The sequence below is a fragment of the Micromesistius poutassou genome (assembly GCF_964030765.1).
Source record: "Micromesistius poutassou genome assembly, chromosome: 8".
In the NCBI taxonomy this organism is placed as follows: domain Eukaryota; kingdom Metazoa; phylum Chordata; class Actinopteri; order Gadiformes; family Gadidae; genus Micromesistius; species Micromesistius poutassou.
In genome coordinates, this window is record NC_140278.1 from 17526528 (window position 1) to 17595445 (window position 68918).

The 68918-nt window shown below is 46.8% G+C and overlaps 8 protein-coding genes across 12 annotated transcripts in view; 6 read left to right on the forward strand and 2 right to left on the reverse strand.

Moving 5' to 3' along the window:
• The first annotated feature begins 8246 nt into the window (after positions 1 to 8246).
• zyx (zyxin) lies at positions 8247 to 22509 on the forward strand. 2 transcript variants are annotated; one of them, XM_084471975.1, is made up of 10 exons: positions 8247 to 8399; positions 14632 to 14876; positions 15105 to 15361; positions 15952 to 16047; positions 16835 to 17494; positions 17699 to 17840; positions 18893 to 19062; positions 19429 to 19607; positions 19751 to 19871; positions 20283 to 22509. In XM_084471975.1, exons 2-10 carry the CDS (start codon positions 14657 to 14659, stop codon positions 20394 to 20396), a joined length of 1959 nt encoding a protein of 652 aa, XP_084328101.1. In that variant the 5' UTR covers positions 8247 to 8399; positions 14632 to 14656; the 3' UTR covers positions 20397 to 22509. The 2 variants fall into 2 exon arrangements, with proteins under 2 accessions (XP_084328101.1, XP_084328102.1); XM_084471976.1 differs by lacking the exon at positions 8247 to 8399 and adding an exon at positions 8746 to 9028.
• Positions 22510 to 23753: 1244 nt separating this feature from the next.
• kel (Kell metallo-endopeptidase (Kell blood group)) lies at positions 23754 to 29991 on the forward strand. 4 transcript variants are annotated; one of them, XR_014636759.1, is made up of 18 exons: positions 23754 to 23903; positions 24338 to 24650; positions 24896 to 25189; positions 25555 to 25673; positions 25768 to 25926; positions 26025 to 26096; positions 26213 to 26401; positions 26673 to 26833; positions 26946 to 27063; positions 27174 to 27269; positions 27664 to 27762; positions 27842 to 27919; positions 28522 to 28625; positions 28718 to 28807; positions 28932 to 28976; positions 29113 to 29273; positions 29378 to 29467; positions 29574 to 29700. XR_014636759.1 is itself a non-coding variant. In XM_084471963.1 (18 exons), exons 1-18 carry the CDS (start codon positions 23877 to 23879, stop codon positions 29733 to 29735), a joined length of 2400 nt encoding a protein of 799 aa, XP_084328089.1. In that variant the 5' UTR covers positions 23754 to 23876; the 3' UTR covers positions 29736 to 29991. The 4 variants fall into 4 exon arrangements, 2 of the variants coding, with proteins under 2 accessions (XP_084328089.1, XP_084328090.1); XR_014636760.1 differs by having other exon boundaries at positions 29113 to 29261; XM_084471963.1 differs by having other exon boundaries at positions 28909 to 28976; positions 29574 to 29991.
• A 175-nt stretch (positions 29992 to 30166) lies between these two features.
• On the forward strand, positions 30167 to 31278 carry LOC311351809 (uncharacterized protein; the record flags this gene model as incomplete). Its single annotated transcript, XM_084471945.1, has 3 exons — positions 30167 to 30437; positions 30610 to 30896; positions 31003 to 31278. The coding sequence occupies 3 exons, from the start codon at positions 30167 to 30169 to the stop codon at positions 31270 to 31272; spliced, it is 828 nt and encodes a 275-aa protein (XP_084328071.1). The 3' UTR covers positions 31273 to 31278.
• Positions 31279 to 31496: 218 nt separating this feature from the next.
• Positions 31497 to 33571, reverse strand: emg1 (EMG1 N1-specific pseudouridine methyltransferase; the record flags this gene model as incomplete). Its single annotated transcript, XM_084472001.1, has 5 exons — positions 31497 to 32010; positions 32353 to 32561; positions 32945 to 33086; positions 33172 to 33273; positions 33422 to 33571. The coding sequence occupies 5 exons, from the start codon at positions 33569 to 33571 to the stop codon at positions 31897 to 31899; spliced, it is 717 nt and encodes a 238-aa protein (XP_084328127.1). The 3' UTR covers positions 31497 to 31896.
• Positions 33572 to 33740: 169 nt separating this feature from the next.
• On the forward strand, positions 33741 to 39117 carry nop2 (NOP2 nucleolar protein homolog (yeast)). Its single transcript, XM_084471965.1, has 16 exons — positions 33741 to 33835; positions 34302 to 34423; positions 34524 to 34566; positions 34647 to 34711; positions 34970 to 35259; positions 35367 to 35574; positions 35696 to 35895; positions 36184 to 36273; positions 36379 to 36466; positions 36660 to 36800; positions 37018 to 37157; positions 37303 to 37392; positions 37497 to 37619; positions 38043 to 38140; positions 38224 to 38360; positions 38451 to 39117. Exons 2-16 carry the CDS (start codon positions 34318 to 34320, stop codon positions 38834 to 38836), a joined length of 2205 nt encoding a protein of 734 aa, XP_084328091.1. The 5' UTR covers positions 33741 to 33835; positions 34302 to 34317; the 3' UTR covers positions 38837 to 39117.
• Positions 39118 to 39328: 211 nt separating this feature from the next.
• m6pr (mannose-6-phosphate receptor (cation dependent)) lies at positions 39329 to 43558 on the reverse strand. Its single transcript, XM_084471996.1, has 7 exons — positions 43262 to 43558; positions 42678 to 42847; positions 42250 to 42404; positions 41519 to 41628; positions 41241 to 41368; positions 41014 to 41140; positions 39329 to 40562 (listed from the first exon to the last, which is right to left on the reverse strand). Exons 1-7 carry the CDS (start codon positions 43265 to 43267, stop codon positions 40437 to 40439), a joined length of 822 nt encoding a protein of 273 aa, XP_084328122.1. The 5' UTR covers positions 43268 to 43558; the 3' UTR covers positions 39329 to 40436.
• Positions 43559 to 46543: 2985 nt separating this feature from the next.
• On the forward strand, positions 46544 to 58568 carry arhgef5 (Rho guanine nucleotide exchange factor (GEF) 5). The gene is made up of 15 exons (XM_084471946.1): positions 46544 to 47152; positions 47731 to 51795; positions 52513 to 52558; positions 52719 to 52768; positions 53516 to 53922; positions 54325 to 54485; positions 54594 to 54746; positions 55053 to 55182; positions 55498 to 55572; positions 55710 to 55799; positions 56089 to 56231; positions 56480 to 56623; positions 56736 to 56806; positions 56989 to 57093; positions 57273 to 58568. The coding sequence occupies exons 2-15, from the start codon at positions 47751 to 47753 to the stop codon at positions 57413 to 57415; spliced, it is 5763 nt and encodes a 1920-aa protein (XP_084328072.1). The 5' UTR covers positions 46544 to 47152; positions 47731 to 47750; the 3' UTR covers positions 57416 to 58568.
• A 9799-nt stretch (positions 58569 to 68367) lies between these two features.
• The window catches only part of LOC311351860 (gamma-aminobutyric acid receptor-associated protein-like 1), a 5477-nt gene continuing 4926 nt past the window's right edge, over positions 68368 to 68918 (forward strand). The window contains exon 1 of the mRNA XM_084472013.1: positions 68368 to 68531. The gene's annotated coding sequence lies outside the window, so the exon portion shown is untranslated. The remainder of the gene's footprint in view (positions 68532 to 68918) is intronic.

The window sequence follows — 68918 nt, forward strand, 5'->3', positions numbered from 1 at the left end:
CTATTCAGAACACACGGCACTCGGCTGCTCTCACCCTGTAGAGATTCACCGTATTGTGCTCATGTAAAAACCACCGTGCGTTTCTATCACTCGTTGCTATCTACTGAGAGAACGGGTCCTTACGCTGCCATAGGGGTGACCTTGTCTGTAAGGGGATTCTGACATTAGCTGACCCCTAGCTCTGGCCCCTCTTTAGTGTGACCACACAGAACTTACATAAATACTGATTGGCGCGTATGGTATGCTAAGTGGCTTATGAATATTTCACGCTGAGCTGCATAATTTAAGATTATATTTGCTATTTAAGAGGGCACCCTCAATTGACACACTTAGATGTGTATGTGTGTGTGTGTGTGTGTGTGTGTTCCCGAGTGTGGTCTTTCCCACATGTAAACGTTGCCTATCAATTTGTTTTGTTGATAACCTACAACCAATGCTGTTATTTATATGCTGCATTAATGTCTTATTTCTGTCATTTCCCATCCCCCTCTCACTCTATCGCTCTCCCTCTCCATCCCTCTCTCTGTCCCCTCTCACCGTCTCCTCTCCTCTCTCCTTGCCTGCTTGTCTGCATAGGCGAGGCTACGAGTTGTCCCGACATTCAATGTGTGGAATTCTTTACACCAGGACGGTCCTAGCGGGAATTCTCCACACAATCCCACAAGCCCCTCTACCTAAAGCCCCTCCCTCTCTTTCTGTCTCCATGTCCACCCCCCCTCTCCACCCAGCTCCCCCTCCGCCTCTCCCCCCCCCCCCCCACCCCCCGCAATAAAAAAAATGAAGCATGTGTTTGATGCCGTCTTCCACCTCACTCCATTCATGCACAGCAGTTATTCTAAATGCCCCAGTAATACCCCGGCCAGCATCGCCTTTCCTTGCCCTTGCCCTCCTCCTCTTGTTCTTCCTGGTTTCCCATCGCGATGCCGACCCATAACATCATCACCATAGCACCACCTCAGTCTTCAATCTTCCCTCCTCCGCTCCATCCCTCTCTAGACACACACACACACACACACACACACACACACATACAGCCACTGCCAAACAGCATCATATATCAACGAACGGAGGGAGGAGGGGATGAAAACCACCGCCTTCATCCCCGCCACACACACACACACACACACAGCAGCAGCAGCATCCGCGGTACATTTTTAAACACACATGCACACACACACACACACACATACACACACACCGCCTGTGACATCTCGGCATCATCGCATATGCACAGATTGTTCTGAAGCCTGTGCATTCACAGCCCCCCCCCCCCCCCACACACACACACACACACTGCGCTCAGTGGCAGCAGCAGCAGCATAGGTTGATGCACCCCCGCATGCATGCTCTTCCATACAAAACCTGCCCTGGTCCACCCATACCGCTCTTCTCTCTCTCTCTCTCTCTCTTCCGCAGGACCCCCCCCCCCCTTCCCCCTCCCTATTTCACCACCAGCCCCCCTCCCAGACCTAGCCGAGCGCCGGATATGAAGGACAGGAAAAGAGAAGCCGGTCTTACTGAGTGTCCTGGAGCCGATGCATCCCATGGTGTATTCACAAAGGCCCTGGAAACAAGCGTGGAAGCGTTACCCGGACACCGCGCATTCTCCCTCTCTCTGGTAGATCGCTCTGTTTCTCTCTCCAGCGTGTGTCTCTCCGGCGTGTCTCTCTCTCTCTCTCTCCTATGCTCTCCCTTTTTCTCTATCCCTCCCTCCTCTATTTGCTTGATCAGTCTCCCTCTCTCTCTCTCTCTCTCTCTCTCTCGCGCGCGCGCTTCTTCGCACCCACCCCCCTCCCTCTTTTTTTTTCCTCTCACTCTCCTCCTCCTCCTCCTCCTGCCCTCTCTCTCTCTCTCTCTCTCTCTCTCTCCATCTCTCTCTCCCACTCTCTCTTGCTTGCCCCGGTGCAGTGTCTTAGAAGATATCCTGTTGGTAAGTCAGTCTGCCCTGGGGAAACAGATTAGGACTAAATAAAGAAGTGGCCCATTATTATCATGACTGTAAAATATGCAATACTGCATCCTCTACCTCGCAGCATTTTGAATCAGTGATACTGTTTTAGTCCTTACAAATTTCCAAGGTGACATAAGTGGTCAATGTATTTGTCGTCAGGATTTATAGGACTTTGATCAGACAATTGATTTGATTATTCCCATCAAAAACAGAGTGAAAAAAGGGGAACAAAAGGGGAACATGGTGTGATGGTGTGATGACGGACCGAAATTGGATGACTATTTGTGTGTAGAACGTATTGAATTACCATCAGAGGATCAATTGCAGGGAAGCTTGTAATACTGTGTTGCCATTGTTGTCATTGTTGTGGAGAGATCACTGCACTGCTGTAATATTGTGGAGCTAAAATGGGGGATTCTCTCACTGTCTCCCTCTTCTGTGCGCGTGCTGCCTAACAATACACTGCAGCGGTTTCCCTGAGCATCGCTTTCTCTCTCTCTCTCTCTCTCTCTCTCTCTTTCTCTCTCTCTCTCTCTCTCTCTCTCTCTCTCTCTCTCTCTCTCTCTCTCTCTCTCTCTCTCTCTCCCTTCCCTTCATCTCTCTGATGCGCCTCGCCTCTCCAAGTCCCGCCACTCCCCACCCCCCCACCCCTCACTGTCTCGGTCACTCCGATCACTCACATAATGCGTACGGATCCATGGGTCCCAGTGTTGAACTATCCTGTAAAATCGACTTTTCTAGTCACTCTCTTTCTCTCCCTCCCTCTGCCATCAGTCTTTTTTTCTTCCCATCTAATTCTGTCTTGCATTCACCTGGTTTAGCCCACGCACTCCCCTCATTCTGTGCGCATGTATGTGTGTGAGATGCGTGTGCTTGCATGCCTCTGTGTATGCACATAGATGTGTGTGCATGAGCATGTGTGCACGTATGTATATGTGTGAGGGCATGTGTTTGCTTCCAGGCAGAAGACAGCGGGTTCATGGTGCTGATCCAGGGGTGAACCGTGGTCTTGGCTTTTAAAGAACCTGAACCTGGCCTTAGATAAACGCTACTCTGTGATTGGTCAGGAGGCCACCAGGGTCCAGTCTTAAGAGCCCCCGGGCCCCCCTGTGTCCATCTATCTCCATGCACCCTTCCATCATTCTGTGTCTGGCAGATTGACTTCATTCGTCTTTTAGTCTCTCTCTCTCTCTCTCTCTCTCTCTCTCTCTCTCTCTTGGACTTGTCACATTGAATAAGGTGGTCTAAGGCTCTTTTCTTTGCTAGAATCTGCTCTGAATCTCTATCCATCTTTTGCTCTTCATGTGTGCCTCCTATGTCAGAGCCTCTTCCTGCTGCGTGGCTCTCTGTCGGACATGGGTCTGTGTTGTGACAAACGGGCCCAGTTGGGTCAGATGCACACGTTGTTAAGTTGAGAGACATGCAGAAGAAGCAGTGAAAAAGAGGCACGGTGAGAGATGGACGTGGCGGCGGAGGCATTGTTGATCTACGGCGTGCAGCGTCACCGCGTGGCAAGGTCATCGCAGATGGAAGGAGGCTTTGACACTAATCTCCCCCGTGATGCATGGCTTTTACCTAGCCTTCCTCTGGGTCTTCCTTTTTAACACCCACAGGACATACACGGCCACACACTAATACAATCAGCCGGTGAGACGTGGACACAGATGGACGTAACAACACTGTTTTATATTTCTTTGTCCTGATTCTTGGCCAAGGGTGACTCACTGTGTTGAATAACAAAGTGGCAGACTCTCCATGACGCATATCTTTGAACCAGGATATTACACTTCCAGAATCAGTGACTTTTAAGTGAATGTTTGCTGTCACGATTTGTTGATTTGCTTCTCTGGCAGATACAGAGACTGTGGTTAAGAGAATATTAATTTTTTCTCATAATGTGAGGCTTGTCTTAATGGAGTTTTGGAATTTGCTGTTTAAGTTGCATTGTGTAACCTTTAAACTAGCTGGTAGCTTTAAATTACCTGACATGTAGGCTAAGCTCGTCGATATTGATTTCAATTATGTTATCAATAAAATCGAATCGTATAACCTATTTTCTAAAAATAAAAAGGCAGGCCGGCCCCTACCTCTCTCTTTGTTTACAAGAATCCTACTATGGCCACTCCAGAAACCCTTCACGCAACCAACGCCTAGCTACGCTAGATCGTGTCACACAGTTGCACAGCCAGTTGGAGTGGACAGAACACAGTTATTGAGTTTCTTTAATTCTGAAAATCCCTCATCGAACTGGAATGGGGTCGATTCTACACATTGTGACTTTAAGATATAGAGCGAACGGTAATCAGCTGTTTTCCAAAACATTGCCATTCTGTATTGGGTCTTTTTCGTTGGTGTTTTCTATTAGTGTGAGCAGCTGGTTTAGTAGAACATTGGCATCAGGTGGGTTTTTGTGTTCTCTCTGTATGCTTATGCCTGCAGTTGCAACGCACTATGTGTTAGTACAGGTATGCAAACCTGTGTGTGTTTTGGTGATTAAATTGAAGCCACATGCTCCTGCATGCACCCCGCCCATCTAGGGCTGCAGGGGCCTGGGGGCTGCCAAGGGCCCAGACCAAGATATTCCCGGTCACCTAGTTCAACCTATTGCAGGTATTGCAATAATTATAGCAAATTAATTTATAATTAATTGATATCACTGGCGAATCTACGAGACTTAATATCAGCGTGTTACTGATTTTAAATATCAATAGTGATTCAGAGCTGCTCAAGAAAATATATCACAGTCTCTTCTTAGTACGTTTCTATTCACTATGTAGGGCCTACGGTATCTAAAGGATATAAATATGGCACGCAGCATGCAGGAAAAGAGAGAGGCCAGGGGTCCGTGTGGGCTCCGTGCCAGTGCGGCCTCTGGTCCCTTCATATCTTTTTTGTTTTGTTTTCTTATGGGCCCTTCGGGCCCATAAGCCCACCCGGGGCCCATGCCTGGGCCCCGGGTGCCTGCCCCTGCTGCCCCCCCTCATGGCGTCCCTGCACCCATCTGCCTCCACGCTGCCCCTGAGTCCATGTCATCTGGATAGAATACCCTTGGAGAATGGCTTGGGGTGTGTGTTTGTGTGTTTGTGTTTGTGTGCACACGTATGTGTGTGTGTGTGTGTGTGTGTGTGTGTGTGTGTGTGTGTGTGTGTGTGTGTGTGTGTGTGTGTGTGCGTATGTGTGTGTGTGTGTGTGTGCGCTGTGTGTGTGTGTGTGTGTGTGTGTGTGTGTGTGTGTGGCGGGGGGGGGGGGGGGGGGTCGAGTTTACTAGCCACATGGTGGACTGAGCAGTACAGTGAGCGGAACAGTGAGTTTCAACATGAAAGGAGAGCTTATAAGTGAGTTCAGGGATTGAGTGGGTTTTTACGGGGTGGTTAAAACAAGACACAGGGTGAAGACGTGTAGCGAGAGTTCAGGAGGAGGAGGTTGGAGAAGGGGGAGAGATGGTAGGAGCATATGGTTCAGTGTGGTCTACAAGAAGCGGTGGCGTGTGCTTAAAGAACGGAGAGGAGGAGGAGGGCGAGGACAAAGATGTAGAATCCGTTTTTCTGGAGCCTTGCTTGTGTAAGTTCCGCAGCCTTATCTCAGCTAAAGTCAATAGAGCAGCACAATGCTCATGGTGTGGGCAGACAAGGTCACACGTGGGAGTGTATTATCATACAATGCACGTTTGCTGCATTTTCTGGAAGTGTAAGTGTAAATGTGAGCAAAAGATATGTGTTTGTGAACCTTGTTCACTGAGTTAGTGAACAAGGTTCACTAGTTAGTGAACAAGGTTCACTAACTGGTTCCCAACAACCGTGCACAGAGGGAGTTCCTCATTCCGATCTATTATTTAGGCCCTCTTTTTCTCCTCCTCTGCTACAATCTCTCTTCTCTATCTCTCCAATGTTGTACCATTTATTTTTCCCATGTTGTGGATCCTACCACCACCTCTGTACCTCTCCCCTGTAGTAGTATCCACCACCACTACTCTCTCTCCCATATGTTATACATTACCACTACTTCTTGAGCTCTCCAATGTTGTAGACACTACCAACCCATGCCCTTATATAATCCATTCTCCTCACCTCATATGTCATTGTTTTGCGATGTGTTTATATAAGGAACTTAACCGAACCTCTGTATCTTTTTTCCCAGTTATTTCCACTAGTTTTTCATTATTAACAGACTCCCTTTGAGGCAATGAATGCTTTATGGTTCATTGGCCGTTTGGCTGTGTGCCGCAAAGGAAAGTGTGTTAGACTGACATCTATTGGGGAGGCGTGGAGCTGCACCCCGAGGCTCTGACAGCCATTGGATGGAAAACTACGTAGTTGGCAAACAGCAATCTTTTTTCTTCCTGAGTGTGCTGACTGAAGAGAATGCACTGTCAAAACACGCTCTCTCATTCCAGCCAGTGGCTGCTTGGAATTCCTCCATGATACTGTTCACGATTTTGGGTTCGACAGTCTCCAGCCATTACACATCATGGGCCATGCAATGTTCATTTAGCGTGTTCTGTGCACTTATAGCTGCAGCTCCAATGTATATCCAATAGAATCGAAGTTATATACTGCATTCAAATATTGAATTGGTGGTCTGAAGTAATTAAGGAATGACCCAGAGAGTGTGTGGGGGGGAGGGGTCCAGATAGGGGCAGATCATACATGATCAGCATGTTACCTCTGCAGTGAGATTTGAACAGGTAGTGCCTCACAGGAGCATGGGAGGCACTACCTCGGAAGGAAGGCAGCAGGGAGGAGGTGAGCTAGGAAACAGACGGGGCACTGAGCACACTTGGCGAGAACTGCAGAAAGAAAGAAAAAATAGAGAGAAACTGACAAAGAGGTAGAGACAGAGAGAGATTGAGAGAGAGAGAGAGAGAGAGAGAGAGAGAGAGAGAGAGAGAGAGAGAGAGAGAGAGAGAGAGCATGTGAATGAACATGAACAACAGGGAGGGATCTCCTACTGGGCCCTGGCAGGATTCCAGCCTGTCTCCTAACGCTGATGGCCTCTTGGTATTGTTTCTTCCTCATTCCTCCAGGACGGCTACTCTAAACTGCCCGCTCCAACCTTGCCATGAGGACCCCCCCCCCCCCCCCACCCATACAGACCCTCACCATTTCCACTCTGACCAAAGTTGATGGAGGTTAACTTTTCATGTGTTTGTTCTGTTTCTAAAAGCACAGAGGGAGGCCTTTCTTGCTCGTAACTCTTGTAAAAAACTTTCTTTTCCTCATGGAATTTGGGAGCAATCTGGAAGGATGCCACATTTAACAATAGGCCATCCAGGCTACCACCCTCTCCTTCAGAATCACGAGCCCTGATCTAGAAACAACAGGTTATAAAACCAAGCCCACAGCCACACGGCTGTGTTCAGTGTACCTGGAAGTCGGATAAGGACTTTGGGTGTGGCCAGAATTAGTCCTAAGTCCAACCAATTGAGGACTGCATGCATTTGTGTGTCTGTGTGTTTCTGTCTGCATGTCTGTGTCTGTGTGTGAGAGAGAGAGAGAGAGAGAGAGAGAGAGAGAGAGAGAGAGAGAGAGAGAGAGAGAGACTAATCTGCCAGATGTGAGGAGATATCCTCTTTCCTTGGGCAATACGCGCCCAACTATGATATGCAGGCAGTCTCTCTTTAGATCTGGTGCATTGGACCGTCCATGTTTTTTTTACGGAATTTTTGGAATTAACGATGGGGCATCTTACTGGCAATAAAGATAGAGTAATGACTTTAACATTTAACGTTACTAACATGTGGCCCAAAAACAATGTGTGCTTATGTGGGGAAGTAGGGGGAAAAAAAACAATTGTTGAAATCAATGGAAACATTTATGAAAAACACAATAATCCCCGTTGATCAGAGCAGGACACCTTGAGTTCTTCGGACCCCTCAACCAGTAGTCTGGGGGTCTGTATCTAACAGAGTCCAGAGCTCCATTATCTCTCCCTCACTCACTCGCCGTCTCCCTCTCTCTTACCTTAGAAGGAAAGGCAGCAGGGTTGATGTCATAGGATGAAGAATGTTGCAAGAATTCAGTGGCGGAGTGAGACAGAAAAAAAAGAGAAAAGGGGAGGAAAGGTTTGGTTGGATGGGTTTGTGGGCACATGTGAGAGAGGGGGGTTAAGCGGGAGAGAGAAAAGAGGAAAGAAAAAAAGGGAGCCAGAAAAAGAGGGCGAGTGAGAGAGGGAGGGGGAACACAAAGAGAGAGAGAGGGAGAGGGAGGGGTGTTTGTGTTGTAATATACACGTTGTGAGCACAAGTCAAACGAGAGGGAACTTGTTTGGAAGGATGGTGTCATTCCTTTTCCAGAGAGTGGGGGACAGGGGGAGGGTCTAACAGCTGGAGGAACTGAGAGGGGGAAAGCAGAAGTTGCCATTAGAGACCATTCTGCCACAGTTTGGATCCACAGAATCCAGAGCAGGAAGGGAGTAAGCGAGGCAAGAAGACATACTGCTCACACAAAGGGTAAGGACATTGTGATGTTATCGGAAATCCATTGATGGGAGGTTTATGTATAACAATGGGCTTGTTACATCTTGGATTTATGTTCCCTAATAAGGTAAACTATTTCTAATGGGGAAGGTACCATCATCATGAATCATAAGACCTCCACTGTGGACTATATGCACGGTTGTAAAGTGTTACCCTGCACAGCCAGGTATATCGTCTGACGTGTGTTTATTTAAGTTATGCATTAACAACCCGCCTACGGAAAGATATACGAGTTAATAGTTACTCTGGTCAAACGGGGATATGCTCTGCTGAGGAATATATGCGGAAGCATGAACCGGAAGTCGAGCTGAAACTTGATTTAGCACAGCAGCAGCGCTTCACAATTTTGTGATAACATAAGCTGGTGAAAAACGCAATGACAGTACAACTGTGAAAGTCTACTACCTCTGTCACAAGTGAATCAACCCAGTGGTGTCTCTTTGGATATGGCTAGGCCCGTCATTAGCCACGACTAGAGCTTGGCGGTGGAGCATCAGAGCAGCACCGTTAACGTTAGCGGCACCGTGCGTCAACGTTAACATAGTGGTGGACGGGGTAGGCTACCGAGCTATAGAACGCAGAGGAGACACACGGGATCACAGGTAAAATAGATGACTCTTTAATGTAACGATTGATGCATTTTCATGGCGTTTGTAAATACCGTGTTATTTAACAAGATGGCTAGCCGTGTGATTTGTGACACGGTCCCAGACGTACCGCGGAGCCGCCTCGCCTCCCCGCGTCTCGGGAACCAGGAGGCTCGGTCAGTCAGGGAGCAGGAGGCTCGGTCGGTCAGGGAGCAGGAGGCTCGGTCGGTCAGGGAGCAGGAGGCTCGGTCGGTCAGGGAGCAGGAGGCTCGGTCGGTCAGGGAGCAGGAGGCTCGTTCGGTGACGGGTGGACCGGCGCGTCCTCAGATGAACGCCAGCCTCTCTGCCTTTATGATCGGTGTCTGGCGTTATGTTGCTGCATCTTTTGATGGCATGCATTCGTTCGTTGCACGCCATTCTCGCTTTACAATTGGTTCATAACCGAGTGAATCTATGTGTCTGCGGTTTGTGTTAGTATCGTGCTTCTTTATTGAATATATGAAATATCGGATTTTTTTTTGTTGTTGATCAAAGAAGGTGCTGTATCATATGTCTGTCATATGCTGTCTTGCTGATCATATGACTTACCTCGATGCCAATGATACTTTCACTGTGGATCTCCTCGGGCTATTCCATTCATCTACAAAAGCTTCTGTGTTACTCGTTTTTTTTCACTCAATTAACATAAAGTACATGTAGGCTAGTGTGTATATAAAGGCTCAATGGTGATCATAGACGTAGCTATAATTGTATCGTTAGACTATATTTACAAATAAATATATTCAGAGTATCTTTACTACCCCACTAAAGCAGATTTTCCAAAACATGGTTGAAGCACTACTAGTCATATAAATATATTATCATAACACAAAATTTACGTAAAGTATGTAAAACATAAGAGTCTATAGATATGTGACATGCCAGTCCTACAAGGATATCACAGCCTGCTCCTAAAAGGACACGTTTCATAATAGAGTCTGACCAAAGCACTTGTCTTGCGCTTGTATTGGGTTAGGGTGATGTCTCTGTTAAAGACGTTTGAGATTAGGTTAGTCATTGCTTACGGTTCAGTACATTATGGTAGATGACTAGGATATGAATTATTACTATCCTCTTACTATTAAGTAACAGATAAGCCTGTCCTAATTCAAATATGTATAGTTCACACACACTATTGCAATGCACACCCTTCACTTCCCTTATAACCTGACGTTGTTCCTCATCTCTTGATATTGTTTTGAAGTTGTTCTAGTTTCCAATGAAAGCCTCTATTGATCAACTCCATTTTAGGTCAGCATAAGAATTTGAGATGACTTGTGAGTCTTTGCACTCACATGGTACAGTGTTTATCATGCTGTCACTCGAAGACGAGGACAGCTCCAGTGGAAGGTCAGCAGTGTCCTCTGTCCAGTAAAAGGGTGATGACCTGTAACATTAGACTCAATTAGACTGTTTGTTCCTGCATGAGTAAACCCGGGGTCTAGACAGAACCCTCTTCCCGCATAGAGGGCGTGCCAACGGCATCGTAACAATAGAGCTTATCACCATAATGCCAGACACATTAATAACAAAGCCAGGTGGAAGTTAGGTGTAGTCTTAAATTGTTATTGACAATTCAAGGTCATTGTCCAGCTTTTAATTTCAGCTGGAATTATTGTGGACTTGGTGTTTAACACCATGCAACTTAAAATTCCAACTGGATTTTTGTCCTTTTGAACCTATCACTGAAGTGCCAAACTCAACAGAAAACTGTTGAACAAGTATCAAGAATGGGTCTTGCAAGTTTACTGCTCCAGCAACAAAATAATCATTACCATAACCAGAACAGTTACAGCCGCTGTAACTGCTGTTTGATGTGATCATGGTCTCAACAGAAACGGTTCACAGACGGTGCCGGTCAGGCTACGTAGCAGTTTATTCATGGGGGGGGTTAAAAAGAAGTCAACCCATGCAGTTGTAATACAAGCAGGATTCTTTGATGCCTTTACATGACGTGTAGCTTGCGGAACTGTTTTTGCAAACCGTACTCTTTGTTTTTTGTTTCATGGCCAGAAAGATTGGATTTTTGGGGTGTAAAACTGTTAACGCCAAGAGGCACAACATTGCAAGATAATGACTGTCTGTACCACAACAAGAACAAAAAGAGCAGTACTTTGCTTCTAGGTCCTTTTCATTGTCTGTCGGCCCTTCTCTATATTTGGGCATAATCAACGTTGCTTTAAGCTGAAGTCACTCGTCCTTAAGCGTGCAGTCGATAAAGTAGCCCTCTGTACTACAGGCCTCACGGACATATGGAATTCATAAGTTGCATTAAAGTCAATGAAGTACCATTTCCTCTACATGATCTGTGGGAGACCCTATCACAGATCAGAGGGCCGTGATGCCATCTCACTGCCTCGGCTCCACGCTTGGACTAATGAAAGACAGGCAGCGATGATGTCATATGAGAGAGAGAGAGAGAGAGAGAGAGAGAGAGAGAGAGAGAGAGAGAGAGAGAGAGAGAGAGAGAGAGAGAGAGAGAGAGAGAGAGAGAGAGAGAGAGAGAGAGAGAGAGAGAGAGAGAGAGAGAGAGAGAGAGAGAGAGAGAGAGAGAGAGAGAGAGAGAGAGAGAGAGAGAGAGAGAGAGAGAGAGAGAGACCAGGTGATGTCATGGGTCTACAGTGCAAAGCATGCTCCCCAGCCGAGGGTCTCTCTGGGATCAGGTTTCATTTAGTGTTGCTGGGGGGGCTGTCATCGATGTGCCTGGAGGTGAGGTCATCCAATTATATGTGCGAGTCTGGAGCCGATGGAATCCGACCAACTCTCCAATGTGAAGTAATTGGGAAGGCAGTTGTTTGTAATGCAATGTATACGGGATCATGGAGTAGCCGTTCCACTTCTTCAGATCAACCGTTGCAGTGCAGAATGTCTCCGTAGGATATGAAAAGAAAGTGTATGTAGTATGCCTGTTGTGTATTGATCAGTTATGATGTGAACCTTGTGGATGCAGTCAGCTATGCTATGCTAATAAATGTGTAGTTGCAGTCGCTGCATATTACCGAAATGATGCATCATATCTGTATACTGCAGCTTCTTCTGTAATTGCATGTGACTTAATGTTGTCTGAGGGACGTCCACTGACTCACATGGCTGTAGGCCCACAGTCCACAGATCACATCACAGTAAACTGGGTCTGGGTGGAAAAACACAATCTTTGGCTAACAATTCACACAATTCAATTCACCTATCCCTAAGTCTAATATACCCATTCACGTAACCCTAAGTCTTGTGATGGGTATGAGAGCAAAAGTTATTTAAATAAATATTACACTTAACAAACATCTCTTCAATTAGACGTAATTATATAAACACACATTTTATTTGTCTGAATAATGGCAACAAATAGCGACACAATCCTAGCTATTAGTCAAGTTATGCTAAATGATAAAGAAAAGGGTTATTTGGTGGTCATGTTGGTACTCCTTCAATACACTGGAAAAGCTATCAGTCTTGGTAGGCCTAGTTTAAAGTGTTCCATGTGCAGCACTCTACTGATAAACAACTGAGCCCTTATGAAATGGCCAACAGCTTTATCTTGACCATAGATAGCATCTGGAGCAGTGTTATCAAATGACGACTCCAGAAAGACTTGACATAAGCACGCCATAGAAAAAAGTTAAATAGAGGCCTGCTATTTGTTAAAGTCTATGCAGCGCCGTTCAATGTCGGCCTGTGTATTGGTTGTTCTGCTTTTCGTCCTCAGAACCTAAGAGCTTCTTGAGGAGTGGCATTTGTGTGTAAACGTCTGCTCTGTGTGGGTGTTCTGAAATAACTGTTGCAATGTGTTTTCCGTGATCATTCTAAACATATATCCTTGTATGGTCAAACTTTAAAGCTAACTTGAAACTGAAATGTATACTCATCTGATTTATTTTTATGTAATTGAGAAAATTATTAACACTACATCTACTTTTTTGGCCAGTTCTAAAACTGGCTGTGAGTTGGCTCGGGTGTGGGTGTAGTTTATCAAATAAATGAATTCAACTATATATCCTTATTTAATGTATTGCAATAGACAGGATATTACCAAGAAAAGGGAAATAACTCCCATCCCTGATGAAGGCCTAACAGACTGTAAGTGGATTGGGTGTCTGTGACCAGGAGGGTTCCCCAGATCCATCAGACATCACTCAAGGACCTGGAACACAAAGACTAGAGCTGACAAAACCACACAACCCAAACATATTCAGACTGAACAACAACTGTCCACTGTAGTGTTTAAACTAACTGGAAGCCCTTGTAGCCTCTTTACTTATAGTGAAGCACAATGTAGTGAAGATAAAAGCATTGTTGATTAGGTCAATGTTTCAGATTATGACACATGCTTTTATTCTTCTTGTCGGCTTGTGAGATGGTGCAAGCTAATTTAAGACTTGAAACTTGTATTGTCTATTTATGATATTTCATACACTAAGTAATTAAAACAATGAATAAAAAGAAAAGTAATCCATAGAGTAATCAGCCATGCCAAAGTATCATTATTAGCTGCCCTTATTCTCTGTATTTCCATGGAAGGCCTTCCAACCAACAAAAAATGTATTTGTAGTTTATCTTGGATAATGGATTGTTTTAAAAAATGTCCTGGTCAGCACTTAATTGGTCCGCTTGGCGGATCAAACAAACGGCTATTCAGAAGGGGCAAGAGAAGAATGTCTTGAATGGAGTACTGCTGTCAGTAAAAGGTGTCTTTTGGGGACCACAAAGGACCTACTGTCCATCAAACTGAGACCAGTGTGCTCATCTTTTAAAGGGGGGGGGGGGAAGATGTCTTTAGACAGGAGGGATCTCAGAAGGAGGCCTGAGGAAATCTGAACCCCCTACATGTGTGAAGTAAATATTTAGCCAGCTTTAAACACCGGCCTCTCCTTGACACTGTATGCTTGAATATGTTATGGTAGTTTACAAGTCCTCTCTGCTTCAAAGGAGCCACAGCCTACAGGAGAACCAGGGGGGATCAGTTGGCCTCATGTAGGGTCTCGTATTCTATACAGCAACGTGTTTTGATAGGGGGAAGTATCTCTGGCATCTGTTGGCGTCCCCTCGCTATATGGTATGTCTGCTCTATATACAAAGCCTTAGGGGGACTGCAGTACACTGGTGTAGAGTCAGCTCGCCGTATGTATGCCAAAGTTGTATTTTTAAATCTGTTGGCTGATTGATGGTACTTCCACTTAACCTAACAAGGACAGTATCTTGAAACGTTTTATTTGAACGCGCTCCTTTTTAAACATTTTTCAACTGTTATTTCACCTCAGTTGAATATAGCCAAGACAAAAACATAACGTAAGAGAGCCAACAGGAATTGGCTCTCTTTTTTGATGATGCTAATGCAACAGGACTCCAACCGAGCTCATGACTCACCACTACCAGGAATGTACTTATCACACTTGGGCAGTGAACTATGGCTGTCCAAAATAACTTTACCACATCATGATGATTAATATCCTGTGTGGGATGTGAGAATGTCAGACTTTTGTGGTGTTGCATCGTTTCTGTAAACTTCATGCACTGCTCTTCCTTCACTATTGGTTGTTCATTATGTTTAATATGTCTATCATTATGTCATTATCATTTTTCAGAGTTTTGGTCGGATAAAGGCACAAGATGGAGGAATCCAGCAACAAGCCCTTAATGGTGACCTCCTCAATTAACTTCAAGGTCACCACTCCGTCGTTTTATAACCAGCCCAAGAAGTTTGCCTCCGTCGCACCACCCCGCCCCAAAAGCCAATCCCCGCCGTCTGGGCCGTCCCCAACGCCAGTGGGCACCGCTGTGATTGGCCGTGTTGGGGAGCTTCCTCCGCCCCCTCCTTCGCTCTGTGAAGGTATTGCTGTGTTTGTGGTTTCATATATGTTTGGTTTTAGCGATGTTAAGTGCGAGCTGGAGATAAGTCATTTTGAACCGAATTCGACCAGTTCATCAATATCATATTTACGCGTTTGTAAATGGTCGGCAAAATAATATTTGTAATTTTAGAACAGTGTACTTTCATTTCAACCAAATATTTATTCCTACATTGTAAATAAAAAACCGCCATCCAACTTCCTTTCAGACTTCCCGCCCCCTCCTCCTCCTCCCCCATTGGACGACGACTTGCCGGCCCCTCCCCCCGAATGCCATGCCCTGCCCCCTGCCTTCGACGCTCCGCCTCCCGTGGCTGACGACCTGCCTCTCCCGGCTCCCCCCGAGGAGAGCCCCTGTCTGCCCACCTCTCCGTCTCCCCCTCCTCCTCCCCCTCCTCCTCCTCCCCCTCCTCCTCCTCCCCCCTCCAGTGGGTCCAGTTTCCCCAGCGCTGTGGGGAACGCACCGGTGAGTTGGGGGGGGGGGGGGGCGGGCTCTCCTTGGTGGGCTCTGTTCATCTAGTCTGTAGGACGGTCCAACTCCCATGGAGGCACATTAAACCTTTGTTGGTGGCGATGGATGTGTTGTGCAGTGCTGGTGTGGCGGGATTGCCCCCCCCCCCCCCCCCAAGTGTTAGCAGGGAGGCGTGCCGTGCAGCATCTCCCAGCCCACATTAAAGAAACTGCGCTATGTTTAAGTACGACTCCCCAAAGTCATTAGCTGCTTTTTAAAAGATGCTATGAAGTATTTATAGTGTTGCAAAGCAGCAGAAAATGAAGTCTTGCACCACATGTTTCCTGACCACAGTAGACGTGTACCCGCTACACCAGGCTGTAAAATAAACGCAGTTGAACAATTTTCCTTTCTTTAATAAATAAATCTCATCTTTGGTTATGGGGGATTTAAAATACATGAAAGATCTCATGTGGTGTGAAAAACACCCCATGTGATAGTCACTTTATTTATGATAGTCATTTTCTAGTCACCTTTCAGATGTTAACAAAACATGGATTTGACATGTGTGTGTGCGCGTGTGTCTGCGTGTCAAATGTTCCCAGAGGCCAATTGAGAAGCAGACGAGTTTCGACAAACAGCTGGATTCCCTGACGGACCTGCTGTCTGAGATGGAGACCAGGGGACCATTCAACCCCAAGGTACACAGCCGAGAGACCGGAGGATGTTGGCGGAATAAGGAGTACGCAGAGATGGCTGTTCAGAGAACCAGGGATACGGAGCGTTGGCGTTTGTTCAGTCATCGTAGGGGTTACAGTGGCCACGGCACACTACATCCTGTAGCGTTTTCACAGGCTGCAGTGCGTCTTTGCTCGCTTTTGTCCGCGGCGTAGACAAAGGGACCAAATCCGAAGCCCAGTGCGGAATAAAGCGTGCAAAGGTGAGGTCATTAGGAAAGAGTTTGGGCCAGATGCCATTCTGCTCCGTGGGCTCTCTGTGTTCAGGGTGAAAGCCCAGCGATGAGTGAAGGACACGCAGACAGCCACTGGATCCAAACAGAAAGCAGGGGTGGGGGCGGGCGGAGAGGACGGACGGACGGACGGGGGTGATGATTCATCACGGGAGAGTCAGGGATGTTTCAAGAGAGCGAGTGATGCGTACACAGGACTTAGTGGAGTGCAATGAGAGTGCGCCGGGGCCTGCGCGCGCTGCCAAAGGGCCCAGTGAGAGGGCCATAAATGGAGAGTGTTTTCAGCCCAACTGGAGAGAAACCGGATCGCAGCGGAATAATGTTGACGCAAGATAAGTTGCAAGGCACCGGCCCGTGGATATCAGCCGTTGGCTTTCGCTCTGAGCTAGCGCACACACACCATCAGCATAATAATACGGTTTAAAGGTTGGCCTGCATATCCTCATAACGGCCTATGAAAAGCCATGCGTTAAATAATTCATTCTCGGTTGTGGTTGTTGTTATTGTTGTTTCCACAGTTACCAAGCCAGTACCCTTCAGCCCCAGCGCCAAAGCCATCAGGTCCTCCGCGGACCGCCCCCAAGCCAAACCTCTCCTTCCTCCCGCCCCCGGAGATGGGGGACCGGCCTCCCCCGGCCCCCTGGGCCGAGGAGCTCAAAGCCAGAACCAACCGCCACGCCAACAACAACGCAGCATCCGCCGCCCAGCCATTGGCTAAGCCAGCGGTGGCCCCCAAGGCCGCTTTTGGCGGGAAAACGGCCACCTCTGCCACCTCTCTGGCGCAGAAACTCAACCAGAACTTGAACCAGAACCAGAATCTGAACCACGCCCCAGCCAAGTTTGGGGTCGCACCAAAGCCCTCTCCTATGCTCGCCCCCTCTGCCCCCGGCTCTTTCCCCCCCGTGCCTCCCGCTGCTCCTGCTGCTCCTCCCGCTGCTCCTGCTGCCGCTCCCCTTGCTCCTGCACCTCCTGCTCCTCCTGCACCTCCTGCTCAGCCGGCCAACAAGGCCGCTCCCTTCACTTCCTACAGCTGCGTCAGGGGCGCTCCCTCCCCCACCAGTCAGGAGAACGTGAGGCCCAGTCCCCCGGCTGCGGCCCCGCCTCCTCAACCAAAGCCCATGGTGACTCCGCCCCCCTCCTCCTTCAACCAGCCAATGAAGGCAGCGCCCTCATCAACGGTACGGCCCCCCCCCCCGACAACTTCCTGCTTCCTGTTATACTGTATGAACCTCATAGCAAGGCTGAATTATTTAAGAGGGCACTCAACAAGATCTCATACTTTTGTCACCCATAAATAACAAAAAAAATCACATGGATGCACTTATCCATTTGAGTATAAAATACTTTTAAATAATGCAGTGTGTGTGTGCGTGTGTGTGTAGCCCTCCCCCCCTGGGCCGATGGCGGTTCCGGGTGGGGGTGTGCCTCTGAACATGAGGGAGGTGGAGGAGCTGGAGAGGATGACCAACGACTTCATCAGAGACATGGACACACACGCTCCCGTCATCACATCGCCCCCTACAGGTAGGCACACTGCAAGGTCGCCCTGCTTGTCAAGACACAGCCGAGCCCGCAAGACACAAGATGGGGTTCTGATAAGTGTGTCTTGAGGCATTCTACGGTTTGTTCATGTTAGGATAATGAACGTGCCATTATTTAGACAGGCTGAAGCACATTTTAATAGTATTGTGTTGGCTTTAGGTTGCACCTATCTAATGTAATGTTATGTCATCATACATGTTGACATTTGAACAAAAAAATACTATAATAGTATCAATACTGTCTGAGAATTGATACTATTTTTGTATAGTTTGATTTGAAAACTAGCTGAACTCTTGTCATATGTTAAATGATATCACATTGTTATCACACATTGTTGATATCAGCAATTATTATAATTATCACAAATAGTTAAAGTTGATTATCTATAGATTAATATCTAAAGTCTGATGGCAGACCAGCTCAGTCCGGTTGAACAGGGTGTTTTACTTTCTTTTGCTTCATCTATGTTTCGACCCATCATGTTGCTTGAGCTCGGCCAACAGTAGTCCACTGTGAAAAAGACTCTGTAAAGGTTTGAAGTCAACACGGCAGAGACTGGCACTTTACAAATACACTGATTATTTATTGTCATTTTTAGTGTATGGCTCAACCGAGATAAGGGGAGGGAGGGGGGATAGGGGCCGCCAGCGGGAGGGGGAAACGGGGTGGAGGGAGGGAAGAAAAGGGGGTAAAATGTTTACTACAATGTTTTGTTTTGTGAATTTGAAATAAAAAACAATTGTTCACAAAAAAAGAAATACACTGATTAAAATCCCCTTTGGAAAGCCAGATCCACTTGCGAAAAAGCAGCTTTCCACACTAGAATCCTCAAGTTCAGGGAGCGGGACACAAGGCTTAACTCCGGCCCTCCCTGTTCCTGTCCTCGGTTCCTGGCCCAGGCTCTGAGCCGTCTACACCCAAAAGTTCTGCTGTTGCAGAGTAGGACTGCAGGATCAGAGTTTTGGACTTTTTCCTGTAACCTTTGTGATTGAGTAAATCCTCTTCCTCCCACCGTCTCTCCCCGTCTCCATCAGAGGTGTGTGGGAAGTGTGGTGAGTCCCTGTCCCGCAGCCAGCCCGCCGTGCGGGCCATGGACAAGCTGTTCCACGCCAACTGCTTCTGCTGCATGGGCTGCCAGCGCCCCCTGCAGGGCATGCAGTTCTACGACCGTGACAGCTCCCCGCAGTGTGAGGACTGTTACATGGTGAGGGAAGAGCGTCGTTCTCTAGTCCTCTGCTGACCACTCCCTGAAAAGACTCGAACCATATTGCATGTTTTGCCATGGATTGAATAGGGGTTTTGCAGACGCAGGGTTTTGTTGACTACCTCAACACTATACTTTTCAAACTGGCCTCCCAAACTTCTTCAGATTAATTTTAGTTTCTATATCTTTTATTTAAATTCTACACACGGCCCCTTTTTGAAATGTGATGATGTGATTTCCTCCTATGTGAAGCCCTCTGAATGACCTCTGTGTGTTCATACCGTGCTGAACCTAAACGTGCCCTGGCTTTATGAATGGCTGGTTGTCCTGTGGCTGATGAGTGTCCCTGATTTCCCCCCCCCCCAGAGCTCCCTGGCGGTGTGCTCCCGTTGCGGGGAGCGCATCACGGACCGCGTGCTGAAGGCGGTGGGCCAGTGTTTCCACGCCCACTGCTTCCGCTGCAGCACCTGCGCCTGCAGCCTGGAGGGGGCGCCCTTCATCACCGACGACAACAACAACCCCTACTGCGTCCAGGACTACCACAGGTAGGCCCCTCCCTTTCTGCAGGGTCCAGGGTGGGACGCGGTGGGGGGTCGGCGCCCGGGCTCAACGGCTGTGTGTGTGTGTGTGTGTGTGTGTGTGTGTGTGTGTGTGTGTGTGTGTGTGTGTGTGTGTGTGTGTGTTGCAGGCGCTTCTCCCCACTGTGTGTGAGCTGTAACGAGCCCATCATCCCCGCCCCGGGCAGCGAGGAGACGGTCAGAGTGGTCGCCCTCGAGAAGAACTTCCACCTCAAGTGTTACCGGTGTGAGGTAATGGATGAACACAAGACAGTTTGGTCTTTTTAGAAGGTCTGATAAAACAAAATACATGGGTAGTCCTGAAGTCACTGGGATATGTTGCTTGTTTGCATATTTCCATATTCATATTATTTGCTATGTATGCCATACTTTTTAAATCTAATAAATAAATGTCGACACCCCAAAAATAATTTTCAACTCAATATATTATAATATAACTTTCAACGTAATATTGTAATATTTATTGTATTGAACCACTATTCCCCTCTCCCTTATATAGTAATAAGTCAAATCTCATTCCCCCTATGTTTTTTCCTTGTTTTTTCCATTTGGAAATATGTCCCATTACATAAGCAAGATGTGCTCAGGAAGCCATTTTACATTCTCTTTTAAAAAATAATTCACCTTAATTTGTGGTTGCAGGACTGCGCCCGCCCCCTGTCAATAGAGGCAGACGCCGACGGCTGCTATCCATTGGATGGCAAGATCCTGTGTATGAAGTGCCACACCCAACGAGCCAAGCAGGCCATGCAGTGATTGGCGGAAACACCCGTCACTCAAGTCACTCTATGAACCAAATTGAAAGCACAGGATTAATTCAGCTACCAGTTTTGCCTTTTTGCAATAGAGCTCCATGTACGTGCGCACGAGGGTTAGAGAGTGTGAGAGAGTGTCCTGTGAAGAGGATTTCTGCATGCCTAAATAAGTGGTTAAAGGCTCAATCAATGCGGAGGTAATGTACTGCATTGAGACAGATTTACTTCATCTTGTATCCTCCATCTCCTTTCTCCTGAGCTCTCTACTAATAGCCTTTCGTGTGCCAGAGTATTATTTCATGGCTGTTCTATGTTTACAAATACTCTCCTAGCATATTTGCAAAACACCTCTCGATTAAACAACAGAAAAAGCATCCAACCAGGCTTAAAGTTGAGCCCCTTTGGATGATTGTTGCTTAATCTGCTAAATCACTTTCTTAATAATGCCCGACTTTTAGACGTTTTATAACTGTTTAGTGTGCGATGCTAGGTCTTTGGCCGTCTACAGGTCTGTAGGCTTGCAGGTTGTACAGTATGCAAGCATGTCGCTTTCTTGCCCAGAGAGAGCGAGCTCTCTCATCAGTCAGTATGCTCTCTCTCTCTCTCAGAATAACATTACATTTGTAGTTCTATCTAGGGCTGTAGCCTGAGTGCAACAAAAAAACCATCACAGCCGTGAATTCAGATCTTTGTATTTTTCTCTTTGTTATTATATGGATCTGTGGGCTTATTTGCATGCACTGTCAAAACTCCATGTCGCTCTCCATGAATAGTGCAACGTTGAATTCAAACAAAACAAACACTGTTTTTTTTTTTTTAAGGTTGCCCTGTGTTCTTACATTCTCTTGTATGCTAGCATGCTAGTGCAAATTGATGAGCAAAAACATGAAAGTGTTTTGCTGAGCGCTGACTTCATTCCATATCTCTTAAGAGTATCATGAGAGTTGTAAGAAACTGCTTCTATGGCCTGCAAACGGGACCCATCATTGCACAGCTTTTTTTTTTACAATGAGGCATTTTGCTGAAATGAACATAGAGAATGGTAGAGCCCCTTTTACGCTTGCTAACGCCACGGCACAAGATACAAGACTGCACCTTCAAGAAACATTCTGTAGTGGACCCGTCTGGGGAATTTAAATCCCTAAATAGCATTTATGTTGTATGGACGTTTATTTGGTGAAATGTTATGGCTTTGTAATTCAACCAAACAAACACTTGTGAGGGCAAGACACAAAAATAACTATCCATGAGCAGATTTACGAATAGGGCTGACCAGCTTATTAGCAGTGACTAAGTTCAGTTAACATCTGTTTGAAATAATGAACTCTCTCCTGTCTTTCTTTTATATTCTCTAACATTCACCGGTTTTATTGTGGTTAATCAGCACATGAGGACCTTGTAGTATTTAGTGATATTACAGTGAAACCACTATTTCCATTTATCATATAATGTACGTTAGTGTGTTGATATTGATTATGTACTACTTATGTCACTCGATGTTGATCTACGTTATTCAATCTGTCATGTACTTTACGGTTTTCCTCCCAAGTTGGATATGTTGGTTTTTCAGATTTCTGTTTTTTTCTGTTCTTTTTTGGAAATGTGCCTTCTACGCTTTTGTATTCCTTCTCTATTTCGCTTTCAATGCCATACCAATTCATTCAGCTAACAAAATGATAATATTCAACCACTTTTGTTCAAATTAGGTATTTTATTCGGTGAATGCAACACAATTCAGGGTGATTAAAAAACCAAAAACATGAACATTTTGAGACCCAGTATTGCATGCTACTTATGTCCGTGGTGGTGATTTAGTATTATATCACAGTTGTCTTTTTGTATTTTGTATTATTGCACAATGTATTCCAACTATGTGATCCTGCCTTTATCATCACAATGTGATCAAACGTGCCCATGTCCTCACAGCAGCAGCATTTATTAAGTGTTCTTGTCTCGTGATATCAAATGTTTTCCTCCATAGTATTTTTTTATGTAAGTTCCCATTCCATTGGTGTGAATGTGTAAACTTATATGATCAAACATGCCAGCATTATTCAACCTGTACTCCAAACCCCCCTCTCTCAATTTGGATGCATTAAAAAGAAAATTGCTAAATGCCAAGCTGTCCGGTGTCAGTCTGTTGTGTGTGTGTGTGTGTGTGTGTGTGTTTCTCTCATTATGCTCTAGTTTTCTTTTCTTCTCAATTCTGATCAAGAATATTTTCTATAATCATCCAAAAAAATAAATAATAAAATAAATGAAAAAAAACTGGTCCAAGGTCAGCAATAGGAATCTCAGACAATGTGCACGGTACACTGTGTGAGCAGGGTCCTAGTAGTGCCTGTGTGTTTGACTAGGATGGATAGCCAGGGTGGGAATAGAGAGAATAGTGTTTGTGTTGCGAAAAAGCATAATGAGAAGCGTAGACAAAGATTATTATTACATTTTGATGAAATGCTAACTCAATACATATTCAGGACTTGAGGAAGCTTCCACTTTTGATACCTTTCTGTTTGTTAATATCTTGTGTCCCGGGCTAGAGTAAACTAGGTGTTGTACCTCCTTAAACACGCTGTTATTAAACATACCCCCTGAGACTGGAACTCCAACAGCCTACAACCAAAAGTTGGTAATTGTAGAAAGAGAAAAACGATCTGTCTATCCAGGTGTGCAGCAGTGGTCAACCTCACAGTGGGAGACACAGTCAGGCTGCACCTGGGAGAAGTAGCATGGGAGGGTGGTGTTTGATTAAGGTGGTCATAGTTGAAGTTGGGAGTCTTACAAGCCAGTGGAGGTATCTGTCTCTCTCCTGCACCGGAATGTGTTGTTTTTTAATTTTATTTTGTACTTTTATGTATTGTTTCATTGCTTGTGTCTTCTTTCCATGTATTTGATTATGTGTCTGTGGCTCAGACCCACGTGACGTCATAACAAGGTGTTGGGTTCCAGGCCCTCGAGGCGAGGGTGTGTTACACTTTAAAGTGACACATTGCCTTTATCGGCTCACGCCAGCCATGTGTTGCACTGATAAGGCTGACGCACTTATACTCGTGTGTGCCGTCTATGCTTGTGTGTCTACTCTTCAGGAACCAGTGCTCCTATGTACCCTATCTATGTAAAACAAATAGCTATTTTTAGCATTATTCATTGTGTAAGTGTCCGACACTATAAACATCTATAAACTCCAACATGAAATACTCTTGAAGCCTTTGGGCCGTGGGTTTTGTTCAGAAAAAAGACTTGGTAGAATGAGATAAATGGCCTCATTATCTTGAGGAGGAAGTGAGCAGTTAAGACGTAACCAGTGCGTTTGGTTGTTTTTCTCATAACGTCAGAAGAGAAGTAAGCGATGCAGAGATAGAGGGTTGAGCGGACAGTTGCTCAAGGTAGAGAGGTCACTACTACACGTGAGAGTGAATCGACCTCAGAGGATGACATATCCTGGACAGATTAAACAGTTGGTCATCTAGCTGCCAGGAATATGAGTGAGAACCAACCGGAACATGAGGTAGGAATCTCACTAAGGAAATCATTTATGTTGTCCTTGTTATGCTGCTGTGTTGAAAGTGATGGCCAGAATGCTCATATAAAAATTAGAGTCTAGCATTTTTTTTCTTATTTTATTGTTTGCACATGTCATGTGCATGCTTTAAAATGCACTTATAATATATGTATAACTAGGCTGATACTGGAGTTGGGCTGAGGACTGCTGCAGTTTTACTTCAGTTTGACTAGTTTCACTTCAGAAAACTATCAAATCCACACTTTTTTATCTCAATGCTATGTAATCATTTTGATTATCATGTTTTAACAATTAAGCAAATGAAGTCAGATTTGGAATTATAGTTCATACATGCCCATGCCACAGCAATACAGATCTATAACCTTAACGGATCGACATACAATTATGTTGACACAGTTGCATCCTCTTTTCCCTTGTAGCTTCTGCCATTACCTCAGACGTCATTCGCTCAGCCACCACCGCCAGACCACCCCATAGGTCCTCATCCGAACCAGCTGCTTCAAGCATGCCTCACCCAGCATGATCTCCCACTCCACCCACCGTCAGAACCAGGCTCCAGCCCCCAGAACAGGCACCGGCTCCCCAACCAGAGTCCGAGGTGCACCAACCATCGGAGGCTCATTCTTCTTGTCCTCCTAGGTTCTTCACTGTGGGCCATCGTGCTGGTCCTGGTTTACTATAGTCAACAGGATGTTCAGACACGGAGCAAAGAGACCACGCACACTGAGAAAGGTGTGAAATGTTGTCCTGTCTGGTCATGTGGGCTTCTTTAGTGCCACTGACCAGAACAGGACATTAACAATGTTAGGGGTTTGGTTCCCACTGAAGTCCCCCATGTTGAGAATGAGTGCGCTCACAGTACACCAAAACACATTTATGTATTCATGTTTAAATATAGACTGGGACTATTGATTGTTGTCTTACCTGCATTATATTGTAGTTTTCCTGTCTGATGTTTTCTTCCCCCTTTCCCACAGTTACTCAGTGTCTCTCCAAAGCTTGTCAGAGGGCCTCAGTCCGGTTGACTACCGCTGTGGACCCCTTCACCCACCCCTGTGATTACTTCTTGATTACCTGTGGGTCTGACAGACCTTGGCCGACCACCAGGGGGGAACAAAGAGACAAAGGCCCTCCCCTGAACTTACAGATACAACAGAAAGGAGCCGAGATGAGAACAAAGAAAAAAAAGAAGAATCCGGATGGAAATATGAGAGGAGAGGAAACACTGGACAGAAAGACTGCATTGATGCGGTATTTCCAAGAGGCTTTGGGTAAGATTATTTAGAAAATTAAGTTTTTTACATTTATTACTCAACCCTGTCACAGAAAAAGGACAGAAGTGAAAGTGCTGAATTCACAGAAGACACAATTTGACAACTGCCATTGTGAAACATGCTGTTGGAATGGTTAATGGACGATTCTAAAGAAACGCCGTTACCAAGACGTTGAGGCATTGCACCTCTTTTCTGCCCTCTATTGGTAAAAGAATAATTACTGCAGATTAAAAAAAAATAATGACCAATTTGCACATCTCTAGAGGCTACTAGTATATGCTTTTTAAACTATACTATTCTATTATTTGTAAAAGTGGTATCTGTTATCAAGTCTGAAGCTCTTGAATTCAACCATCTGCCAGAATCAAATAGCACGTCTGGTTCAGCAGTGCAGAAGGTCAAGGACTTCTACCGTTCGTGTTTGGACACCAAATCCATAGAGACTGCTGGGGTGGAGCCCTTCCTCACACTGGTGCAGCAGGTGAAATGCTTACAGGACTATGGAGATGTTTTGTTTGAACTGTGCTTGCTGTATTTGTATGTATTAACACATATACACCATGACCTGCTCTCAGCTGGGAGGCTGGGGAGTATCAGGCCAGTGGAACCATAGTGACTTCAACTCCACACTGAAGGTTCTCATCAGACATTACGCCTCCTTCCCGTTCTTCAACCTCTATGTGGGGAGAGACCCCAATGAGATCCTCCGTGGGTCCGACCGGAAATACATACAGGCCAGTATCCCGCAAATCATGTTTGGTGGTTGGAGAGACACACCTGCGTGCGTAGAAACGCAGGTTGTTTCTGACAGCTTGAACTCTATTGCCAACAGATAGATGAGCCTGATCTGTTAATCCCCAGCGCATGGAACAACAAGACGAAGAAGTCCATCGCTAAAACTCAGGTTTCTAAATAGTCTTCAGGAACATTTTGGGCACCAGCATACTGATGTCTGTGTTGTACATGTCTGTCCTGCCCTTGTGGGTTGATGGTCTAGCCCTGGTTCTGTTTCTCCACAAGACCTTGATGCCCTTCTTGGAGTTGTGCCAGAGGTACCTGGCTCTCCTTGGAGCTCCCTCTGACAGTAACATCGTCCACGTGGGTATGTTCATCTCTCTGTCCTCTGAGCTGGCCGTGGCCACGTCCCCTCTGTCCTACCGCCTGCTGAACGGACAGCTCTACCAGCGCATCACAATCAAAGAGCTGGCGGTATGCTCGCCGTTTTTCACCTCATCCACACTCACTCTATACGTGCTGTGGGTAACATCAAGTGGTTGCAAAGAGCGAGCAGACAAGACCAGAAGCAGAAAACCTTTTTAAATTCAACAACCCAAAATAATGCCCTTTCCCTCTTTACTCCCTCCCCCCTACATTTCACTCCCATGATAAGTGATGCAGTCACATACCTGTGATTGACAGGCAAGGTGGATTCACCACTGTAGCCATACAATGTCTATGGTTGTCATTTGTGTCCACACAGAATCAAGCTCCTGTCATTGATTGGCTGGGCTGCCTGCAGGCCGCCTTCCACCCCCGCCCTGTTAGGCCAGAGGACCATGTGCTTCTGCATAACCTCCCCTACATCGTGCAGATGTCCAGTGTCATCCAGAAGTGGCTGACAAAGCATGAATTGAGAAGCAGGTATTATTGGAGTGGCCCGGTGACTACCCCCCCTGCCCCTTTCAGCAGACATATCAAACATTTCGATTCATATTTTTTAAACTGGCTGTCCTTCTTCTCTTCTGTCTCCAAGTGGTCCACTGCGCACCTTCATGTTCCTCAACCTTTTGCACACATTCACACCTGCCCTAGACTCCCGCTTCAGGGAGACAGAGAGGACGTTTTACCTGGCCTTGGGACACACTGTACCGGTGAGTCAACAGCATTATCCTATTCTTCCACCATCAACATTTTAGGAATGACTATGAGCTATGTTAACAAGTAAGACACTGTACATTTTAAATTGGATCCCCTATAACAGGAAGTTCCGCGCTGGAAGCATTGTGTCATGGAGACGGAGAAAGGATTTGACACTGTTCTCCCCCATATTCTCACGGACATGGCTACACACCAGAAGGTGAGGGCTGCATCGGAATCATCCATCTTTTGAACTTCCTCACGCTGATTAGGACGGTTAACTGACTTGAGTCACTCAGCATGAAAAGTATTTTTCAAGTCAAACTTTTATTTGTATTATTTGTAATAATTAAGCTAAAACAACATAAAATGAGCGATGCCTAACACTGTTTGTAGCTGACAAACAGATTATCTGGAAAGTGAATGGTTTGGTCCTGTGTCAAAGTTGAGCAAGAGACCTGACAAAAGAAGTTGGTTGAGACCACCATCAGCGTGTATCTCAGTGTGTGCGTGAGGCATTCTAGTGTGTAGCCCTTTCCGTACACATTGTCTCCAGAAATGTGCAATCATATTACATTATATGTCTTCAATACTCACTGACCTTTTGTTAACAGGCAGAGGAGATGCTTGAGAACATATTTTCAATCTTCAAGACCAAATTCAATCATCTTGATTGGGGAGATTACAACTCTCAACAGTCTTTGATGAAAAAGGTAAATTTACACCACAATTAATCCCTAGCATTTGTTGAAACTTAAATCTGCAAGTTAAGATGTTTCCTTTGCTCTGTAGGTCCACTTTCTCACACCAAGACTCTGGACTCAAACTGAGAGCAAAAGAGAAGCTGAACTTGACCTACTTTTTTCCAAGGTAGAAATGTGTTGAATATATGCCATGACAGAAAGAGAGAGATCTGTTTGTGTATATATATATATAATCAAACCATAATTTGTACAAATATTGCTTCTTACAACAGGTTATTGGTTCTATACATTTAGAACAGACTAGAAGGATTTTTTATTACCTGGGTAAACCTTTATAATAGCGTTCAGTCATAAGCCATGAATAAGCCTTTAGTTAATGATGAACTATTCATTTAAAACATTATATGCATTTGTAGATGATTAGCCTGCCAACCACCATCAGTGGACTGTACCAACTGCTAGGCTGACCTTCCATCATACATCTGTGTGGACACTCCCACTTGTGATGTCACCAGAGGGTCGATGTTGACATGGCTAGTGATGGCTAAACATCAACATCACATCTGGTGGTAACGTGAGGGCCCTTTAACAAAGCCCTTATTGATCATGTGTATTAATGTTTTGTTAATGACAAGTTCATCAATAACTAAAGGCTTCTAAATGAATGTTTGGTTAAAGATTATTTCATTGTTAAATAAAGGCTTATGGCAGAATTTTTATTTGAAAGTGTAACCATTACTCTGTCGCTGACTCTTTACTTGTATTTAGGTGAATATTAGCACAGGCAGCTACTTCTCAAACTACATCCAGCTGCTGGATCTGCAGCGACAGAGACGCAACCGCCTCTTCAACCAGACCCAACAGGACGATATGTGAGTGCTCTCTTGTCTTCAACTTCAATTCTGAAATGAAAGGAAAAAAGTATTATATTTTGTCAATACATCTTCTTTTCGCCACTTTTCAGTTTTTCTGTCAGACCATTTCTCTCTGGCAATGAGGTTATATTTCCTATGGGAATGTTTGTCCCTCCATTTTTCCACGCAACCTATCCCAGGTAGGAAAATATTCTCACAAAGCTCTCACCCAATCTATGTTTTTGGTCATATCTTTATTAATTTAGATATACATCGCATGTTGTTGTTGTTGTTTTAACAGGGCCATGAATTACGGTATTTTAGGTATCTTCATTGCCAAAGACATCTTTCATCTTCTTCTACAAGACAGTGAGTCTCATGTGTCCACTTTATCGCTGCACAAAGTGAAGTCATGCCACTGGAAGGATTCCTCAGTGGAATCAGTTATTATAGGCCTACCAGTCTTTCACCGATACAGAGTTGTGACTGCTGGTGTTCCCCACAGACCCCGCTCTGAGCGAGGCGGGGACAGCGATGGCCGAGTGCGTGTGGGCTCATTACCTCAGCACCACCGGGCGGGCCGGCGGAGGGAACGCCACGGTGCTCTCTGCGTTGCAGCGGCGGGAGATCTGGTTGCAGTATTCTGCTCTGCAGGTGGCGTTTCAGGTCTGGAAATAAACACATTCGTCTTATTATGGTCCATCGAGAGTCTGTGGGTTTTGTTTTGGATAATTAATGTGCTCATCTGGACCGTCTTCCTCTTCTCTAAGGCTTATCAGCAGAGTCTACAGACACAACCCGAGGATAGCGCTCTATTGCATCTCTCTTCCACACATCTGTTCCTCACTTCATTTGTCCAGGTAGAATAACCATGAATTGTTATGTGTAGGCCTACTACATTTCCTCACTTTAGCTTTATAATGCAGTCCTCCATATAGGCCTAAAGAAGTGGTGTCCCTCTTTCAGGTTGACTGTGATACTGAGCCATATGGTGACTCCATGCCTCTGGAGCCCTCCTTCTTGATAACGGTCCTCTGCTCCACCTCCACACTGTGCCCTGCAGCACTGGAATGCCCCTCAAAGACTAAACTGCATTCATTAAAAGCATGTTTACCACCTTCTTCTTAAGGTCAACACGAATGATTCTCAGATGCAATGCCTTATTTTTTTTATTTGCTGCTGAAAATATGATTATTGTTGATGATTGTTCTAATATGTCAAACTATAGGTATAAGGAAAATGACAACTTGGAGATCTTCAAATGTTGTATAATATGTTTGCAGTTCAAGATAAATGTAATAACCTTATTAGAATGATTTTTACAAGGTGACCTATGCATGATGTTTAATTAAATGGTAGGCCTAGTTAGGTCTACATTGTTGTTCTACGTATCTCGCTGCTTGGGAACACTGATTGAGGAATTATTTTTCATTAAAAAGCACCATAGCAACGGTTGTTTGTGTTTGTACCATATCTCTAACGGTATTTCAACTAACCGTCAGTTCAGTTCAGTTGCTGCCTGTCCGTCGTTCCTCGGAGTCTTCTACATTGTTTTAATGATGGCAGGAGTGAAATCGACCCGCAAGGTGACCCAAAGGGCCAGAAAAAACGTCCGTTTCAACCCGAAAGGAGTCACGGACAACAAGAGGAAGTCACGGAAGACCACACCGAAGAAACGGTCGAGCCCGCGGCGGGGAGCGGTTGGCTCTCCGCGGGGAGAAGGCCTCCTGACGGCAGGGCCTCAACGTAACGGTCCCCTGCGGAAACCAAGATCTACCATCAAGAGGAAAACCAACAGAACCAAGGGGGTCTCCAAAATTGCACTGCCAAGTAAGTACAAGTAAATTAAGGGTCTGATACTCTACATTCGTAGGCTATTTAAGGTATTGGATTTTTTTTAAATCATCCTATTGTGTGTTACATAAACGAAATGTAAATTGTATTTTTCAGTATGGATTACTAATATATATATTTTTTGTGTCCTATATTCCCGATCTTCTAGAGACTCCGGTGCGTGTCTCCTCCAAGGCCAGGTCCAAGGCCGGGTCCAGGGCCTCCAAGACAGCGGCGGGCGGGCGGCGTCTGCCCGGGCTGCCGCAGCTCATCCTGCGCGCCGCGCTGCATAGCGCGCAGCCCGGCGGCATCACCATGGCAGCGCTCCAGCATGTGCTGGCCGACGGGGGGTATGACGTCAGCAAGAACAACGCCCGCGTGAGAATGACCCTGAAAGGGCTGGTCGGAAAGGGGGCTCTACTACACAGAGCCGGGTCCCGCTACAAACTCAGCACGGTGATTGTTATACATTTGTAAAAAAAAAAAAAAATGTTAAGTTCATTATTGGAGTCGAGCCGTTTGAACAGTGCCCTTATTTGTCGTCTCTTGTTTTGTTTTCAAGAAAGGGGCAGGTGAGAAGATGAAGACGACAGCCGTGAGAACTACTACTAAAGGCACACTATCTGGTCGCAGAGGTGGGAAAGCCATCAAAGCTTCCAAACCAGCAAGCAAGTCAACCCCACGCAGAAAGCCAGCCAAACAAGCCAGAAAGTCACCCACTAAAGTCAAGAAACAGGCAGGCAGAAAACCCATGCGAGCGACCAAGGCAAAGAAACCAAGAGCCCGTAAAGGAAAGACCACTCTGAAAGCTCGTAGGACCAGGAGCAGTTAACCAGCTGACTTCTCAAACAATGTAAAAGAAAACAATAAAAACAATTGCAGTTGAAGTTTTCAGGACTAATAATTGCTAATGAGTGGGTGCCTAGAAAGTTAAGATGTACTTATTTCCTAACCTCACGTGTCTATACATACAGCCTATCCCTTTTCCATTTTAGACCTACAGCCTATAACTTATTTATAAGCAGATTGGATAGAATGAATGGACACACAGATCTCAAATGTTTAGCCCTTTAACTGTATACTGATCTACAGTCAGTCCAGCAAGATAATAAAAAAGTACTCAACCAACATATCTGCCAAACAAATTGAAACTGAGCTCAGATTACATGCAAGTATCTCTGATGGTCCAAGGTCGGGAGGTGGCAGAATAACACCACTGTAGACATTATGCCTAAAAATACCATATCAAACTGTACATATTACAATTCATGACAAAACAGGTTATATAGATATGGGATATATAGATATATATCTTGTGCATGGTATCAGTTGGAAAATGGATGTACATTCCATACAACAATTCTGTCCCAGGGTTATGAACGTGTTCAGATAGTGGGGCGGTCATCTCTATAGGTGAGGACTGAAAGCAGGTGCTTGCGGAAGTCTTCCATGTTCCTCACAATACACCCCAGACCTCCTCGAAGGCAGAGCACATCTTGGCACAGGTCAGCGCAGCGGAGAGGGGGTAGTTACTGATGGACACCGTCTTCTCTGTGTAATCCACATTTACCTAGCAGCAAAGACAACAAAATATACAGTTTACCACCAGGAAACAAAAAGGTAAACATGGAGAAAAAGGCTTGCACAAATTCTATGTTTTTTGTGCTCCCGATAGCACCCACGATGAAACGACGTGTGATGAAGCGGTGAGGACTTTGTTCCCACACATTATAGCGAGCAATTGCACTATTGCAAGTGGACTTGGTCCAAAAACCCATTCATATAACAAATGGAAGACTATAAAACAAAACGCCACGCCACAAATCTCCCGTCTACTACACAGACAATACGAGCGAGTAGGAGAAAGATTAATAGGGACGATGAGTTCATGAACGAAAGATTCTGCACGTACAGCTCCATGTGCAAAGGCTCCGATCACGATGGCAGCAGGGCCCTCCTCGGGGACCACGGAGCGGGAGCACACCGCCTCTCCGGAGGTGAAGGAGGTGGAGATGCGCGGGCAGCCCGGGGGGAGGTGGTCCGACACTGGGTTCCTGATCATCTTCAGGAGCCGCTGGGAACCGTCTGCGGCCCTCACACTGAGCTTGTGCAGCAGCTGGACTGGGAAGGAGTAGAGTCACAATGGGAGGATTAGCACTGTGTCATTTCAACACTAATCATGGAAAAACATACATCTACTGTACTTTAATATTGTAAGATTAAATAGAATTACATTTATTAAGTAGATTGATCTTTATAAGTTGTTGATATTCCACTTCCCGTTCTTATTTTACAGCTGTACACCTACATTTACAAAGTTAGCCGTCTTATCTTAAACACAGGGGGAGGAGTGAAAGTGCGGAGGTGGTGAAATAAGAGTTGACAATATTCAAGAGCATTCAGAAATGCCCACATTGGCATTATAATTGCAAGTATCAATTGTTTTGGTGCATAACTACATACAACCAAAAGCGATTGGACAAATAATATTTTAATAGCCTTACCCATTAGTCCACAGAAGCGATTAAAGGTCCTTGGGATGCGGGTCTGCGGATTGATTTCTATCAAGGCATTCCTCGCTGTGTGGATGTAGACCTGCAGCAAGCCTGCTCTGTTCAGCGGGCTGTCCATCAACATCAGAAGGCACTGGGGAAACGAGATTGAGAAAATGGGTTGTAATGGAAACTGATATAGCGGATTGAGTTGTAGAGAATATTTAAACAGCCATTACCTGATGAGTGATGTCTGGCCTTATTGTTCCTGGGTCTCTGCCACTTTTTATAATCATATTTTTATGCTGGTCACAGTTCATTAACTCAAACGTCTTGCCAACCTGCAACACACAACCAATACAGTAGCGTTAATACAAAAAATCGCTGTGGTTCTCTCTGTGGAACCACTTCCTGGAATGATTTAAAGAGCAGATGGCCACGGCGCACATTGTAGTGGATCACAAACCCTCCACCGCGGGAGTCATTTACCTTGACGGTTTCTAACGTCGCCCCTTCCAATATGACGACTAAGCGCCTTTCTGCCATGCGATCATGAAGACTACGCATATGTTTGGCTGGCTTTGGTTCATATTCGTCCAAATGTTCAAGACCACGCTTATCCCCACTGTGGGCAGCCATCGTTCTTTATTTTCTGCGTCGCAAAGTTCGGCGTCACGTAGAAGAAGTTTACGTTCGTGCGCGCGCGCGCTCCTGCACTGGGCTCCCGTTCTCCACGAGTGTGTGCGGCGACGCACGGTGAGGCGCGTGAGTCCCTACCGTCGCGTCAGGAGAACGCGCCGGATATACTAATGCAGCGTGTTGAGAAAACTCGCATGTGTTGGTTTCTCTCCGTCAACCACAGTTCATCATTATAACAGATCGGATTAAACATTAGACATATCGGTGAGTATCTGAGCATTTTTGAGCAAATAAGCAGGGAGCACAACAACAGCATCGTTTGAAGTTATATCTCAATCACTTTTTCATGAATTCCCTGCGTTGGCCTTCTGCACAACTGCGATATCCCATGTAACGTTATAAAATGTATGAATTAATTGATCTCGGGTTTGTATATTTAGATGGAATTTATATGTAATAATACACATGGAATATATTTATCGTTTTATAATTTTTGAGAAACCGATATTGGGTATGTAAATGTGGTTGTCACGAGGGAGAGCACACTGACTTTTTCTTAACGTTGTTAAAGACATAGAATTGAACGATGTGGAAACTAACGTATACATCCATTGTAAGTAACAAGTGCATCTGGGTTGGCTCAGCTTAACCTCCTTGTTAAAGACTTGTTGATTTGTTAACCCCCCCTTTCACGCTCTGATGGTTTTTTGTACCCTGACTACTTGTGTAGTACACAGCCAGCCACAATGGGTAGGAAGTTGGATCCGAATAACCAGGTGAAGAGGGGGCCTGGGAGAAAGTCCAGGAAGCAGAAGGGAGCCGAGACTGAACTTTCCAAGTTTATCACAGCTGGTATGTTATGACATCAATCAACATATTAACTACTGTGAATGCATTCTGCAAGACGTGAGATGTTAATGTTCTTGATGGGGATATATTTCACCATTTGTAGAAGAGAGTGAACCAAAGCGCCGCACGAGCAGAGCCAGGAAAAGGTAAGAAGTACTCCACAAAAACAGTCGATATCTAAGATGTACATTGTTCTCCAGTCTAAAGTAGTTTTCATTATTTACAGAGCTGTAAAAAGAGCACTTGACCCCAAAAAGAACAAAGATGTTACAGAGCCAACGTCACTGAAAGGTAATGGATTATTTTGATGTCTTTATCCAGGATGTTAACCAGTTGTAATTTTCAGTTATTACCAGACTATATAGCTGGTTTAGTAAACTCAAATTACCAATTTCATAAATGTGGACAAAGTGATAATTTCTACAATAAATAAAACAGGTGCATGGCTTAAGCTTAACCGATGATTATTTATTGAAATAAACACAGAATGATATATATATATATATAATTCTAAAATACCCGGGTGCCATTGGGGTTCTCTGGTCAAAGGATTCACTGATGAAAACAAGGATTGGTTGAAACCTGCCAAAAGAAAGCGCAAGATCGACACGCCTGAAAGTGAGGACGACAGCGATGAGATGTGGGAGCAGGAGGAAGAGGAGGAGGAAGAAAAGGTGGAGACAAAAAAGGGAAAGAAAACAGTAGCCGCCAAGATGGAAGTAAAAGAGGAGGAGGAGGAGGAGGAGGAAGATGAGGAAGACGAGGACATGAAGGACGACTATGGAGCAGCCGAGGAGAGCAGTGGTGAAGAAGCGGAGGAAGGAAGCGATGAAGAGGAAGTATGTGGATAACCATTTATGTCATCATGGCTGTAAGAGTTTACAATGCACATTGCAAGTGTATACCATGAATAAATGCCTAACTGTTTTTTCGTCAATGTTTTTAGCTGCTTCCCATCGAACGAGCAGCCAAGAAAGAGAAGAAGATCAAGGCAGCCATGGGAGTCGGGAGTGACTCTGACTCTGATGACAGTGACAACGAAGTGGCCGCTATGAAAGAGGAAGAAGACGCCGATGAGGACGATGCTATACAAACAAACATTGAGGAGATGGATAAGTTCAGACTACCTGGAGAGGAAGAGCTCCTCAAGGAGAGTAAGTAGCCAAAAATGTCTGCTCAAAATCCTCTTTATAACCCCCCCCCCCCACTCAAAAGGTTTACCCAAGTTTTTCAAATGATTGTCAGTTTTTTAAGTGGCTTTGGTGTTGCCTGCAGGTGTCACTCCCCTGGACTTACAGTCAATCCACCACAGAATCAAGGAAAACGTTGACGTGCTATCTAACTTTGCCGCCAAGCGGGAGGAAGGGAAAGGCCGAGGAGAGTACATCTCTCTGCTGAGGTCTGACCTCTGCACCTATTACAGCTACAACGACTTCCTCATGGAGAAACTCATGGACATCTTCCCAGTCTCAGAGGTGAAACATCAGCCGTTAAATAGATCAGATATGGTTTTCTAAGGATTCATGGATATTCATGTGAGGGATGGATCAAGCTTCCAGCCGACCCAGTGGACTGAACCAGCTGGGGGTGTGATGTTCTAACCATCATACATCTAAGTAGAAACTCAAACACATGATTTCCCTTTAGGGTAGATGTTGGAACGGCTAATTAACATCACACCTGGGAGTAAAAAAAGAGGCCCTTTAATGGACATTGAAAAATGAAAATTGAGTTTTAATTTAATATTTGTGCCTGGCTTGTAGTTGATCGATTTCCTGGAGGCCAATGAGATCCAGAGACCAGTCACCATAAGGACCAACACCCTGAAGACCAGACGGAGAGACCTGGCCCAGGTACACCCCCGTGCACCGGCTCTCCTGGTTCACCCTGCTGACACACGACATCTTTAGTCTACAGGTTGTTACCAGCTCTAATGAGTTTACTTTTTCTCTGAAAAGGCTTTGATCAACAGGGGAGTGAACCTTGATCCGTTGGGGAAGTGGTCTAAAGTGGGTCTGATCATATTCGACTCCTCCGTGCCCATTGGTAAGTTCAAGTATATTGACATTTGTAATATGTGTCGAAAAGCCTTCTTATAAACCGGAAAGCTGTGTGAATGAATGTTTGCAACCATCGACTCTATAACGCTGATATTAAAGTATTGGATGCATTGTTGTGATTGTGTACACATTGGCAGTACATGTATGAAACGGCCCACTGGGACCATGTCTCTCTCCAGGTGCTACTCCAGAGTACCTGGCTGGTCACTACATGCTGCAGGGGGCCTCCAGCCTCCTCCCAGTCATGGCCCTCTCGCCCCAGGAGGGGGAGTGTGTGTTGGACATGAGTTCCGCCCCTGGGGGCAAGACGACCTATATCGGTAAGTTCATATCCTAATCACCATTTTTTTATATATATGTATATATATATATATATATGTGACATGGAAGCCCTTCTGCCAGGCATTTATTAGCCTACAGACGCTCCACCGCCAAGTCTATTATTTAATTGCACCCAGATCCCTGTTTAGTCCCCGGCCAGCCTCTGTCGTATTGGGTGGTGCACATATGGAGTCCCAGAGTTGTTTGTTTTAACAGCTCAGCTGATGAGGAACACGGGGACCATCGTTGCCAACGACGCCAACGCCGACCGACTAAAGAGTGTGGTCGGAAACGTCCACCGTCTGGGTGTCACCAACGCCGTGATCTGCAACTACGACGGCAGGCAATTCCCCAAGGTAACGCAGTGTTGGTTTGTATTCCACGTGTGATTGTTCTTTTGAGCAGCAATACAGTATATTAATGAATTATTATTTATATTTAGTTATAATGGATGTATTTAGAGAATGATGGCTTATGTCCTGACCATGTCGTGTTGTGAAGGTAATGGGGGGCTTCGATCGAGTGCTGCTGGACGCCCCGTGTTCAGGCACCGGGGTCATCGCCAAAGACCCCGCTGTGAAGACCAGCAAGGTACGCAAACAGCCCTCCTCGCTGGTCCTCTATCGATGTCAACAGAAGACATCCATGTTGTATGTATTGCCGTCACGATGGTTTGTTTTGTGTTCATGTCGTAGGATGAAGCAGACATCCTTCGCGCCGCCCACCTGCAGAAAGAGCTGCTGCTGGCAGCCATCGACTCTGTGAATGCAGACTCTGCGACAGGAGGCTACCTGATCTACTGCACGTGTTCCATCATGGTACGTTGATATGGGAACAGTTCAAGGGTAGAATATGAAAAATGTCTGCAAGAAATATCAAAGAAGGACGACCCATGATATAATTGTGTTGACTGTTGTGCTTACATTATCTCAAATGGTTTCCAACTATGTTGAAACACTGTTGAAATGTAACACATTGCGACTTTAATAGTAGCATAGTACAATAGTAGCATGGATCACGGATTATATGTAATACTGCAGGAGCTGATTATCATTAGCGATTTAGTTGTCATGTCTAATTTGCCCTTTTAGACTGTACCAGTAATTAAGGGCTATACAAATTAATGGAATTGAATTTGTTTATGCTTATTTTACCAATGCCATCTCACCTATTTTTTGTACTGGTTATTTGAATATAGGCTTGGATTAGATGTTTTGAGTTAACTAAATGTATTCATGCAGGTGGAAGAGAACGAGTGGGTCGTAGATTACGCTCTGAAGAAGAGAAATGTCAAATTGGTTCCCTCTGGACTAGACTTTGGCACCGAAGGCTTCACCAGGTAAGATAGAATAGGACGTCATGTACCGTTTAAAGGAATATCTGTTCTCTAGTTTCCAACTAAATAATGGTGTTCATGTTAAGGTTCCAGGAGCGCCGATTCCATCCCTCTCTTCGCCTCACGCGCCGATTCTACCCTCATTCTCACAACATGGACGGCTTTTTCGTGGCCAAGCTGAAGAAGTTCTCCAACTCCGTTCCCGCTTCAGAAATGGAAGAAGGTAACAGATGTGCAGTCAGGATAAAGTAATCCATCTTTCCTCTGGGTATTGTGTCAAAATGACTAAATCTCGTGCCTATATCTTTCCAAGGAGACGAGGACAAGACGGAGACCTCTGAGTCCGTAGCGGTCGCAGGCAGTGCTGATCAGAAACCATCCAAAAGCAAGACCGGCAAGGTCCCCGTGAAGGCGGCCGTCTCCCCCAAGAGCCAAACCAACGGCGCAGTGGCCAAGAAATCACCAAACATCCCAGCTAAAGGTCAGAAGGACCAGAGCCCTGGACCGAAAAAGGCCAAGAAGGCCAAGATGGAGGCAAAGCGCGTCAACGAGGGGGAAGCCAACACAGCAGAATCTGGCAAAACGGAAAAAAAGAACGAGAAAAACAAGAAGTCACCCGTGAAGAAGAAGACCAGATTGGGCAAGAATAAATTCAATAAGTTGAAGAGAGCGCTTCAAAAGGAATGGAATGGAGAGTGAAACTGTTTAATACGTCAATGTGTACACGATTACGTAAGACTTTTTAAGAGCTGTTTTCCCTTCTCAGGGTGTAGAAGTATCGTCTGAAATGTTGTCAGATGTCCTCTGGATTGAGCAGCTTCCTGACTTGCATTATCATAGGGACACAATTTATCAATGAGCTCAGAAGCCCTACCTTTGTATCTTTACAGAGATCCCCATCCATTTATAATCTATTGTTTGACTTTATTTGTTTAATTATAGTGAGAACATAGGTGTACTGAGGCAATAAAATATTTACCCATTTCTTTGGCAATATGCTTTTAGGAGTCTTACAATATAATATGGTCTTGTTTTGATCATACTAAACCCTTTAAAGATTATTTGAATTATGGAGCGATGTTTTTGCATAGGAAATGGTTCCCATTTGGCACTAAAACATTTATACATATTGCCAATTGTTTCAGAACAAGTGCTTGCATGAATACACAAAAAACGTAGCCAATGTATACTGAAATTATTTGTTTTAATAGCAAAAGCCAGAAAACAAGTATTTTTCAATAGTGTTTGTACAGTGCACGCACACATACAGAAAATAAGTAACTCCCAACATAACTTGATTCATGTCAAAAGCCCTGTTTCTGCTACCCAATCACAACATTAATGTCACAACTCCATCAGCTGTTTTCAGTTTGACAGAACCAAGACTATTTCACTCCAAAGGGTCTCTAGTAAGGACCGTGCCCATATTTGTACACTGCAAATGATGCCAGATAAGGACCAGTAGCAAACATTTGGTGAAGGCAAAGTATGCATCCTACATGTACAAATTATGTTCAGTGCCATCTACAACTATATGGTGTGTCTGACGGTTTTGCAGAGGCATTTGCAGCCACCTCAATGCAAGAGCTTAAACAGTTCAAATGTCTAGACTAGGAAAAAGAGTTGGGTCTATTAACGGGGTAAACAAAACGATACATTTTATACTGAATATCAACTTATTTTATGTCAAACATATGGGAAAGAATTTTGGTATATTTGTACATCTTTAGGAAAATACTAGCTACATACTGTTGATAAAGCTTGAGTATTTCATATAAATATTGAATTTCTTAATTAAATCCCACTGCCAGCATAATACATATATAAACCTATTCTGACTAGTAACATTCAATATTAGTGGCATGAAGCATAATACACATGGAAGTTTTGGTTTTTGCAAAACGTTTCCAGTTCAGTTTCCAGTGCACACAAATAATAGCTGCAACCTCAATGGCAGCTAATAGCAAACAGTATAGGATGGGGAAGTGCTCTGTTGTCTGCCAGACCCTAAGGTTTCCATTTCTATGGAAAAATATATGGGTTATCCTCAAACTAATGGCAACTAACCTACCATTATGAAGTGCATCGATTACGTCAAAACAAGTAACGGCTCTTTCTGCCTTTCACTCTCACAACCTATAGATCAGATAAATGTTGCATTCAGGCACAGATGTGAAGCTTTAGAAGTGAACAGCTTCAGACCTACAAGCTGACGGAGGGTCAGCCGTTTCATCTAACCTCTGAAATGGTGAACAAAACAAGAATGCGGAGGGAAACGTGTCTCTGCTTTTGACTAGGATCACATGGGCAGCAGGTGGTCGTCTCTCTCCTCCTGCTCCTCTTCGTCCAGGGGCTCTGTGGCCACGCCCCGGTAGGTGGGCGCCTCCTCTCGCGGCCGTGACCGGCACACAAAATCACAGCCGTCCTGCCGTGGCCCGAGAGGGGTTTGGGGAAACATGCAGTTAATCCTCAGGATCACGGCGGCGGCTGGATCATAATCATAATCATACAGATTTATGTCCATTTCTGGTTAATCCATTTCTGGCCCTCTGCAACATTCAGTCTGAAATATATATATATATATATATATATATATATATATATATATATATATATATATATATATATATATAGATCTATATAGATATAGATATAGATATGAATTGTCTTGGGGTCAGTATGTCTCAGACCCACTGGCCAATCTTAACGTTTAACGTTGTCATATTCCTTAAACTACTCTGCTATTCTAAGCCTGACATGTACGTTTTTTATAACGTATTTTATTTGTGTTGGCCTGCCAATGACTACATGTAAATGAAAGCAACGTTCTGAGGGCATGTACGCTTTGAAAACACTTTAAACAAACAGCTGTGTACCGCTGTGAGGTTTCCAAACTCCTGCCAGAAGGCGATGTTGGGGAACTGCTCCATGCCCTTGGCTCCGACCACCAGACGCTGGTACAGGAACCCTCCGATGAGGTACGCTGCCAGCAGACAGATCCCACTGCGCAGACAGAGAGGTGGTTTATAATCAATGAATATCCTCCTCCATGTCAAACATGGGCGTTAGAACCTTTAAATATCGTCACGGTACCACTGCTTACATGATTATTATAATGGTACCGGTGCTGATATGGGATTGTACCACCGGGCACAGCTCCCTGGAATCCAGCTCAAACAGGTAGAAGCAGTCGTTCCGCTCCCGGTCTTCTGTGATCACGGTCAGCTGGCTCTGAGAGAGTGGGATGAAGAGACGGAAGAGACAGAGAATCCGTTACATGGACAGGGGTAGTGGCAGACAGCCCATTCATATTATTTACTTGTTGTGTAATCGTTTAACAGGGCATATAAAACACATAAAAACACTTTTCGTATCTCTTACTTTGTCCGCGTTCTTGTCACAGGAGATCATCACAATGGCTTTTCTCAACTCCTTTGAGCAATGGCTGTCGTACCCCTCCCCATTGCTGTAGATAAGCATTACCCAGTCACCTGCAGGAGACCGGAACAACAGTAGGCTTAGAGATGAACTGGGAAAGGGAAAGAAACTGCTCAAAGATGATAGAGGCCAGTAGATTGTTTACCATTGACATTGTGGCCACGAATAGTATCAACTGGAAAATCCTTGACAGATCCTTCATTTAACCCAAAGTATTTTTTATCTATTTTTTATGTAACCAAAACGTGTAATTTAGATAATTTAGAACTGATAATTCTGATAATTCCAGCTGAAACACTGGGTTCAATTGCTTTTTAAAGTCATCTATACAATGTCAACTTTTAGTGATCCCTCATACATTTGAGCCTGAATATCCTGTTTTTTTGGCTGTCACTTCAGCCACTGGACACAACTACAATCACCAGCAGCGTCATTGTATTCAGTTGAGGGATGAGCAGAGTGAAGTGGATCTGTGATTTAAAATCACAAGGCATAGATTGTCAAGGCATAGAGAGTTTTAAAGCGAGTGACTAAAACCAAGTCACGCAGTAAAATACGCCTAAAACAAAAGTGAACCGCTCAGTGATTTTGGAAGCTGCTTAAACCTGAAAAACAAACATCATCACTCATACAGTATACCTTTAGTGATCATTTCTCCATTTTCTAATACTCACTTCCTCCAATAGCCTTTGTCGAGTTGTACCTGCCGACGATTATCGTCTGTTTCTGTCCGCCGATTTCTTTCTGGACGACCCCGGCCCCTTTGACGCCATCCGCGTCCCCACACAGCTGGATCACATACGTGTAGTTGCTGTCGACTGTCGTGAAGCTGTTGGCCCGGCAACAAACCAAAGGGACAATAATCACAGAGATTAGTGTGAAAAGGTAACAGAGACTAGATTGTGAGTTCATGCGTGTATGATTTATTAATTAAAGTGATTCAATGTATTGCACAGGGCTAATCGGTTGTAGTGCACTTATACAGTGAGTAACGTGGCAATCTATTCTGGCATTTACAGACATTTACAGCTATGCATAAAAAATACAACAGGCAACACAACACTGATTTTCAAATTGGAACGTAGAAAAAGAGAGCACCTACTTTTTTCCGGTCAGTGGCTCCAGCCTCCTAAGGACACTTCGCTCTGACACAGACTCAGACAGCAGTATACATTTCGTATTGTTTTCAGGAGCCGATAACCCACTGCAAAGGACCAGGGAAACTGCCAATGTCCAAATAAGGACAGGCACAGTGTTGGGTCCACATGACACCTGGCAAAATACATGTTTGACTGAGGAAGACGTACAATATGCTACTTTTTCATGAGAACAGCAAATACGTTTAATGTATTGCTCGAATTAATTAGATTTCACAGGCATTCAGGTTTGTACATACTGCCTATTTTTTAAACAGTCACGCCTACACATTGTATTGCAGCACATGCGGAACCAAACTAACTCAGACAAAGGAAGCAGGAGTCCATGAGTGCAACACAAAAAAGACTAAATACTTTAAATAAATGTTCCCAAAAGTAATACAGAAGCTAGTGAGAATGCATGCATGTGATGCATCAGACACGATTAATCATGAATTTACATGTTTATTACTTTAGTAGTATTGACCTGTATAGGAAAAATAACCCTCCAGAGAATAGTTAAATCTCAAACAACTTTGAGAACACGTACCTTCATGGATTCTCGTAGATTGAACGCCAAACTATATTAGCAAATGTGTTCAAGTTATTTCCAATGGTCCCCAATTGAGAACTATGTCAAGTCTGCTCAAAGCTAGCTTCCTTGACTTGGTCTTCAGCAGCCGCGAAACGTCATCGATCGGTCTCCTTCGTTGTCAGGCAAGTAAGTATTTAGGTGGCGATATATTTCGACTAATTAACTGTGGTTATAAATTAATATTTGTTCTGTAAGAAACCCCCCATTCATCACCATGCAGACTGTCACACACTGGACGTTAGCGGACGAGGAAATACCCGAGCGCGGAAGTGAAACTAAACACAAGCACGTGACTGGACGGCAGTGTTGCCAGATTGGGCCAGATTGGGCGGGAAATTTGACCAAATCTGGCAACACCGCTGGAGGGACGACCGCGTCCAATGAGCACGTGTGAACCGATCCACCGCCTTGTAAGTCCAGTACGATGCATAGCATAGGGGGTTCTGTAAACAACAAAACATGTCCAATTCCTTTCTCTTCAATTTCCCTGTTTACGGTTGAACTTGGAGAAACGGCGTGCGTCTGTGTTGTGTTTACATGAAGAGCCGCCAGGGGGCTCTCCGAGAGTGCTTCGATGCGGCTCAACAGCGCCACCGTTTGGACAGACACGTCGGGCCCCAGCTTTACCACTTCGCTTGTGTTTGTTTGTTTGTTTGTTTGTTTGTTTCTCTTCTAACACGTTATTGGATGATTCACTGCCTGGTATTACTGCCTTATCATGGTTACACCACGAGGTGCACTACTGAGTCATAGTGGACCTTGAGTTTTATTTTATTTACGGGAATAAAAAGCCGATGAAAGCTGTTGATGATCTGAGAAAGAGAGGCCAAAGATGATGAGCTACAGCCTTGAGTCAACCACGTTGAATTCAACATTATAGTGAGAACCTCTAGGGGCTACACTAGTTGGGTACATATTTCAATGACCAGGTCTCATTTAAATTCAAAACTTTGTTGAGCCTTTCCAAAAATGTATTCACTTTTTTTTTTTTTTTCTTCAGAATGAGCTTATAAATAGCTTGTTCTTCATACAAAAACAAGTATAGAATTATAAGCTAAGACTGAAGAATGAGCTAAATAGTTTTGCAAACAATTCACATGCTTCATTTCAATCACAACCAATCACACAGGGAGTCTAATATTGCCGTACAGTATACAACATTTAGTTATAAGTGTCCTACTTCATTTCAGTGGCCTCTCCATCATATGAATACAATTTGCGATATTGAATATTTAGCATTGTAACATCACCTTTTTTACTTTTAATTGTTTAAATTTTTCACAAGACTGAAATGACGGTAATGTTTCTATATGATATCACCATAGGATGTGTGTGTGGGATGTCTGTGTGGGCCAGCGATCTGTTAAGTTGTGGTTGTTCACGATAGTAGGACGACTAAATTGATGATGCCTTATCAATATTTTTGTGGTTAGAATGTTATGGACACCCACTTGTATATTCATTTCACAATCACAAAAGCTTTTAGCATCATAGGAAATGAGCTGTCAATCTAAAAAGTAAATTCCCATCTGCAGGCCCAATAGGTACTTGGACTGTTTCCGGTTCAAATATTAGGCCTACATTACTGGCAGTGGTTCAATAATTGAATCTTGTTCAATCATTCACAAGCCCACCAAGTCATTTGGAAAAGGGCCAGGACATTATTTGGTGTGTGACACCAGATAAGTGGGTCATATTGTGCATATAGCATATTGTACTGTCCAAATAAGGTATTCATTATTTTTTTTTTTTATTAAGATTGAACGATAAACAGGTATATATGCTATTTGGCAAACACAAAGGAAACGCTTTTACTCAACTGAGTCAATCACCATCACAGTAATCAATCACCATCACAGTCATCAATCACAACGGCAGAGGTCCTGTATTTTGTTAGTTTGAACTTTGCCCTACTCAACCATTCTTTCTTTTATTGACAAATCATTCACATTCTTGCCTGTTTCAAATGACGATTAAAATGGGTTAACAACTTGTGATATTATGCTTCTCGACAACTAGGCCAAGACAATGTATACAGTTATAAACTATTCGGTTTCTCGAAGCATCATGGCCCCCTCTTACTCTGACTTGAGATGCTTACCTGAGGATAGAGGCCCATCTATCCATCTAGAGGAAGTATTTAGAACCCATAACTTTGAACCAAAGCAGAGTTACAAAGCACTAGGGGGCAAATAAAGACAAAATTGATGGTCATGTTTTTTTCAGTCTTCGGGTGCAGAGCGATTCAACTATAAATTCTAAGCAAACGTAGCATATACCGCCCTATCCCGATAAGATATGCAAGTAGAAGTATATTCATGCGAATTTTTCACTTTAACATGTGCCACTTGCCACAACACATTGGACAGTAAAGGGCTCTTTATGGTCCCACGTTCACGCAATGTAAGGACCACGCGGACGCTTCGACGTAGTCGTGAACGTTTATGGTCCTGCGTCGGGTTTTAGTGAGCGGACCAATCACAGCCCTTGCGGCTGCGTCGCCTCAACGGAAGGTTACAATTTTTGGGAGGTGCACGTCAGGCCCTTGTGGTGGACGCAAGGAGGGTCTGCAAGGGGTCCATAACCCCCTTGCGTTGCGTGAACGTGGGACCATAAAGAGCCCTTAAGCTACAAGGTTTAATGTTAAAGGTGAAGGGTAAAGGATTTAGTGACATCTAGTGGTGAGATTGCAGATTGCAAAGAAATGAATCCCACCCGCCTCCCCAGCCCTGTATTGCCTGTAGGTACCAGGAAGTTCTTCCTATAAATTGTTTATTTTGTGGTTAAACTACAGCTGACAAATAAGAAGGATCCTCTCTCTGCTCCTCCTCCTCCACCTCTGCATCTACACTGACACCTTCGGTCTCTGGCGTCTAAGACAATCTCTAAAGCCGTTTGTAAATTCTGTGATACTGTATAACCATTGGAGGTACAACCTGGCATCAGTGGCATGTAAATAAAAGAGAAAAGCACGGGTAGGCCAGCATTTTTATTAGTAGAAAATGTCATGGCATGATCAGCATTGGCAACTGATATGTCCAGGTCATTTTAAGCTAAGAGATAGTTGACATGTTACGTATTACAACTTTTAAGTTGCTGCAAATCATATGGATTAATCGTAGTCATAGTTTGTAATATGCCTATTCACTAGAACTCAGATCCCTGTGATGTGTGAGTGTGTTTAATGCGCTGTTCTGCTCCTCCCCTCCCCCCGCTCGCCCTGACGATCACCGCGTACCGACCTTACCTGTCGCGTTGCTCACACAGACACACCCAGTTACTGCATATCAACCAATCAAATCTCTGAGAAAGTAAACCTGGAGGTTCACTTCCTGTGTCACCCATGGGAAAAGAAAGAAGTAGAAAGAAGTGGAGGACATTGGTCTACTTTTAAGTTCACCTACTTCAGTCGTGCCGGGGTTAAAGGGGAAGGGAAAGCTCGATTGTCCTGCGGCGTAGGCCTACTGCCAACCGTGCACTTAATTTAACATGCGAAACGTCGTTCACAACGCGGGCTGTGGAGACAAGACACGGGAGGGAAAGGAGGGGAAGATAAGTGTCATCTGTTGAAACTTGTTTGGGAATTCAAGGAAGGAGACGCAGAGGAGGGCTGTCGTGGAGAAACGAAAAGAACGCAGTAAGAGTGGGAAGTAAGGAGTGCACTTAGTTTCAGGCACACTGAGTATATGTATCTTTTATTTTTATTTTTATATCAAACACGTTTTTAATAGAAGAATGTTTTATGGCAAACTGTAACCTTTGAGCTGTGGGTTGCGAAAGCCAATGCTTTCTCGCTGAACTGGACCGAGGGGAGACAGAAACTCCCCTTGCTACCACTGCATACAGGTTAGTTTCAGTTATTTTACATATTTTTTTGTTTGAGTTGCTTATTTTCTTTCTTGTCGATCAAGGTAAAAACAATTGTTGAACTATGTCTCATAGGCAAGATACTACATTTGTATTACTTCGGTATGCTGGTGGGCCTGCCGAACAACACTTTAATCATGAATCATTGTTAAAAGGGTCGCACCTTATCTCTTGCTCTCCACCCCCACCACCCGCGCTCCTACCGAGTAGCTGCATGCTGTGTGGTTTGACGAAACACTCCTCCATGACATTTTAAAACATGTTTCTTTGACATTATTAGCATATTATACAAAGGGTAATAGTTTAAAAAAAATATTAAGTGATATCTATTTTATGATATTTCAATAATGCTAATGTTAAGCAAAGGGCATACTTGTTGACGCAACAGTGGTCGACGTAGTGGTAGCTGAAGGTGACAGCCAACTACATTGTTTATAGCAGCGTTATTGTCAAGCGCTATTGCATGTCACTCTTAATGCATGTAGATTTATTCTTGATTTACAGACGACTCTTCCACAGACTGGTTCATTACTAATGAGTATTTCATTGTTGCATAGGACTTGCGGATAATGGTACCATGGGGACCAAAAGGCCCAGTTGGACCCTATTTGACACGCACCCCAATCAAAACAACGCTGTTCGTCCCCACCAGTCAGACGCACGCATCTCCGGTGAACCCAGCCAGAGACCCCCCGGGACCACAGGCACCAGCGACCGAGGCAGGGGCAGACTACGAGAAGAAGAGCGGAGGGGAGCTAGAGAACCGGAGCGATTGAAAGAGAACCCTAGGAACAAGAGGAAAGACGGGGAACCAATGGACTGGTACCCGGGGAGGGAGCCGGTCACAGGGCCCGGGACCAGGGGGGAGAGGGAATGGATGGAGCGAGAGAGGGAGAAAGTGGAGGAGATATTAAGAAATGGAAGGCGGGTGTCACATTTAGAGGCAGAGTATGACATGGACAGAGTGGCAAAGAAAGGTGGGACATTTCCCCGAATGAGAAACGGCAGTAGGGAGCAAGCTAAAATAATGACTGCATTAAGGGAGGAGGCGATGAGCCAGGACAGGAAAGCGCTCACGGAAAGGCCAAGGAGAACAGAGGTTGAGCGGGACACGGAGCGAGAAAGGGACAGAGCTCGGCGAACAGAGAGGCATGGCGATAGAGAGAGGTACCGAGAAAGAGAGCGGGATGACGGGAGACCCAGGGTCAAAGACGAAGGGAGACCGAGCGGGGGCAGAACCCGGGAGGAGAGGCCGGCACCGCAGAGGGAAAGGCCGAGAGATCCAGACCACAGGTATCCAGAGAGAAGGAGGGAGAGGGAAGGGGACACCAGCGACTTGAGGGACCGGCGGGAGAGAGAGATTGCAAGGGAGAGAGAAAGATCAAAGCTAAGCGTCGGGGACAGAGTGAGTAAAGCGCCTAGTCCACGCAGAAGAGACAGGGAGGGGTATTTTGAGAGTGAGAGGGAGAATTGGGAAAGGGCAAAGGCAAGAGACGGGAGGAGGGACACAAAGAGCGAGGGAGACAGTGATGGAGGAGCAGGGAAACGGTGGGCAAAGCACAGAGGAAGGGAGGAGGCTCATCACAGCAGAAGTGAGGGGGACACCGAACGGATGATGGGAAGGAAGGGCAGGGACGAGCCGCGATACAGAGAGGACGAGAGGCAGAGGCACAGAGAGGCAGACGGCGCCAAGCAGCGAGGCCAGGGCATCGGCGCTGAGAAAACAAGGGACTTTTACAGAGAGAGAGACCGGAGAAAAGAGAGGGACTCTGCGGAGGACTTGAGACGGACAGACACTACCGTCAGAGACAGAAAGGAGCGGAGGCCCGACGACAGACACAGGCCGAGTGACGAGCGAGAGTGGGAGCGACACAGGTACAGGGAGGAGGAGGAGGAGAGACGGTACAGGGCGAGAGCTGAGGAGGAGAGAAGGTACAGGGAGAGACGAGAAAGACCAGCAGACCCACGGCAGTACGACCCAGGCACAGGCAACGCAGGCAAGCCAGTGAGCGAAACGGCCCCCAAGGCACTGCCCCGAGACCAGAGTAGCGGAGAGTGGAGCAGCGATCTAGACAGCGAGATCAGACAGACTTGGACCAGAGACAGTTATGAGGAAAAGGAGTCTGAGGGTGAAAGCACGGCGGAAAGCGATCGAGATGTCGGGCGAGATCAGAGCGAGGTCGAAGCCAGCCGACGCGTTGATGAATCAGAGAGATCAGCAGACAGGCGAGGGGAGAGGACGGGCCCTGTGCCGCAGCACAGGAGGATGTGGTTGGAACCACAGAGGAGGAAATGTAGCAAAGACTCCTCTTTAGAAGATGAATTTGTTGAGGCGCACACTGGGCCTGCAGACAAAACCGTGGAACAAGAGAGGTGGTCAGGTAGAGAGGGGGGGAAGGGAAGTGGGAGACAACTAGAGGAGCCCTATGGAAGGTTATCAGAGGAAGGACGACAGGTTGATAGACGACAGGTTGATAGACCTAGCGACCGCAAAGAAGAGACCAAAGGTGTCAGTGTAGATGCGGAGGAGGAGGAGGAGGAAGAGGAGCAGAAAGAGGAGGCCTCGGCAGAAAGGGAAAGGGAGGTGATGGAGTCTCCTTTGGGTGCTCCAAGAAGGGGTTTCAGGGATGCCGGAAAAGGGGGCGTGAAAGATGGTGATAGAGATCCCGCGAGAGATTGCACACGTTCAGAGAGCAAAGGAGGAAGTGAGACTGGGTGGGACAGGGACAAAGTGTTATCTGGAGAGGACAGTTTTATTACCGTGTCGAGTGACGGTGACGAGGAAGACGAGAGGGAGGAGTTTGAAGACTGCAGTGAATTCTGGGAAGAGGGACATTCTCACCACGGCCCTCAAGCAGAAGAAATGGGAAGACACAATAGGCGAAGAGAAGATAAAGAATATGTCATCAAAGAAGTGGAAGACGAGGAAGAAGCAGAAGACCCACCACCGGGGAAGGAGAAGCCCCCCAAGTATGTGTTCTGTGTCATCGGGCAAAGCGAGCCGCCGGCAGAGACAGATCAGCTGGAAAAAGTGGAAACCACTGTGCCAGGAAGCCGCCTGCCCTGTGATGTTGAAACGGCAGCACAGCCCCTCCGTGACACGTATCCTGTTCCTGGTAGTACTACAGAACTACAGGACGGCGATGACCAGCACGCACCAGACGCCCCCAGGAGCCAGCCCGCTGTGGATCCGACGGCGAGCGATGAGAGCTCCCACGCTGCCGAGTCAACCCCCCAGATGGATGTCATGTACTGGGAAACCGGCGTCCGAACGGAGGGGAACCCCGAGCACCCCTACGCCGAGATCGGAGCGGTGAGCAGGGATGTACGGACAGAGCAGCTCCTGGTGCAGTGGAGAGAGAAACAAACGGAGTACAGAGGACCGCCGGAGAGCAGCCCGGCCCAAGAGGGGCCCGACCGGGGCTACGGCGACACACGCGGCGATGGTGTGGTCTCACAGGAGACCTCGGTGCCCGTTCCGACCTACCCACAGACGACACAACCCGAGGAGGACGAGGAGGAGGAGGAGGAGGAGCAGGACGAGGTGTCCATCCGTGTCCGCATGAGCGGGGCTTGGAGCATGGAGGAGGAGGCCAAGCGACGCTCCCAGGCCCCACACCTCAAGTGGGCCAAGAACGTGGTGAGGAAGATCCTGGGCTCCTCCGAGGAACGCGCCATCGACGAGGACGCCTCCTCGTCACCGGGGCAGCGGGGCGAGCCGACCCGGCCCGAGGCGGGGGACCAGGCGGCCGAACTAGAGGGACACGCAAAGCCAGACACGGCAGCCACCTCCGGTGACGGACAAGAGTCGCAGGGCAGCGACCAAGACTCGGAGCCGGAGGTGGATGAGGGGAAGACGGAGCACCCGGAGTCGGAGGAGCTGAGAGGTAGGGCGCAGAGCCGCCGCGACATGCATGCCGAGTCGTGCGCCGACATGCATGGAATCACCGCCGCACACACTCATACCGACACTCGCGTGGTAGTGCAGGGCCTCGAGATTCACGTGGACAGAGAGGCAGGGGACCCCCAGACCCCCCGGGCAGACGGGCCGTGGCAGGCCGAGGGGGAGGGGGAAGGGGAGGGGGAGGGGGACGGGAGGAATGAGGTGGAGATGATGGCGCATGAGGAGGCCATGAGGGCGAAGGAGGTGGAGATGTATCTCTCTGTGAGCAAAACGCTGTACAAGCCCCGCAGCTGTCCCTGTCTAAACTATGACTCGGATGCAAACCAACTCCACGGAGAGACCACCGCGGCCCAGCACAGCCCAGGGCAGGAGGCGGCGGTGGGGGGGCCGGCTGAGGGGGAGGAAGGGGAAATGGGACAGGCGACTCAGGAGAGCAGTGGGGGTGGTGTTGTGTTGAGGCATGGAGGGAGTGGGTCAGAATGGTCAGAGGAGGACCAGCAGGGGGAGGTAGGGGAGATGGCGGAGGGGCGAGGAGACAGCGCGGCGATGGGGGGCAGAGGCAGAAGCAGTAGTATGCTAGAGCTGGGCTCTAAGGGGCCCACGCGACGAGGGGGATTCCGCAAAACAACCGAGCGAAGAAAAGAAGAACGTGTAGAGGAGGAGGAGGAAGAAGGAGATGTTGGAAGGGACCGCAGAACCAGAATTTTCTCCACCACAGGTAAAAAGAAAATGTGTGTGAGAGTGTGTGAGAAACTGAAATTGGAGGCTGCTGGGATCAAATCAATATCAACTAATACTGCATCATCCTTTGTATGAATCACACTTCAAATCATTTACTGACATCATTACTAATACATTCTTTTTTTAATCTAGTAATAATCTAGCAATCTAGCAGCCCTATCTCAAATTTACGCTTCCAGAGGATATCTAAGGTTTATCTAGTCTGCATGTTACCATTTTGGGTGCTAGCTTTCCCAGCAAGTGTTGGTCTGGACCTGTCACCGGTGCACTGTTTTGAGACTGTATTTCTCAGAAATCCCAATTGCGTCACAGCTGTGGGGCGGCCGAGAAGCCGCCGCCGGTGGTGGGAGGAGACACGACAGTTGGAAACACAAGCCTTGTTGTGGGCAATACATATAAGACCTGAGTTTCTATCTCTCACTTCTCTCACATCAGAATTACCTGAAGCAGAGTCCACAAAAACATTAAACCTAATCAAGTGAATCTTTCGTTGTCAGGAAGCTTCTAGCCAGGGTTAATAATTTACCTGGATATTTCTATCATTACTTCATTTTACTTTTTTATTGCAGCTACTTAAGGGATTATTTACTTTAACAAGGTGCTTCATTTATTGAACACATCCAGTTGGAACATAGGGCAGGGCTGTTAATGCATCTGTATCACAACTTTATGGGTGGATATTCTCTTCTTACAGACGATGAGAGTGCTTTTTCCCAAACCTGGGGGGAAGATGACCTCAGGTGAGCCAAACGTTGATTTGTGTCACTTTAAAAACATTGGGCAACTACAACTGTGAAATGAAACTATTTAGACTTGGATATGTTTTTTTGTTTATGATTGCTTTGAATATGGTCAGTTTTCATACTTATACATGTTTGGACTGTGTTCTCTTAACTACAGGAATGTTTTTGACAAAGTTGGGCGAAAGAAAAGGAACTCCAAGTTTTTCAGTAAGTTGCTCTGTTTGTCTTTCTTTGCACTGGTCACATTATATGACCTCATAGAAAATGTATAGCCCATACCTTTTCATCAACTTTATTGATGTATTTTCATTTGCTTTTCATCATAATGCATAACATGGCATTAAAATACCAAAGCAACAAAGTGAAGCGTAGTTGCTGCAGGAAATCAACAGATTTCATCAGCACCATGCTGACTTTGGTTAACACTGTGGTCAAAACGTCAGAGTTTTTACTTAACAACCAGTTATTGTTTGTAATTCATCATTCTCTATTTACTGTTACTGAGTGACTGCTATCGCTATGTAAACTGAAAAGTAACAAGTAAACAAATGAATAAGTCAACTAAATATTTTCTCTGACTTTTTCCAATTCTCCATTCAATTGGAGCAACCATCTTAAGAAATATGTGTTATGCTTCACACAAGGCTGTCTCTCTGTATTGAAGTACATGTGTGGGTACGCATTCTCCGGGGCCATAGGCAGGTCCCTGCAAGCTTTGCTATATTCATACTAGAAGGTGGAAAACCCTACTGCAACCGTGCATTCCAACAAGTCTGTGCAAAGGAATGCAGAATGCAAATATCACCTCTTGGCTAACCAGTTCGCTTCTGCTCTGTGTCCCTTTGCTCTTCAATTCTTTATTTTTTCTTCTTACTTGCTCGCGATAATCCTCTGCCCTGCAACACTATTTTCACTGACTCTCACTCCCCTCTCCTTCTCTCTCTCTCTGCTCAGACGCTGCCCAGCTCTACCAGCAGTACAGCGAGGAGGCTCAAAACATAGAGATCCTGCGCCAGTCGCACTTCACTGTCGTGCCCATCCACGAGGAGAGCCCCCCCGCCGGGCCCCTGCCGTCCGGGCCCCCGACCTCGGCTCCTCCTGCTCCCCCCTCTGCCCCCGCCAGCCGGCCCCTGCCCCCGCTCCCGTTCGTCCCTCACCCTCACTCGCTGTCCACCTCGCGGAGCAGCAGCAGTGCCAAGAACCTGCCCCTCCCCGAGACCCCCAAGGCGGAGCCCAGGCCCCCGTCCCCGCGCCTCTCCATCTCCCTGGGCCAGTCCACCTCGCTGTGGCAGGACCTGCCGGCGGTCCGCAACAGCACCGAGCTGGGGCAGCTCTCGGAGGACCAGAGGCGTCTGCAAGAGGTGAGGGAGGTGGATGGTTAGGATTACGGTTGGTTATCAATACGTTTGTCCGGCAAATCAGACCTACGGTTTCCTTTTTTTGTTTTGTTAAACAAGAAAGCACTTTCTAGATTTTCCCAAAGTAATAATCAGTTAACTAGAGGAAAATCAATGGAAGTTTACTGTTATTTCTTCTTAACACTTGGGAAACACTTGGGAAATCCCAAATGCCAGTTCCTTGGCATGTTCATGTATCATAGATCAAAACATGATTTTTGTCAGTTCAGTTAAACATTTCACAACCCCAGAGCTCTGGAGAAGAAACGCCTACGATGATTCACATCCTACTGTTTCATCCTTGCGTCATTGGGAGTTTGTTGATAACTTCTAAATAATCCCCCACCCCTCTGCTTCCACTCCAAGGTGCGGTTTGAGGTCGTCACCTCGGAAGCGTCTTACTGCCGCAGTCTGGACATCGTGGTGGAGCACTTTGTCAAGTCCAAACAGCTGGGAGTGCTGTTGACCACTCAGGACAGAAACTGGCTCTTCTCCCGCTTCGCCGATGTCCGTGCCATAAGCCACAGGTTATAATGACTGCTAATGTTATGAATTGCCCTCAGGCACAACAAACCATAATGAAGTGCATACGTTGTTTTTTTTGTAAATGACCCTAAAATATCTTTCTTTTTCAGTTTTCTGTCAAAGCTGGAGGAGAAGGTGGAGTCCGACATGCTCCAGTTCACCGTGTGTGACGTAATCGCCCGACATTGCCAACGCTTCAAGATGGTTTATGTGCCCTATCTCACCAATCAGTCGTATCAAGACGCTACTTACCAGAGGCTGATGTAAGTCCTCCCTCAAATACGTGATGAATCGCGAAAGCATTGCGCCTTGCAAATCAGATCAAAGCACGTCTTATGTGAAAGGCGCCTATACACATGACTTCATTGCAACTGAAGACCCTCCCAGGTTTAGTCTGCGGGAAGTTGTATGAAAAAGGATCAAAAGAAAAAAAAAAGTGAAAGATAAAATATGATTTGTCATTTTTAATTCCTGTGAATTAATAATTAGGACCTCTTTGGACTCATTGCTTGGTTTCAGTACCGAATATCCTCATTCAAGCCAATGAATAATGTGACCTTTGGGCGTAGGAATGAAAACCAGAGGTTCAAGCGGGTGGTGGAGAAGCTGGAGAGGAGTCCGGTCTGCCAGAGGCTTCCCCTGCGCTCCTTCCTCATCCTCCCCTTCCAGAGGATCACACGCATCAAGCTACTGGTCCAGGTGGGTCCACACACGCCTCATCCACTAGCTGTGTTTTACTAACAGAGTTATCACAAACTGGGACTCTGTTGAGAACTTCGGGACACTGAAATATACCTCCCGTTGTTCTTCAAACGACTGCAAAGTACACAGAGATATAACAAGGAATTGAAGTTCCTCAAATGCCTACATTGAATCGGTATTGCTCCGCAAGGTATTGCTGAATGCCCATGTTTTGGATTGAAATGTACAGCAAGTGTGTTTAATCTGAACACTGCAATGTGTCGGTCTATGGCCTATCATCTTATTTTTTGGATTGTTTTTGTTCATGCGCAGAACATAGTGAAAAGGACCGCCCCCGGTACAGAGGAGGTGGTGCAGGCCATCAAAGCACTGAAACTACTGGAGAAGGTACGGCACGTCTTGTATGAGGAATGGGGTTGTGCACTTTTGTGTTAACCACAATAAAGGATGTTTATCCATTTTCTTCTTATTAAAACCTGTTTTATTTCTGTGTCTATTTCTTCTCTCTGTTCCCGTCTCCTTAGATGATCCAAGAGAGCAACGAGAGTATTTCCCAGATGAAAAGCATAGAGTCCCTGGTCTCCCTCAGCGCCATGGTGGACTTTGAGTGCAAGGTAAATAATATGGGGGGAAGGTGGGGTTCATGTTAGCAAATCAGAATGTGTGTGTTTACAGAATCACTTATAGGACTCTGAACCCCCCCCCCCCCCCCCCCCTCCCAGAGAGACAGACTGACGACCAAACAATGTCCGTTGCAGTGTTGTTGCTGGTCTTTTGGGTTGTATGAGCGATGGCGCCTGTGCTGCAGTCAGCACCAATCTGTGAAAAACGTCAGGGCCTGGCAATTGTTCAATATGAAAAAAAACACAAAGATATGACTGTGTGTGTGTGCGTGTCCTGCAGACTCTGCCACTGGTCAGCCAGTCTCGGCGGCTGGTGAGGGAGGGGCCGGTGACGGAGCTGATGGAGTTCTCTGTGAAGGACACAGAGAGGAGCATCTACCTGCACCTCTTCAACGACCATCTGCTGCTGTCGCTGCACAAAGAGTGAGTCCATGAGTCACCGCTCATCCTCCCTTTCCCTGAAGTTGGGAGTAGATGTAGAGGGTATTTTAAGATCTTTTCGTAAGACATCCTTGTAAACTGTAACAGTCATTGTTTTCATTCATCCATTTTTGTGACTTTCTATTGTACTTTTTAATTTTTTTATTTAATATTTTCTTTTTATAAAATATCTCGATGACGACCCCCTTTGGTCCCCTGCGATTCATCACGGTGTATCCATTTGTTCACAGAGGGGGTAGATTCACGGTAATTGACCACTCCCCCGTATCGGACCTGCGTGCTGAGAACTGTCGGGTGAAGCTGCACTCCCTGCAGAAGAATCTGTTCCGGCTGCACCTCTCGCAGAAAGCCCTGCTGCTGAGAACTGACACACAGTAAGCAACGTCATGGCAGTGTTTGGTCTTGAGTTGGACTGTGAGAGTTGGATCAGAAATACACCCATACAAGGACAATCGTTTTTTTAATGTGCCTGTCTCTTTTCTTCAGGAACGATAAGCTGCGTTGGATCTCTGCTATTTCCCGGCCCCAACCTGAGGTGGATTTCTCCGCTGCGCAAGGTAAGGCCGGAACGTTGCTCCACACATTAGAAAACGAGTGTCTTGTTAGGCATTCATTTAAAATTATGTGTTTTGAATAGTGCAAACATTGTTATGCCACACTATTACAAAATGACACAATATAGGTGTTGAATCGAGATGAGTAACAATTAAAAAGTGTGTGTGTGTGTGTGTGTTTTCAGATTTTGCACAGATGCAGTGTATTCGTGCGTTTGTCACTCAGCAACCAGATGAGCTGTCCCTGGAGAAAGCTGACGTCATACTGGTGCACCAGCAGAGTGGCGACGGTAAAACCATCCACCCCTCCACAATCTCTACATTAGTCACTATTATCACACTGTGGAGCATTTTAGGGTTGATCAAACCTGCTGTGGTGTGGGTGGGGAAACATACACATCATCGAAACAAAACACAAATAGTTTATTTTCATGGTTGAATAACATTTTTTGCCTCCCCCCTCCGCCAGGCTGGGTCGAGGGGACTAAACTCTCTGACCGGCATCGGGGTTGGATGCCTGAATCCCACCTAGAGACCATCACCAACTCAGGAGTCTGCCAACGCAATCTGCAGGACGCCCTCAAGCTGACCACGGCCACCGCCGCTGTGTGAGCAGCCATGCACACCCCTTTGGGAGAGGGCAAATGACTCACACCCCATTGGAAGAGGGCAAACGACGCACACCCCATTGGGAGAGGACAAACGCACACCCCATTGGATGAGGACTTATTGAGATTGTGGATTCACTGCATAGGATGCAAGCCGGCCATCTGTGGAGGCTGGCTGAAATGTAACCTGACTCTCGCCAGATGAATTTCGTTCCGCCTAGCTCCTCTCATCCATCTGGGATCGCTCCATTGAAGAGGTGCTTTAGAAGGCTGGGCCTTATCAAAAATCCTCGCATATGATTGGATGAACCACTTGTCCGTCATCTTTATTAACGTGCTACTTCAACCACTCACATCGAAACCACCCCGTGACGCTGTCGTTTCCACCAACAAAAGCCTTCAGAGCCGTTCTGATGTTCTTTTAAAGAAAAAATTGTCGCTAGGTTGGACAACACGGATGAAATAGCAGCATCAATGTTGACGCTTGCTTCCTCGATGCGTGCCGCCATTGTTGTCTGAAAAAAAACAGTCGCTTCTCCGCTACGTCACATCTATAAAAATCTCGCCCGGTGGTCCTGATTGGCTCTACCATTTTCTGGTAGTCCCCAAATACCTCCCAACAGGAGCGATCCCAGATGGATGAGTGGAGCTAGGCGGAACGAAATTCATCTGGCGAGAGTCAGGTTAGCTGAAATGTGGAGGACCAAAAACTCTGTTCAGAGAGAAACGGACTGACGACCAAACAATGTCCATTGCAGTGTTGTTGCTGGTCTTTTGGGTTGCATCTAGCAGGGGGTTTTGGCTGACAGTCGAAGAAAAGTATATATCATGAGCGATGGAGCCTGTGCTGCAGTCAGGACCCGTCTGTGGAAAAACTACTGTTTCAGGGCCTGGCAATTGTTCAATATGAAAGTACACACAAAGATGTATTTTCAAAATACCACACGAACACACACACACCCCTAACTGTGTTTCAAAGAATGTTTAGTTTTGGGAAAGTGCGACTTGAATTTGTATTATTTGTGCATATAAAAAATATGTTTAGGGAATGAATGCATGCTGGCAAAGTATGAACCAATGACATTGGTGCAATCAAACATTTTGAGGTATATTACATATATTTCATGAAATATGTAAATTAAAGCCTTCTCAATCATGAAAAACAGTTTTTGGAATGAACACACACAAAGTCATCTGTGTGTAAATATAAATATATATATATATATATTGTGGCAGCCCGGTTCACGAATGGTACTCACACACACACGGAATGCACCACACTCAGATTGCAGGGTGAGCCGAAGCTGGCGTTTATTCGGCTCAATGGGTACAAGGTAATGCAAAGCGAATACTAGAATAACGGTGGTCTCCGTGAGACTCTCTGATATCTACTGGCTCTTTGCTGGTCCTTCTTGTTCCCCCCGGTGTGCGTCCATGCTTGTCTTTTATGCCGACTCTTCCCCCCTCCGGCCAGGTGCGTTGCATCCCGGTGATTGCGCCGGGTGCCGACGCCCGCTCTGCTGCCGACTGGTGGGTGAAGGCGGTATACCCCGTCAACCACTACCCCCCGGTTCCCCCGGGTGGGGAGCGGGTTGTCACATCCCTTCCCCGTTAGCTGAGGCCTCCGGTCCCCGGGAACCCAGCCCAGGCAGGCATCCCGGCGTGACAAGGCGTCGGCATTCGCGTGTTCTCGGCCAGGTCGGTGGTCCACCTTGAACCGGAAGTCCTGGAGGGCCAGGAACCACCGCGTCACCCTGGCGTTGGAGTCCTTGGCGCCGGCCATCCACTTCAGCGGGGCGTGATCGGTGACCAAGGTGAACTCCCGACCTAGGAGGTAGTACCTGAGTTTAGACAGTGACCACTTGATGGCCAGGGCCTCTTTCTCCACGGTCGAGTAATTCCTCTCATTGGGCAGGAGCTTCCGGCTGATATACGTGACAGGGTGCTCCTCTCCAGCCCGGACCTGGGATAGGACTCCCCCCAGCCCCACCTCCGAGGCGTCGGTGTGCACTATGAGGGGAGAAGTAAAGTCTGGGGTTATGAGCACCGGTTCGGAGCACAAGGCTCCCCGGAGCGACTCGAAGGCCTTCTCGGCCGCCTCCGTCCACCGGATCCGGTCTGGCAATGTCTTTCGGGTCAGGTCGTTCATAGGGCTGGCCAGGGTGGCGAAACCGGGTATAAACCGCTGATAATACCCGACCAGCCCTAAGAACGACTTTACCTGTTTTTTGGAGGTCGGTCGGGGCCAGTCCCTGATGGCAGCCACCTTGCTCTCCTGGGGCCTGACGTTTCCCCGACCCACCTGATAGCCCAGGTAGGCCGTCTCCTCCAACCCGAGGCGGCATTTGGCCGGATTGGCGGTGAGCCCCGCCTTCCGTAGCTCGCCCAGTACGGCCCTCAGCTGTCGGATGTGGACATCCCAGCTGTCGCTGTGGATGATGATGTCATCTATGTAGGCGGCGGCGTAGGCCCGGTGCGGCCGCAGGATCTGGTCCATCATGCGTTGAAAGGTCGCCGGGGCTCCATGGACTCCGAAGGGGAGAACGGTGTACTGGAACAGGCCCTCCGGGGTCGCGAACGCCGTCTTCTCCCGGGCGGACTTGGTCAAGGGTACCTGCCAATATCCCTTGGTCAAGTCTAGGGTGCTGAGATACCGGGCCGGTCCCAGTCGCTCGATCAGTTCGTCCACCCTTGGCATGGGATAGGCGTCGAAGTCGGACACCTCGTTCAGCCGTCGGAAGTCATTACAGAACCTGTAACTCCCGTCAGGTTTGGGCACGAGGACGACTGGACTGGACCAGGCGCTGCGGGACTCCTCGATGACGTGCAGCCGCAGCATCCGGGCCACCTCCTCCTGGATCGCCGCCCGTCTGGCCTCCGGGACTCTGTAGGGCGGGACTCTCACCTTTATTCCAGGCGCCGTCCGGATGTCGTGCTGGATCACCGTGGTCCGACCCGGGAGCTCGGAGAAGACGTCCTGGTGTTGCAGGACCAGGTCGGCGAGGTCTTGGTTCTGGGCCGGGCTGAGGTCCTCTCCTACCGGGACCACCGGAACTCCTCGTCGGGCCACCAACCCCAGGGGTGCCGGATCGGGCGGATCCCCTCCCCCCTTCCACTGCTTCAAAATGTTCACATGGTATAGTTGGGTAGGCTTACGCCTCCCTGGTTGACGCACTCGGTAATTTACCTCTCCAACTTTCTCGACCACCTCGTATGGCCCCTGCCATTTGGCCAAGAACTTGCACTCCGCCGTCGGGACCAGGACCAGCACCAGATCCCCAGGCCGGAAGACGCGCAGCTGGGCTCCCCGATTGTAGACCCTCGCCTGGGCCTGCTGGGCACGCCCGAGATGTTCCCGGACGATGGGCCAGACCTGGGCCATTCGGTCCCTCACCTGTTCGACGTGTTCCACCGCGGTGCGGTGGGGTGACGGTTGACTCTCCCAGGTCTCCTTGGCGAGATCCAGGATTCCCCGAGGCCTCCTCCCGTACAGAAGCTCGAACGGAGAGAACCCCGTAGAAGCCTGGGGCACCTCCCGCACCGCAAACAGTACATGGGGCAACAGCTGGTCCCAGTTCTTCCCATCTGCGTCCATGGCCTTTTTCAGCATCTGTTTTAAGGTTTTATTAAACCGTTCCACCAGGCCGTCCGTCTGGGGGTGGTACACCGACGTCCGGAGCTGTTTGACCTGGAGAAGTCTGAGCAGTTCTTTTAGGACCCGAGACATAAAACAAGACCCCTGGTCCGTCAGTACTTCCCGTGCTATCCCCACCCGGCTAAACAGAAGCATGAGTTCCCTCGCTACCGCCTTAGCGGTGGCCGCGCGCAGGGGCAGGGCTTCAGGGTACCGGGTTGCATAGTCTACCAGCACCAGGATGTACCGGTGTCCCCTGCTGGTCTTGGGAAGGGGGCCCACAATGTCCAGAGCTATCCTGTCAAACGGAGTCTCTATGATTGGCATGGGAATAAGCGGGTTCCTAGCCGAGGAGCGAGGAGCTACCCGCTGACACTCCGGGCACGTTTGGCAGTAACGTTCTACGTCCCTCTTCACCCCCGGCCAGTAAAATCTCGCCAAGACCCGATCCCGGGTTTTGTCCATGCCCAGGTGTGCTCCCAGGAGGTGCGTGTGGGCCATATACAGCACCTTGCTGACATACGTCCGAGGGACCACTAATTGCTCGGTCACCGCCCCGTCCTTTTCCACCACCCGGTATAGCAGAGCCCCCCTGGTGCTAAAATGTGGGTGTGGCAGGCAACTCACCGAGTCCCGGGTCTGTCCGTCGTGTGCGAGGACATGGCTCCAGGCGTGTTTGAGGGCGTCGTCCTGCAGCTGGGCGCTCGCGAACTGGCCCGGCCGAGTGGTTCCTACCCCCCCCTCCGGTAGGAAGTCCGAAAACTCGGTGAGAGGAGAACTCTCTGCTTCCTCGGGTGGTTCGTCCAGGTCTGGCGCCGTCAGGGTATCCGAGGTGCCGGGTCTGAGCCGCTGTGATCCCGAAGCGTGCCCTCCCGAGCGGGCTGGAGATCCCGGTGGCGAGGGTCCGTCCCCTTCGGGCCCAGGGTCCTCTGCCGATGACTCCTCCTGGGTCGCTGGTATCCGGATGGCCCCATACGCCGGCCGCCCCTTCCTCCTCGCTCGGCGAGCAGGCTCTCCCCTTACCCGATTTTCCCGCTCCGGCTCCCAGAGTCTGTGGAAAATCGGGCAATCCCTCCCGATAAGAAGGGGTACCGGCAGGTGGGGTACGATCCCCGCCCGGGCTGTGAACACCCCGTAGGGGGTCCGTATGACCACATGGCAGGACCCATAGGTCCGGGTATCCCCGTGTACACAGGCCCCCTCCATAGGTTCCCCACCCTTCCCCCCCGCTAGTTCGGGACGAAGGAGGGTCACCACACTCCCCGTGTCCAGGAGGGCCTGTGTGTCCTGGGTCATAACCCGTGCTGGGATGGTCGGGGACCCAGCTACCCCCTGTGCCCAACAGGTGGCCAACATACAGGGCCGGTACGTACCCTCGTCCGCATACGCCGATGGCATCGACACGTCTCTGTCCCCGGGACAGTCTCGTGCCAAATGCCCCGGCTGACCGCAGGCGTAGCATCGTCTCCCTTCTCGACCCTCCCGGGACACGATCGGCGGCTCCGGTGGTGGTGTCCGCGACGCCGTCAGGGGTCCCCTCCGGTCTCGTCGGTTCTCGGTCGGCCGCAGGCTGGTCCGGGGACTGGCGCTGAGATGCTGGGCTACCTGCCAGTTCTCCAATTGCCGGACCAAGTCGTCTACCGTCTCAGGATGGTGGTGGGCCAGGATCCTCCTGGCGTCGGCCGGCAGCTGGCGAACGGTGTTATCTATGAGTACCCGATCCACCGGGCTGGGTCCCTCACCCGTGGTCAGCCACCTCCTTACTAGCCGACCATGCTGGGCGATCTGGGTCCGCACTGCACCGTGGATGTCGAACCGCCAGTCGTGAAACCGTTGGGCGCGGGCCGCGAGGTTGTGCCCGTAGTAGGCCAGTATGGCCTGCTTGAGCGCTGGATACTGCTCGGCGTCCTCGGGTGGTAGATCCTGGCTCGCCTGTTGCGCGGGACCGGTGAGGAAGGGCGCGATGATGTGGGCCCACTGTTCCGCCGGCCAGTTCTCCCTCCGGGCGGTCCTCTCAAATACCTCCAGGTACGCCTCGACATCGTCGTCCGGTCCGAGCTTGGTGAGTCGGCTGGTCGGAGCGGCTGTCGGCGCGACCGTCGGCGCGGCGGTCGCCGCGTCGCGGACGGCATGCTGCGTGAGCCGGATCACCGCTTCGCGGAGCAGAGCGAGACTTTCCGCCGTCTCCCGCTGTAACGCGGCAGCCTGTGCCTGGAGCTGTTGTTGTCTCTGAACAACAGAGGGAGCGGCGGTGCCGTCGGGGTTCTGCATGATGGATTGAGTGGGTACGTTACCGTGTGAGGTAGTGGCGTCGGGTTGCCCGCATTCTCCACCATATGTGGCAGCCCGGTTCACGAATGGTACTCACACACACACGGAATGCACCACACTCAGATTGCAGGGTGAGCCGAAGCTGGCGTTTATTCGGCTCAATGGGTACAAGGTAATGCAAAGCGAATACTAGAATAACGGTGGTCTCCGTGAGACTCTCTGATATCTACTGGCTCTTTGCTGGTCCTTCTTGTTCCCCCCGGTGTGCGTCCATGCTTGTCTTTTATGCCGACTCTTCCCCCCTCCGGCCAGGTGCGTTGCATCCCGGTGATTGCGCCGGGTGCCGACGCCCGCTCTGCTGCCGACTGGTGGGTGAAGGCGGTATACCCCGTCAACCACTACCCCCCGGTTCCCCCGGGTGGGGAGCGGGTTGTCACAATATATATATATATATTTTTAGTGTTCCGCTATTCAGTATTTTAGGCTTTAGTTGTTGGGAATATTTAATGTAAAAATAAGTAAAGTAAAGATAGATAGATAGATAGTAATTTATTGATCCCTAGGGGAAATTCAGGGTCCAAGACAGACATCACACATAACATACACATAATAACACAAGCAGGATTATAAAAAAAAAGATCCTGGTAGAAAGGACCTATAGCAGCATAGAGATAAAAATGCAACAATAAATAATATGGACATTATACTGAATAATTTAAACATTGGGAGATGAACACAAATAAACAGTCAGTAATATTAAGGTTGAAGTGCATTAGTCCCAGCTGAGGTAGGGAGGGAGGGGCTGTGCAAAGGGCTAACATAGCCAGTAAATATTGTATAAAGTGAGATAAAACAGTGAGGTAGGGACAGTGGTCGCGAGGGTGAAGAGTATGCAGAGAAGTCTATCTCAATGCCTTTTCATTGACAGATTGTACAGTTGTATAGCCCTGGGGACAAATGATTTGTTCAGTCTGTCAGTTTTGCATGTCAGTGAGCGTAGTCTCCAACTGATCAAGCTCTTCTGTTGAATGAAGGTGTTATGGAGTGGATGACTTTCATTGTCCATGATGGTGAGTAGTTTGCTCAGGGTCCTGTTGTCTGCTACTGATGTGATGCTCTCCAGTTCGGCGCCCACAACAGAGCCAGCTTTCCTTATCAGCCTTTCCAGTCGCCCAGCATCCCTCTTCCTAGTGCTTCCTCCCCAGCACACAACCATAGAAGAGGGCGCTGGTGACCACAGACTGGTAGAACATCCCGAGGAGTTTGCTGCAGACATTAAAGGATCATAGCCTCCTCAGAAAGTACAGCCGGCTCTGTCCCTTCTTGTAGATTGCATCAGTGTTGGCTGACCAGTCTAGTTTATTGTCCAGGTGTACCCCCAGATACTTGTATGTTCCTACCGCCTCCACATTGACCCCCTCAATGGAGACTGGCAGCAGAGCGGGCTTAGACCTACGGAAATCCACCACCATCTCCTTGGTCTTAGCAGTGTTGAGTTGCAGGTGGTTGAGTTTGCACCATTGCACAAAGTCCTCCACCAGGCTCCTGTACTCCCCCTCCTGCCCATCCCTGATACACCCCACAATCGCAGTATCGTCCGAAAACTTCTGCATGTGGCATGACTCCTTGTTGTAGCAGAAGTCAGACGTGTACAGGGTGAACAGGACAGGAGAGAGCACAGTTCCCTGTGGTGCTCCGGTGCTGCAGACCACAGTGTCGGAGAGGCAGTCCTTCAGTCTGACGAACTGCAGCCGCCCTGTCAGGTAGTCAGTAATCCAGGATACCAGGTGAGCGTCCACACCCATCTGCAGAAGTTTGTCTCCCAGTCTGAGGGGTTGAATGGTGTTAAAAGCACTGGAAAAATCAAAGAAGATGATTCTAACAGCACTTTTCCCCTTATCCAGATGAGAATGCGTCCTGTGCAGTAGATATGTGATGGCATCGTCCACTCCTACCTTCTCCTGGTATGCAAACTGTAGGTAGTGGGTCTAGTGTGTGGTGTACCTGGGGTCTGAGTATATGCAGAAGCAGTCTCTCCATAGTTTTCATTATGTGTGATGTGAGGGCAACCAGTCGGAAGTCATTGGGTTCTTTGGGGTGTGGCTTCTTTGGGACAGGGATCAGACATGATGTCTTCCACACTGTTGGGGCCCTTCCAAGACGCGGCCTGTAGCCTGCAGCCTGTAGCCTGCAGCCTGTAGGTCATCCACATCTAACTACTACGTCATAATCGTCATAGGTTTCAATGTCTGTCTGCAGCCTGTAGGACATGGACATCCAACTGGTACCGTCATAATCGTCATAGGTTTCAATGTCTGACTGTAGCCTGTAGGACATAGACATCCACATCCAACTGCTACCGTCATAATCATCATAGGTTTCAATCAGTGTTGTGCAAGTTCACACTTCACATGAACTAGTTCAAAGTTCAGCTTTACACTTTATTTGAAGGTGTCTACATAAGAGTGTCATGACACTCATAACTATGACAGTGTCATATTGTAGTTATGACAGTGTCATGTCACTCTAATGTAGACACCTTCAAATAAAGTGTTACCCTCTATTTAATAAACATGTCACCTGGACCTAAGCATCAATTCAGAATGTCACAAAATCTGAACTAGTTCAAGTTCAAGTTCTTTAGTTAAAAATATGTTACGTTCAGTTCAATGTTCATAGAAAAATGAACTTGTTCAATTAACTAGTTCTTTTGAACTAGCTGAACTAATGAAATACTTATTTTGAACTAGTTCATGCACAACACTGGTTTCAATAATGTCTGGCTGCAGCCTGTAGGACATCCACATCCAACTGCTACCGTCATAATTGACATAGGTTTCAATAATGTCTGGCTGCAGCCTGTAGGACATCCACATCCAACTGCTACCGTCATAATCGTCATAGGTTTCAATAATGTCTGGCTGCAGCCAGTAGGACATGGACATCCACATCCAACTGCTTCCATCATATGGTGGTCATAATGGTCATAGGTTTTAAGCCAGCGATGATGTGAGTGAATTATGTCCCCTATTTAAACATCGATATTTTGGGTCATTTTTCATGATTATTTACCATGTAGCTTGGTAAACGATACCATTACAACCAGTGGCGTCACTAGGCTGTTTTTTTCGGGGCTAAAGCCCCGGATCAAATTGAAATAGCCCCGAATCTATTTTTGTAGACAATCCCTCAACAATCCCTAGGGTTAGGGTTAGGGTTAGGCAGTAGTGGTTACAGGGTTGCCAACTCTCACGCATCTGGCGTGACACTCACGCTTTGAGTATCAATCTCACGCTCTCACGCACACGCAAGAGATATCACGGCAAATAGCCCATCTTTGAAAAAAAAAATAATAAACTTTTTTCCGTCCATTCACTGTTGATCACTCACCACTAGACCACAGAATATACAGGAAACATGCTCGTTAGATCTATCTATCCATCTATTCGGACCTCCTGCATTGACTGCAGTGCAGGCTGATCTACAACGTCCTCCACGCACCTTTCTCTCTCGCCGCTCCCTTCTTTAAGTTGCGCGTGAAACGTTTTGAGTGAAAGACGCGCATTTGGGAAGAAGAAAATAAAGTCTTGGTTATGGTCTGAGAGCGCAAATAAATGCCTCAAACTAGTGCTGTCATTTTAAAAACAATGTTACGTTTGTTTTATTACTGTTTTTTTTTTTAACGCAATTAATGCGGATACTCCGCTATTTGGTTTAATTTACTTACTCAATACTTAAAATTACAGCCAGGGTATCAAAATGAACAAGAACATCAAATGTGCATTTTTATGTGATTCCCAACATTTGAACAAGAGAGAAAGATGGCAAAAAGATACCTCAAAGACCTTTTCAGAGAACTTCTCTTAAATGGCATGATCCTTTCCAAAAACTCTTCCGGTCTGTCTGTCTCCCTCCTTCCATGTCTTCTGTCTCTCTGCCTCTCTGTGTGGACTGTAGACCTTGTTGAAATTCAACTAGAAATTGTTAGTTTGGTGTTATTTAGCCTATATTTCATTTATATTGCAAGTGCCTTTCGAGCTAAGCACGGAAAGAACAAGTCAATATAGGCTCAGTTTACTGAATCTCTTGGCTTCTGGCTATATTTTAATTAGGATATAGTATTTTAATTCTGATTTATTCATTAATTCCATGTTGTTACTTTTCAATATCAGTCATTAGGCTAAATAAAGTCACGTTTGGCAATGAGCGGGGTCCAAGTAACCTATTCTCGCAATATAGACCCTAAAGGTTTTCTCATGGTTTGACAGCCCTCCTCAAAACAAAATTATAAGGTGTCTTAATTTAGTGTAGGCTATCAACCAATAACCAAATTACTAAACTAATTAAAGGCCATGACACACTGTTGCCTTCTGTTAAATTCCTTCTTTCTGGGTCAGACTGGGAATAAATTCTGAGGTCTTGGTTATATACATATCTATGGCAGCAGGTATCAGTATACAGCTGTGTTCCCATGTCAATGCATGATTAAATGCATGATTAAAAAATATCTAAACACATTTTGAATGTCCTACGTCAACAACAGCCAATGGCTTTTCTATAAGCCTTCCCTTCAATGTGTTTATACAAAACGAGGACTGTTTTGTAAAAATAATTGGGTTATGGTTATCCAAAGCGTTCGCCGTGCGCGCTCTTCGCACGCCCACTGACATTTTGCAGAGTTAGGGTAGTAGGGTTAGGGTAGTAGTGGCTAGGGTTAGGAAGGAGAGATTGAAAAAGATTGAAACTTTCCCACGCCTCACCATAGTGACGGCAGTGGCTGGGCGCGGCAAGTGGACGGGAGTGAGTGACGTAGCAGTTGGATGTGGATGTCCATGTCCTACAGGCTGCAGCCAGACCCTACGCGACAAAGGGGCGTGCCGAGTCTCTAAACAGAACCATCTAACCAATGAATTCGTTGTCAACAAACCGAGAGACCGCCTTCGTTTTGTTTCTATTGGACAGATGGTGTTGTCCATCTAAAATGAGGTGTCCTATTGGTGATATGTCAAGTGGAAGGGCGTTACCGACGTTTGTTGTTTCTGCTCAGAAGACCTAGAGAGCAATCGACATCTTGTAAACACATCTCATCGTTGGACGTTTTTACCAGGTTTTGATCAAACGGATCCCCTGGAGACCTTGTGACAGCGCGGAGGACCGGCAGGAGTAAACCTATATCTGTGGTGGCATTCGTAAAGATCTCATCGGTCGTTCAAAAGTAACGTTTATTGTTGCAGTCGCCAGTTTCTACCCATGTTGTGTCTTTGTTAGCTATGAGGTTGGACAACGTTAGTCGTTTGGGAATAACGATAAAACAAATGATTTTTTATTACCGATGGATAACGTGACAGCCAAACGGTGTTGTACGACCTCCGTTAAACGTGTTTTAAATGGCTTGTTGTGCGAGGTGTAGCAGGACTCTTGTGTGTACGTGGCCTCACTGCTGGTTACACGGACCTTAATCACATCGATATAGACCTGACCAGTGGTTCGTTGTGTAACGTTGCATCCAAAATTATAGTTCACAATACTCGAATTTGCAAAACATGTATGTGGAGGTATAGGGTATTATCGACCTCCTGTTGGATCCATATGCAGCATGAAA

Coding starts and splice junctions, on each gene's coding strand:
- zyx (XM_084471975.1), top strand. CDS start 14,657: ATGGAGGAATCCAGCAACAAGCCCTTAATGGTGACCTCCTCAATTAAC. Junction 16,048..16,834: donor GGGGACCATTCAACCCCAAG/GTACACAGCCGA, acceptor TTGTTTCCACAG/TTACCAAGCCAGTACCCTTC. Junction 19,063..19,428: donor AGTGTGAGGACTGTTACATG/GTGAGGGAAGAG, acceptor CCCCCCCCCCAG/AGCTCCCTGGCGGTGTGCTC.
- kel (XM_084471963.1), top strand. CDS start 23,877: ATGAGTGAGAACCAACCGGAACATGAG. Junction 24,651..24,895: donor GACCACGCACACTGAGAAAG/GTGTGAAATGTT, acceptor CCTTTCCCACAG/TTACTCAGTGTCTCTCCAAA. Junction 29,274..29,377: donor CTCTGCAGGTGGCGTTTCAG/GTCTGGAAATAA, acceptor CTCTTCTCTAAG/GCTTATCAGCAGAGTCTACA.
- nop2 (XM_084471965.1), top strand. CDS start 34,318: ATGGGTAGGAAGTTGGATCCGAATAACCAGGTGAAGAGGGGGCCTGGG. Junction 35,260..35,366: donor AAGGAAGCGATGAAGAGGAA/GTATGTGGATAA, acceptor CAATGTTTTTAG/CTGCTTCCCATCGAACGAGC. Junction 36,467..36,659: donor CGACTCCTCCGTGCCCATTG/GTAAGTTCAAGT, acceptor GTCTCTCTCCAG/GTGCTACTCCAGAGTACCTG.
- m6pr (XM_084471996.1), bottom strand. Junction 42,405..42,677: donor GAGCCACTGACCGGAAAAAA/GTAGGTGCTCTC, acceptor CCGGGCCAACAG/CTTCACGACAGTCGACAGCA. Junction 40,563..41,013: donor AGTTTGGAAACCTCACAGCG/GTACACAGCTGT, acceptor GGGCCACGGCAG/GACGGCTGTGATTTTGTGTG.
- arhgef5 (XM_084471946.1), top strand. CDS start 47,751: ATGGGGACCAAAAGGCCCAGTTGGACCCTATTTGACACGCACCCCAAT. Junction 54,747..55,052: donor GCTACTTACCAGAGGCTGAT/GTAAGTCCTCCC, acceptor CTTTGGGCGTAG/GAATGAAAACCAGAGGTTCA. Junction 57,094..57,272: donor GCACCAGCAGAGTGGCGACG/GTAAAACCATCC, acceptor CCCCTCCGCCAG/GCTGGGTCGAGGGGACTAAA.